Here is a 72089-nt window from a genome sequence, read left to right on the forward strand (position 1 = left end):
AAAATCTCTGTTTTTTCTAAATTAAGAAAATATTTTTACTTCCAAACTAAATGTTTTGCACAATGAAACAGAAAAGATGTGCTTTTTTTCTTCAGATAAGAACTTTTAGTTTACTGCTTTGGATGGCAGGAAGGTCAGAGCTAAAATCAGAGCATACTGAAACTAAAACAACTGAAAAATCCCAAACTTTAGTCCTGACATTAACCCTAAACCGAACTCTAGTTTGCTTCATTCCTTTCCACAACTAGACTTAAAATTGAAATGTCTACATTGACATTCTTACCAAAACTTACATTATTTTAGTAACTTCATATCTTTTTTAAGGAATCAAGTAAAATAAATAATAAACAAAAATAATATTAAAAACCTATTATAGCATAATTTAGAGTAAATCCACACAATAAAATTAGTATCCATAAAAATTAATAAATTTATTTTTGAAATAGCATATGGATCATAACTATGTCTTGATTTGATTTTATAAATAATTTAATATTATGAATTTCAGAGTCAGATGATAGCTGAAATCAGGATTAAGCCAAAAAAATTTTTTTAAAGAAATGGAAAATACTGTGTATGATACTATGATGGTGGATACATGTCACTATACCTTTATCCAAACCTATAGAATATATAACAGTAAGAGTGAAAGACTGAACCGTAATATAAACTATGGACTTTGGATGATAATGATTTGTCAAAGTAGGTTTATCAATTGTAACATATGTACCACTCTGATGTAGGATGTTGATAACGAAGAAGGCCATGCACGTGTGGGGACAAGGAGTATATAGGTCATTTTTCAATTTCTCAGTTTTGCTGTGAATGTAAAACTGCTCTAAGAAATCATCTTTATAAAAATAGATTGAAATGATTATATAAGAATAACTTTTATTTTGTGTCTACAGAACTTGAATGCTTACCTTTAATCTCATGAAAATTCCTGAAGTTTAAAAACAATGTTACCTTTCATAACAAAATATTTCTCCTCCATCATCTTTTTTTTTTTTAACACATTGTTTTTTGGCTTACAAAGGTAAATGTCTGCCCAAATCTGAGTAAATGTGCACGAATTCAAAAATAAAGTGTTTAGCCAACACAGTTTAATGCTTTTGAGAAAAGCCAAACTAATTCTAGTTCCTTCATAAGTACTCATAATTGAAATGGAGGCAGATGGCTTTGGATCTAAAATATTACCAGAGGTAAGTATTATGGTATTTACAGTTATCAATAACTAAACTTAAAAATTGATTTACCTTTCTGTGACATGAGTCTAAGTTCAGTCCTTAACTGTACCTGTATTGTCTGCTTCTCATTTATCAATAAAACTACATATATGCACATATATATATAATATATATATATATATACACACATATACCCTTTTCACTTTTGTTTTATGAAGGGAATGACCACTGACCCACTCACTTATATCCTCACTCTCAGCTTAGTGGATATGTGGTTCATGATGTTCAAAGTAATAACACAAGATGATACAGTCTGATCACTACAAGTGTCAGAGTGGGAGACTATGAAATCTCATTAGGTATACTGGCAAGTAGCCTTGTATTTATGAATCAAAGTTCTCAATTCCCACTATAAGTAAGTAAAGGCATCTGTTACCACATTCTGTTCAAGTGAAGGCATGTGTTCTGCACAGAATTCCAAAATCAAATGTAGTCTGCAGCCCCGTGCTTTGGAAACTCATTTTTCTCTAAAATTTAAGTGTTAAAGTATGTATGTTGCATGTGATATCATCCATTATTTCAAGCATAGCCTAATTTAATTTATCTAATAATTCTGTATGTTGACCCTCTGTGACTCAATGTTCTGGGACTACCCATTTTCACTATGTCATTTATTTAATGGGTAAGAATATTAGGTTTTTCATCAGTTTTGTCATTTGTAAAATGAGAAAAATTACCTACTTCATTGTATTGTTTTGAGTATATGTATCAACTGCTCCCCGCTCAAGCGGGCAACGGGAGTGCTGCTTTGTTTTCTAGGGGACATATGTGATCTGCAGGACAGGGGGTGGGGGGCAGCAGTAAGTAGTTCTTAAGGATTTTTAAGAACTAGGACTTGGAGAACAGAGAGGAGGGGGGAAAAAAGGGACCTTGGAAAACTGTAAGCCAGAGGAAAACTTTCTCCCAACTAAACTATAAAACTGTTTCCCTGGGCTGCAATTGGAGAGAGATCTGTGAGTCCTGGATAAACTCAGGGGGATACAATATCCTGAGAAAAAAGGCTATGTGGCTTTTCTTAGGAAACAAACCCATACACCTCATGGGTATCCAACATTACAAAATATTTCTCTGTCCTAATCATTGCAGAAAAGTAGTAGAGAGACCCTGGATCTGAAAGGGCCAGGTAATCAGAGACAATGGATGCTCAGCGATAACCCGTGAGACACATGACTGATGATCAAAGTCCTAACAGTCTGCAAGCTCCCAGAACTTTGACACAATTCTAGAAGCAGGAGGAGGAAGCATCTGAATGACAGTTTCAGAATTCCATGCCAATTCAACTGAATGCAGACTCAGAAGCAACATGCTGTTAATTTGTAGGAGCTGAAGACATACTATGTTTCTTGCACACCATGTGGTGTGGACAGAGATTTAAACTTGATCTGAGTGGCTAACACAGTGCTCAGTATTTAGTAGGTGCTCAATAAAAAAATATTGTATCTGTTTTTTTCTTTTTTGGTCTAAATTTTAAAAAATATAAATTAAAGGAGCTATGGTACTCTGACAGGAAAACACAAAGTTCTCAAGCTTCATATGCAGGAGAATAGGGAAGAGTCACAGTCCAAAAAATTAAATGAAAATTGCTTTACTATTAGGGTTTCAACACCCTATTGGACAAGTAAGCTATCTATAGAAACCAAGAAGACTAAATATGTTATATTGCTAACCCAACTTTTCTTCCTCATGTTTCCCAGGCTTGAAGCCATAATATTCCTGATGAGCTAGCTATGTTATCTCCTGTTTCAATGGAAACTCAAAATTCCAAAGTATCCTTCATCCAACACTGGAACAGCAAAAGGATGTAAATGAAAGAATCGGTGAAATCTAAATAAAGTCTGAAGCTTAATTCATGGTAATACACTAATGTTGGGTTCTTAGGTTTGACAAATACAGAACAGTAATGTAAACTGAAACTGGGTTGAGCTTATACAGAAATTTTCTGTATAATCTTTGAAACTTTTCTGTGAATTAAAAATTATTATAAAATTTAAAGTTTATTTGTAAGAAATGATAAATGTTTTGATGCCAACATATTTTTTAATTGAAGTGGTTCAGGACAAGGCACAAGGTGAAGCCTGATGTAGATTCCATCAGGCTTATATTGAAAGCATTGTGGTGAGTACCTACACTGTTCAGTGAGTTGGAGGATATTTTGATGAATTACATATAGATTATTTACTAGCAGGGGCTCAAATGTGTACAGGAATAATTATAATTCAGAGAGTTATATTTGCCATTCTTATTAGAATTTATAGGTGAGAAAGTACCTTGTCAAATTACAGGATCAAGAAAATATTTGATTTAAAAAATTTAAGGAGAAAGTATCATTTGAATTAGACCTTGAGTGATCGCTTGTGTTTGAACATGTACTGATTAGGAAAAGGATATAAAGAAAGAATATACCACATAAAGTCACTAAGGTATACAGAGTTTTGTTTTGTTTTGTTTTTAACATCTTTATTGGAGTATAATTGCTTTACAATGTTGTGTTAGTTTCTGCTGTATAACAAAGTGAACCAGCTGTCTGTATACATATATCCCCATATCCCCTCCCTCTTGCATCTCCCTCCCACCCCCCCATCTCACCCCTCTAAAGCACCGAGCTGATCTCCCTGTGCAATGCAGCTGCTTCCCACTAGCTATCTATTTTACATTTGATAGTGTACAGAGTTTAGGGGACATAAAATACAATGGTGATGATTTTTCCAGTACTGCATATAAGGAGCTTGGAGTTCCCACTCCATCTTAACAAGTAATTAGCTAAACAGACTGAAAGATCAACAACTCTTCTTGAATGTGTAAGAGAGGGTAGGACTCAGTGGGAAATGCTGACCCCAAGATTACAGAGAGACAGACAGTTGAATAAAGAGAGTCACAGTTTCCCAGAGACTCATGAGCAGAAATAACCATGGGAACCAGTGATGGGGTAGGAAAACCTGAACTGTAATTAACAAATTGTTCAGGACTCAGTGCGGACAACTCTGAGAGCTAAAAATTCCAGAGAAAGCCAGTCATAAAGGGATCCCACAATATTGGGAAATTTACCTCCAGTTTCCCACAGTAAATACTGTATCTAAGAAAAATCCCATCCTGCTTCAGGCAGAGGAAGGAGAAAAGGAACCATTTTGAAATGCACCAGAGTACTCCATTCTACTTAACAGAGCCTGCCTTCTCTGGAAATTAGTTAACCAGACCCTAACCTTCTGGGGTACTATCAGAGCCTACCTTACTTAGAGGAAAGGAAATAACTAACCATAGCCAGCTCTATCCTTCCACACAGGGGAAAGAAAAAACCCAAATGCAGCCCACTCTACCCACCTTGTCCCACCTAAGAGTGGAGGAAAAAAACTCTTGTGAAGTTCACATTCCAAGTAAGGCTCACTAAAAGACTGAGACCTAATCATAGGACTATATGACACATAGCTTTATTCACAATTGCAACACTTGGAAGCAACTAATATCCTTCAGTAGCTGAATGGATAAACTGTGGTATATCCGGACAATGGAATATTATTCAGTGCAAGAAAGAAATGAACTATCAATCTATGAAAAGACATGGAGGAAACTTAAATGCATATTGCTAAGTGAGAGAAGCCAAGCTGAAAAGGCTACATGCTGTATGAGTCTAACTATGTGACATTCTGGAAAGGCATAACTGTAGACAGTAAAAAGATCAGTGGTTGCCAGACATTGGGGGAGCAGGCATGAATAGCCAGAGCACGGAGGATTTTAGAGCTGTGAAAATATTCTGTATGATAACTTAATGATGGTTACATGCCATTTTACATTTGTCGAAACTCATAAAATGTACAACGCCAAGTGTGAACCCTAATATAAATTATAGACTTTGGGTTATAATGAAGTATCTATGAAGGTTCATTGATTTTTAACAAATATACCACTCTGGTGTTGGATATTGATGATGGGGGAGGCCATGTGTGTGTGAGCAGGGGTATATCAGGAACCTCTGTATTTTCCTTACATTTTGCTGTGATCCTTAAACTGCTCTAAAAACTAAAGTCTTAATTTAAAAAAAGAACCTTTAAAATAGTGGAAACTGAAAATAGATTATGTTCCAGCATTTTGCAGAGCACATTAAAGATCACATTATTGTGTTTTATTTAACTTTGCAGTGTTTTGACTTAGGAAGTAAGTTATCAAGGCACTAATTACAAAATACTGCATTCTTCTAGAAACAATGTCTTATTTCAATACAGACTCAGGGAAGGTTCCAATAACTTTCTCTCTCTTTAGGATGAATTAGAATCCCCCAGGAGAGAGATCCTGGGGAATAGAGAAAGCCAGCAGCTGGGAAAGTTCAATGTGAAAGAAAGCAGAACAGTTCATCAAAAGCAAAAGTTGACATATACCACATAGTGATGTGGGAAAGTAGTTATTCCAAAGGACAGAAAGTAACAGATTTCCCCACAGATCAACAGCGTATAAGGATATGGAAAACAGGACAAGAAAATTGTGTAAAAAACCATATGGTCACACACTGCCAAACATAAAATAGATAGCTAGTGGGAAGCAGCTGCATAGCACAGGGAGATCAGCTCGGTGATTTGTGACCACCTAGAAGGGTGGGATAAGGAGGGTGGGAGGGAGATGCAAGAGGGAGGGGATATGGGGATATGCGTATGCATATAGCTGATTCACTTTGTTATACAGTACAAACTAACACAACATTATACAGCAATTATACTCCAATAAAGACGTTAAAAAAAAAAAAGCATATGTTCAGCGTAAGGAAAACCGAGATCTGAGTCCAAGTTTTTGTGCTCATATTTAAGACTGGACTCCAGATTTGCAAAGAAAAGGAATTGGTAGGATCAGTACTTGGTCTTTGTCAAGAGAGGATAAAATAGGAAGTTGATTATTATAACTAGATTCCTAACTCCTTCCAAATTCATAGACCACGCTATTCCTTCCCTGACAAAATTAAAGGTACCTCTAATCCATGCTCCCTGCCTGTGTAAGAAATCCCTGAGATGGCAGGAGACACTTAATGCTATTGAAAAGGGCTGTTGAAGAATGAGAAATTCTTGGCCAAAAACAGAGGTTCAATAGAAATTATATACCAAGTACCAAGGAGAATCGCCAGCACCTTGGACCGAGAAATGTTGGTTGGTACCAAAAAGTAAAAACAAGACCCGAAGGATGGCCAAAAATAGACGTGCTAAGTCTACTTAAACTAGACCACACAATGATGCCTGTGCACATTAGAAAGTATACTTGATGCAGGGGAATTAACTGTTCAGATTTCATTTTTTCTTCTGTTCTTCCCAACTTAGAAAAGTTAAACATTTCCCAAGGTATGTGCAACTTAGGTTAAATACACCTTCTTTCCTCATCAACTTTCACATAGAAAGGTCATCATAAATCCCTGAACTCTAGTCTTGTTCTGAGTCATATTAAATCCTATGATCCATGAGGGTGGCCACAGATGGAGGAGTTGCTGCCTCTGTAACAGTTAACAATATAGAATAAGGAATATCTCAGGTTTCAGTTACCAAAACCAAGTTATCAGTTAGACACTGAGCCCTTAGAATGATACAGAGCCCAAGTTTTCCAAATTGGAGAACATGTTTCTATTTTTCACAATTCTTCAGGTCTAATATGACAAACCAATAATGCCTAAAGAATCTAACATAGAAAATAAAATATGCATTAGTTTATTTAGCATGACTGACCATATCAATGATATTTCAATACCTTATAATCTGAGGCAGAATCATTCATATGTGAAAAACTTTATAGGTAATGGCTATGCTCATATAATTGCACTTTCTGTGTAAAGTTAATTAAGCTCAGATCTATTGAACCCAAAAGGAAAGGAAACTAAGAAGTGTTAACTGGCAGTGATGTCCCAAATAATGCACTTGCTGTTTTACATAAATAAATTTATGCTCTGAAAACAGTAGCAAAATTATATATACCTTACATCATGTATGTGAGTCCTAGCATATTTTATTTTACATTATCTTTTAGAGAGATCAAGATGAATAAATAAGCTTATTGGCAGGTTGTATTTATTTTCTAACAACGTTTTCTAGAACTAAAGCTGTATAAATAAGTAAAAGAGAGACTTTGATGATGAGAGAAACTATATTTTAAATGGATATATTATAAAGATATAAAATATACATTAGTGTTTTTAAGCAGGAAGTGATTTAATTGCCTCTTTAAAAATCACCTTTTGTCTTCCTATAAACTGAATATTCTCTTCTGACATTTTAATACACTCATATCTCCAGCCTCTTTGAACATTCTGCATCCATTCCTAGGTCAGGTATTTCCATCCTCAAAGCATTTACTCTGTCATCATTAAATATGAAATTAAAAGAAGTTTTGGTTACTTATCTTCAATAATATTCAAACTGATCAACCACAGTGAAATACAGCTTAAAGTTTATGAGTTAATAAATTAAAAGGAATGACAAGACAAAGTTGAGTTGATCAACATTTCTGCTTTAATTTTCCAGAAATCAATAAAATTAAATTATTTTGACAAGGACATAAATAACTTGACCCATTTAGATGCAATCTAAAATTATAGAAATAATATGAGTATTGTTTTTCTTAAAAAATAAAAAAACTAATATATTTCTGAATGGGCTATGATAAGGAAAAATTGGTGTTTTTCATTTGCTATAGCAAACAACACTTTACCTGGAGTGTACAGTTTTTTCAGCTAAATTTTTTTGGCAACCTCTTAAATGGCCTATAAATTTGTGAGTCTTTCAATGTTATCTTGTTAGGAAAGTTCTCTCTGAGATGTAGCCAGAGAAAAATCTGTTTTCATTTTGAAAAAATAAATAGATTCTGTCATTGTAATGCCATTCTAAATTAACTCAGTGTACAATTTAAGAATAAAATATTTAAGTGGTTAAAAAAGCAATAATATTTTCGTACTTGTTTGTTTTACATGTTTAGTGATATATGCACTTTAAATTATTTCTAATGAAAGTTGCATGAGATAAAAAATAAATCCCCAATGAAGCACAATAAATGTGGGGCAAAGACTATAAGGGCTGTAACTAGGAGATTCACATAAAGTAGGAATAGGCTCTAATAGCTTTAATTCAGAAAGTATCCATTCTGCTTTCTATTTCTTCATCATTTTACAGTCCAACTTTTTCCCTATCAAAGAAAAACTATAATCATAGAATTTCAAGTTTTAACTTTTTGTAGTTGGTTCTGATCAGTTATGGGGCTTGATGCTGTGATTTCAAATGTGAAGATAAGGATACCTGTTCTGAAGAGATTACAGACTAACAAAAGGAGCTGAGACTCACAATTAATTACAAGTCACTGTCATTTATGTTAAACCATATAAAATTCCAAATATATCATTTTACCTACGAATATTGTAAATTTCTATGATGCAATCTAAGATTATGCCAAAACATAATGATTAAAATGCTGCTGAATCACAGAAGAATTAAAAAAAAATTGTTGGCCCCCAAAATGATGTGAATATTTAGTTTAATAAAATTACATACTAAGCTATGAATCTCAGAAGTTTGAAGGATAAAAAGAAATTTAAATATGTTTTAGAAGTTTATTAGAACTTTTTAAATACAAAATTCTGGTAGTTTAAACTATAAATCTTAGGAATTCTGAGGTATTCCTTAAATACAGACACACATAAATACACGCACATGCACAGACATTTGAACTTTTTTCACTTCTAAAATTTGATTATGCTTTACCCATTTAGAGATGCCAGGTCAGTGTTTCCTAATCAATGTAAAAGCCATAACAAACCAGTATGCCTCAGAACTTGCTAATGACTATTAAATATAAATTTAATAATAATTCTATAAAGATGGACTCTGGATGATTAAGCAAAATCCTCTTTAAAATATACTGCCACACTGGAATAAGAAGTGATTATATAATTAATTAACTGAATTATAATGAATAATATTTATTAACTTATTTTTTAATACTATAAACATTATTTTCTTCATCTGTAACTCAAAAAAAATAACTAAAAGTAAGTATTATCTAGGTCAAAATGTATTTTTTTAATATCTGAAATATAGCTTTTAGTTCTCAAACATTTAGGAATTTTCTAGATATCTTTTTGTTATTTATTTCTAGCATAGAACATATTCTGTATGAATTTAATCTTTGGAAATGTGTTGATATTTGTTTAATTGCCTTCTATATGGTCATTTAAAAAAACGTTCCACGTGTGCTTTAATAGGTTGTATATTCCACAGATGTTGGGTGAGTATTCTCTAACTATCCACTACAGCAAATGTGTTAATTCTGTTGTTCAAATTTCTATATCCTTATTTTTTATCTACTGGTCAATCAACTACTGAAAGAGATGTTTTAAAAAAAAAATCTCATGCTGTGATTGTGGATTTGTCTACTTCCCCCCTGTGGATCTGTCAATTTTTGCTCTATGTACTTTGAAATTTAGAATAGTTACCTCTTCCTGATTAATCGAGTCTACTATCATTATGATTTGATCCATCTTTTATTAAATAATGCTTTTTGCCTTAAAGCTTTTTTATCTAACATAAGAACCAGCTTTATCTTGATTAGTTTTTGCATGGTATATATCTTTTCTCTCAACATTAGGGAATCCTATATTTTTAATGTGTCTCTTGTTAAAATATATATATAGAGAGAGATATATATGAATATATACATATACACATACATATATATATACAACTGATTGTGTTTTTTAAATGTCTGACAATCTTTAACTGAAAGTTTGTCCATCTACATGGAATGTAATAATATTTTAGTATAAATAAGCATCTGGCCATGTATTTACTCTTTATCTCACCTGTTCTGTATTCATTTTCCTTTATTTTCTTCTTTCAAACTTACTGAAATTTGTTTTCTTTTTTTTTCCTTCTATAAGATCTTCTCATGATTGCCTCAGAAACTACAATATGTATCCTTGACTTTTAAAAATTTGGAATTGATTGGTAGTTTCTTTCTTTTTTTTTTTGCTCCTCCCTGACTATGCAAGAAATATATATCTCTTTAACCCCACTTATTTCCTTTTCACCTTATGCTCTTTTACTGTTATGTGTTTTATTTTTCTATATGTATTAAACCCTAAAAGACATTGTAGCTATTGCTGTGCAGTCAACATTCATTCAGTTTAATCCACATATTTACTTTTTTATTGTTGTTGTTTTGTTTTTTGGGGTTTTCTTTGGCCGAACCACACGGCATGTGGAATCTTAGTTCCCCAACAAGGGATCAAACCCACGCCCCCTGCAGTGGAAGCACGGAGTCTTAACCTCTGGACTGCCAGGGAAGTCCCCATTTTTGCCATTTTATTCCTTCCTTCCTTCCTCCCTCCTTCCCTTAGTTTTCCTTCTTTCTTTCCTCTCCTCTCCCCTCCCCTCCCCTCCCTTCCCCTCCCCTCCTCTCCTCTCCTCTCCTCTCCTTTCCTCTCCTCTCCACTCCCCTCCTCTCCTCTCCTCCCCTCCCCTCCCCTTCCCTTTTCTTTCTTTCTTTCAGCTTTCCATCTGGGGTAATTTTCCTTCTGACTGAAAAACACATTTTAGAGTTCCCCATTGGAGTATGCTGGTGATAAACTCTTGTTTTTGTTATTCTAAAAATGTCTTTATTTTGCCTTCATTCTTGTTGAATACTTTTGCTGGTTGTTGACTTTTAAGTGTATATGTATTTTCTTTCACTGTGTGAAGTATATTTTTCCACTAGCTTCTGGTTTCCTTGTTGATGTGGAATAATCTGTTGATTGCTCTTTTTTTCTAACTGCATTTTAGATGTGTTTCTTTGTCTTTGGCATTCTGAACTTTCACTGTTACACGGATGGATGTGGATTTCAGTCTACTCTCTCTGCGAGGAATTCTTTGGGCTTCCTAATTCTATAATCAGTTCTGGGAATTTCTTAGCCATTGTATCTTTGATTATAGATTCATTTTTTCTCTCTTCTCAGCTGGAACTCCAATCAAACCTATGCTAGATCTTGTTTGTTGTAAGATTTTCTCTTCTGTATTTTCCATCTTTATCTGTGTCTGTGATTCATTGTGGATAGCTTTTTTTTCTTTTTCTTTTTATCTTTTCCTGTCCTCTTTTTTGGGCAGCTTTGTGCAATAGAACTGTCTGCACCTATTGAAATGTTCTATATTTTCACTTTCCAATACAGTAGCTGCTAAACACGTATGGCTGTGGAGCACTTGAAAGGTTGCTAGTACAACAGAAGAGTTGAATTTCTTCTTATATATAATTTTATAAAATTTTTATTTTGAAATAAGTTTAGTTTTACAGAAGAGTTGCAAAGACAGTACAAAGAATTTCTAAGTAACTTCAGCCGGCTTCCCCTAATGTTAACTACGACACACTGATCAAAACTAAGATGTTAAGTAGTGGTAAAATACTACTAATTAAAGTACAGTCTTTACTTGGATTTCACTAGTTTCTTCACTAATGTCCTTTATCTATTCCAGGATTCATCCAGGATACCATATTCCATTTAATCACTATGCCTCCAGTCGGTTATTTCTTACATGTCCTTGTCCTTCATGACCGTGGTACTTTTAAAGAGAACTGGTAAGATATTTTGTGGAAGGTTACTCAATATTTATTTTTATGATGTTTTTCATAATTGGATTGTGCATATGAATTTGGGGGAAAATTATCACAGAGGTGGTACACCCTCCTCATCTCATCATATAAAGGAAAGTATGTCATCACTGATCACATAGCTAAGGAGGTGCCTGTCAGGTTTCTCCACTGCAAAGTTACTATATTTACCTTTCCATACTCTCTGTGTTAGAATACAGCCCAAATACAAAGGGAGGAGAATTAAGTCCTACCTCCTGGAGAGAGCACTATCAAAGAATTTGTGAACATATGTTAAAACCACCATAGTAATTAATAAATTTGGGGAGGTGAGTGATACATTCAGAGTATGCAACTACCCTGTTTCTCCTTAGAGTTTCACCTACTAAATTTAGTATTCATCAGTGGTTCTTTCCTGCAACAGTTATTACTATAGTATTACTATAGTATACTATGGTATACTAATTGTGATTTTTAAATTTCCTTATTCCTTTCACATTTATTAACTGTAATTCTCCTGTAAGAAAGATTTTTCCTTCACATTTAATCATTCATTCATTCATTTATTCAATCACTTATCTATAACAATATGGACTCATGGATATTTATTTTATTTCTTTTTATACTATATTACTATTTAATTTGTTGTTTACATTGTTCTAGCTTTGGTCAGAAGGAGCTTTTTTCAAGTTAGCTTATATGTCCTTTTGACATATTCCATCTGTGTGTGTGTGTGTGTGTGAAAGAGAGGAAAAGAGAGAGAGAGAGAGAGGGCATTTTCTTACTTTCTGGAACCACAATATGTTCTAGACTAATGACAGATTGAAATTATTATGTAGTAATAGAGTTCAGGCATACAAAAATGCAGTTAGGTGGCCATTGAGGATCTGGTCTCAAACAGGTCTCTGCACTACTGAGAACTTGAACTTTCTTTGAATTATACCAGAACCAAAGACACCACCAGCCCAGCCGTATTCAGAACAACACCTGCCAACTGCAACCTTATGGTCTCAAGTTTTCTCCTTGTACCTATATACCCATTTCTGAGCCCAACCAATCCCTACTTAATAAGCACCCTTACTTCTTGCCAGCTCCAACTATAGTTCATGTAATTAACTGTATCCTTACAGTTTGCCTTTATAAGCCTCCACCACGTTGTAGTCCAGCAGAACACAATTCAAGTGTTTCTTGAATATATGTCTCCTGGACTGCAGTCCTAACAAACCCCAAATAAACACCCTTTTATTTCAATCAGGTCTCTATTTCTGAAATTTTGGTTGATAAGGCTCATTTTGTTTTACCTTGTTTTGTTTTTCCTGCCCCAACCCTAGAACCAGACATTGTTTTTAAGGAACTCTAGTTCCTTTTAATAGAGAATGGTATTTAGGAACAAAATCTGGGCAGTAGGTATAATTTTATCTAATTGTAATGACTGCAATTTTAATTTGAAATAGCCATCTGTCATTAATGGCTACCATATTAGACAATATAGCACTAGATCATTAATTCTGCTCACAGTTTTTCCTAGCTAAAAACTATTATCATTCCTGAATCTTATTATTACCAGTAATTGCAACCCTCCATATATCAATGTTATACATCATATTCTGACCATCATCTCTTTTTGCCCAGGTCACACTCTCTAATATCATGACTCCAACTATCCTTTATCCCCTTGAATTTACTAATCCTAACACTTTTCACTGTATCCTTAAATTTCATGATCAGTTATCAAAATTACTCCCTTGAGTCACTTGTTCCTCTCTCCATCATACTCTGAACACTGTATCCGGCTCTCTGCCTTCTTAGCTCTCCTTCTGTGAATTTGAATGTAGAAAGGTAAAAGATAACACTGCAATGACCAATCTCATTTTGAACACATGGTCACAAACCACAGTGCTGCCAGGGAAACATTCCATATATTGCTAATTCAATTACTCTGCATTCTTTAAAATGACTATGTAGAACCTTCTTTTCTATCCTCCAATAATACCTCTCCCATTTTCACTCTCAGATAAGGACTTTGTTTCCAATTTCACTAAGAAATTTAAGCAATAAGAAAAGTTCTTCCGGATGCGTTCATCACAACATCCACCTACAAGCATCCTCCCTTATTTACTCTGCCTTCTCACCTGAGATCATATGTAGCACCAGACTCCTATAAAAACCAATCCTTCCATTTTTGCACCATATCCCATGATCTTTCACCTTTCTTAACTTCTCTCCTATTTGAATGAGAAAGAAGTGAGATTAAGGTGACTATTTAGTAAGATAGAGACAGAAGCTGCTGATCCTTAAGAAAAGATTACCCAAGTCTAGAAAGAAAATATGTTTCTCAAGGGTCATAACTCCTACGTAAAGTTTACCAGCATCACTCCTCAGAGAACTTTGAAAAGGATATGTAACTTCAGAGAGAAATTTCTTAGTAGTGGCTGTACTAAGTCTCCAAATTCCACAAGAATGTCCATATCCAAGATTGGCATGGACATTTTTACATTTTCTCCTTAGAGAAATAGAAAGCATGCATCTCAGAAACAACATGAGGAACTGAAAACTAATGATTTTTCCCCCATTTTCTGGTCAACTTACGTCGTCTTGCTTCTTACATAATTCTAGGGAGAAGGAAGGACAACCACAAATCAAAGTTTTAAATTCTCACCGTTCTAACAGGTGGAATTTCGCAGTAAGATTTAACTTGATTTAGAAGAATTAAACCAATGCAACATTTCTTGAACTCAGATATGGTGACTGAAAATTTATACCTGGCACATATATGGGACAATTTTTAGGATCATTAAAAATTTGCATGCACCACATGACAACATCACAGACAATAAAAACCCTAGAATTGGAGCTAACTGATTTAAAATAATAGCCGTTACCTGAGAGAGAGCTACTGTGTAAAGGTGAATTGAGCTCCCAAAAGTCACTGGTGATTTGGTGAATAAAAGTTGACTTTCATGAGTCTGAGTTTGCAAAATTACATCAAAGTGCTTAAAAATCCTTGAGAAAATACAAGATGACAGGGGAAACTTTTTTTTTTTTTTTTCAGAAAGGCAAAGAGTGTGAATGCTTCCTTTTTAGAGCTTTTTTCACAATGTTAATTTCTGTGTAATTCCCTATAACAAAGACTTAAAGTGATTTTTTGCCCTCCTGTTTCAGACTATGGATCTAAACAATTTGAATTTTTGCCTAGCCAAAATAAAGATGCACACCATACTTAGTCTCGACTAAGTCTAGCAGAAAAAAATGTCCCTGTTTCCCTAATTCTGGACTTAACACTAAGTTTTGGATAGGTGGTAGGGTAAGTTGTTTTGCCTGTTTTAAAAAGTGACAAATTTCCCCAAATCAGGATGTGTTTTAGGAATGAAATGGCTGCCACTGGAGAAGAGTAAGTTAAATATTAAGTGGGGCACACAATGGCATTGCTGCAGCAATGGTGACTCTCCAGGGCTAGGAAATGGTGACAACTGATAGAGTGTCTAATTTTCCCAGACACTGTGGCCACTCATACTCACAGAGCTAACAATACTTCATTGACTAGCTTAACAGCTGAATATATTGGAATAGGCTCCTGGAATTAGTAAAATCTACATCAGTTATACTTCAGGTCAAATATTCAATTCAATGGCGTTGTGCTGGAGAACTTCATACTCAGGAAGTATGTACCTCTGGTACATTAAGACCAATAGTTGGGCAGGGCAAGATAAGTGGCATGCTCTGCTCCCAGCTCAGTCAGACTGTACTCCATTATGCTCCCAAATTTTCCCAACTACTAAAACTGCTGGGGGAAAAAAAAGAAAGAAGGAGAGAGAAGAATATGAGAAAAAGAAGTTGATTGATTGCCTCCACAATGAGGCTAATCAGACGCAGATCAATTTCAGTGTAACCAGCCCAAGCCTTGCCACCTGAAGACTTATAACAGCAGAAAGTCTTAACTATTTGTCAAGCTTTTGAGAGGTCAGGTGAAAGCACCTTTCCATATACCTCTCAAAACTTTGCTACTCAAGGTATTGCCCATTGATCAGCAGCATTAGCATCACTGGGATATTGCTAGAAATGCAGAATCTCTAGAGTACTCAGATGTATTAAATCAGAATCTGGATGTTAACAAGGTCCTTAGTGATTTCATATACACATTAAAGTTTGAGAAACAATGCTTTAAAATTTGCCTTTCAGAGCAAAAGAACCTGCATATTATCCTAAATCTTAAAGTCCCTTGATCATCTACATATTTGGTTACCTGGCGCTCAAGTGACTTGGAGAAAGAGAATAGACTGCATAGTAACACCGCCCAAATGCAAAGAAATGTCAACATTTGCCAGGGTAGCACTAGTTTATGCATGGTATTAGACGAACACAGAAATCTCAATGGCTTAATACAGTAGAAGGTTTGTTTGGGGATTTTTGTTTTTTATCACATGTGTTGCAACTCAATATAGGTATGGTAATCTTCTACTTTATAGGGTTGCCATCTGGAACAAATGGTTGCCAAGGTCACTGTGGCAGGAAAAGATGAAAGTGGCTCACTAGCTCTTTATTACCTTAGCCTAGGAATGACAAGTATCAGTCCTGTTTATGATCCACTGGGTAGAACTGGTTAAATAGTGAAGTTCATGAATATTTAGTGACTGCTGCTTCAATCTCCCTATGTGCTCTCATAATTATCATTTAAAAAATTTGGTTCACATTTTCATGTTCCTTCTATAGCAGTTCAGATTCATTAAAGGCCATCTGTTTTGGCTATTCTGCTTATTTTCCCTCTGACTACTGGGTCTTGTTCGAATATGTTATTTTTATTTATCTGCATATTAGGGCTCGAGTCCAGCTTCTGGGATACCGTAAGTAAGTGGTCTCCAGTGAATTATGAAAGTGCAAATGTCTCTACCCTTGGAGCTGACAGGTCTAAGCCATCAGGATATCAGTCTCCAGTTGTCACCAAGCAGAAAGCTCTCAGTTCCACCCAGACCCCCAAACTCAGAGGAAAACTGAACCCAGCCCACCTTTGCGGTTTATTCCTAGTTCTTCATGTACCATAAGGACACAAACACATTAAATTCAACCTCCCATCACCACCCCAGATAATTTGAGATCTCTGTAGACCAAGCTATGTGTAGAATCTCCTATGTACCAATGCTCAATCCCAGGATTCTTGGATGCTATCTTCTTTCACGAGGACATAAACTCCCAAGCCAGCTCTTACTTTCAGCATCAAGACAGAATGGTCTCACTAGCATCACCTGCCCCTTAAGCCTTGCTGCCAGCCGCTCAGCACCATAAAGATACATAAGAATACAGGGGAACTCAGGGGCACCTAAACTATAATTTACCCAGAATTTCTACTCTCCCCATTTTACAGGAAACAAACAAACTCAGCTTAAGATATTTTATGTTCTTTGCACTAGGTCAATTAGGCAGTAAAACGCAGAGATTAGAACCGAGGTTAACTGGCTCCAGCTTCCAAGCTACTTGTATCTAATAGGTTCTATTTACTCACATCAGCTTCATTATCAAGGACAGGAGGGTAGAAGAGGGTTTACGTTGGGATCACAAAAGCAAGAGGAGCACATCTGTAGATATGATTGCCACAGAGTCAGAGATGGGGAAGGGGGGTTTGTAAAAGGTGAAGGGAGGCCCTACTGTTATCGACCCTTTTGAGTGAGGCCTCAGCAAAGATCCTTCTGCCTGGTGTCCTTTGAGCCAACAGAACAAGACCAAGTTTGGTTCAGAAGTAAAGGAAACTTTATTCTTTGATCAAAGAATGGAAAGGTACAAGTTTGCACTCAAGAGTACAAGCTCTCTCTGAACGGCCATGAGCAGGGCTGCCTTACAGGGTCTTGTTGGCAGGGAAGGGGTGGGGTCCATGCCGCTTAGGCACAGCTGTGGTGAGGCTGCTTTATAAGGTTCTAGTCAGCAGGGACGGGGAGGAGTTTTCCCAGGTCTGGCGTAGCCGTGCTGCTCAGCTTTTGCTCTAGATCACAGTGCCCGGCACAGCGTCTACAAACAGCCTGCCGCCACCATCTTGAATTGAAGAGTCGGGTGTATCTGTTTTGCACTAGGAGCTCTGGTCTGAAGTGTGGGGTGCTAGGCCTCTGTACCCTATAAGCAAGTGAAGCTAGACCAAGCACAAAGGGAAAGAAAACAAAAAAGGTCAGACTTTATTTTATTACCCAGATTCTAATTTTATTTCCTGGGAATTGTTAATAGGCTTTGCTGGTAACAAATCCCTCCTCTGTCATTTGTCCTGCTCCTAATTCTCGAGGGGCACTGAGGGGCGCAGGTCTGTCTTTTGTAACTATTTCCTGCTGATCTGAGGCGTCGTCATAACCCAGGTTAAGGAGCGGTACTTCCCAGCTGCCTGTAGATGTGTTTGATTGTCCCCAGACCTTAGCCCTGTTTGCCCTGAGCAACAACCATTTTTCTAACCTTTTGGAGACAAAGGGTACCAGACAATTTAAGATGCATGGCGTAAATATTAGAAGAGAATAATGGTCACATGTCAATTGTTTTCCTGAAAATGAAGGCATCTAGGTCTTCTGTAAGCAAAAGTGTGCCCTGATGTTGAGGCTCACTGCCGCGGCCTGAATCTCCCTGGTCACACTTTTGTTGTTTTCCAGAAGAGAAGCTTCAGGTCAGAGAGGGGTTCACAGGAGTAGTCAAGGGGGTCCGTTGCCGCAGGTTGTCTCTCCGGAGGTTGGTGCTCAGGGTCCTCTTCATTCGAGTGTGATATGCCTACAGAGTGATCCCTGCAACTTCAGTGCACAGTGGGTGGTTAGGATTACCGAGTGGGGCCCATTCCACTTAGGAGTGAGCTGATCTTGTGGGCTTGCTGGTTTTCCAAGTTTTTAGGTTCACCCAGTCTCCTGGCTGGAAGGGGTGGAGGGCCAGGTCAGTGGATGCAGGCAGCACCTGGTTACAATATTCAGTGAGAGCTTTCAAGGTTGCTCCTATCTCGAGGGCATACTTGAGTTGTTCCATTTCAAGGGGGTTAAGGTGTCCCTTCTCTTGGGCATGAGGGATGGGTCTACTATACCTGAGTTCAAGTGCACTTAACCTTAACTTACCCCTTGTGGCTAAATTTATGTGGAGGAAGGCAATGGAAGCAACTTAATCCAATTTTCTTGAGTTTCCTGACATAGCTTGGCTAAGGCCTGTTTCAAGGTCTGATAGGATCTCTCTACTTGCCCTGACAATTGGGGTCTCCAGGCTGAGTGCAAGTTTCATTTTATGCCCAGGGCACTTGTTATCCCATTTGTCACCTGAGACACAAATGCTGGACCATTATCACTTCGTAAGGAGCCTGGGAGCCCAAACCTTGGGATTATTTATTTTAGTAACACCTTAGCCACTTCAGCTGCTGTTTCAGTTCTAGCAGGGAATGCTTCTATCCAGAAAATGTGTCTACTAACATCAAGAGATACCTGAAATTACCCAGTAATCTCGGCAGGACAGGAAAATCAATTTTGGCCAGGATATGTCCTTCTGGTCTGAATGGGTCTTATCTGGTGGCCTCTGAGGGGTCTGGTGTTGGAGTTGTTCATTGTGTGTATGGGGCATATCTCAACTACCTGACTGATTATATTTTTCATACCAGGAATTACCATGATCTCAACCCAATGATATAGGGCTTCCCTCCTGTAGTGAGTTTCTTGATGAGCCTCACTGATGGCTTGACAAGCTGCGGTTGGGGAAAGCAGTTATTGCCCATATTCATTAACTAGCCACACATGGCCTCCTAGGTCTCTACTGAAGCCCCATTTTCAGGCTTTGTCTATTTCTTCCTTTGTGTAGGTTGGGGAATAATTGGATGGATCTGGCCTTCAAGGTATGAGGGGTAGTTGCCAAGCTACTGGTTCTAGGGCTGTTCTTTTGGCAGTTGCATCCACCTTGTTGTTTCCCTTTATTACCTCTGCATCCCCCTTTTGGTGACCCCTACAATGAATCACTGCCACCTTTTTTGGAAGCTCTACTGTTTCTAAGGGCTTCAATATACTTAAGCCATGTTTCATCTATTTATTCTCTGCAGTAAACACACCTCTTTCCTTCCAAATAGCCCTAAGTGCCTGTAGAATGGCATATGCATACCAGGAATCTGTGTAAACATTTAATATCTTCCCTGTCCCAAGATCTAAGGCTCAGGTGAGGGTTATCAGCTCTGCCTTTTGGGCAGAAGTCCCAGGGGTAGGCTTTGTGCCTCTGGGACTTAGGTCTGGGAGGTCACTATGTATCCCACCAGCTTTCTTCTCTCTCTGATAAAACTGCTCCCATATGTGAACCGTTCCTCTTATGCCTTTGGGAGAGGCTTTCTTCCTAGGTCGGGTCAACTGGACTTGATGGTGTCTATGATTTCTATACAATCATGCTCCAGGGGGCCCCATTTCTGTGGGCAGCAGGATTTAGTGTGTGACAGGTTTTTATGGTAACCACTGGGTTGTCTAAAAGCACAATCTGAATTTTAATTGACCTCCTGGGGGATAGTCATTCTGTTCCCTTAGAACTTAATAAAGCCTGAACCACACAGTGATTGGCTGACCAAATGTTAACTTTTCAGCCTCGTTTAGCAAGGTTGTAGTAACTGCAAGGAGACCATCCTTTAGTGGTTTGATCTAAGTGTTAGAGAAGTAAGTAACTACCTGAGTAAGGGGTCCCAGTTTTTGAGTTAATACCCCAAGGGTGGTTCCCCTTCTCTCATGAATGTAAAGGTCAAAGAGTTCAGCTAAATCTGGGAGGGCAGGGCAAAGGCCTGAAGTAACTGCTTTTACAATTCTTGAAAGGTTCCTTTGCATTCTGAATTCCATTCAAAAGGCTAATCATCCTTTCCTTTCAACTTTTCATATAGTGGCCTAGCTATTACATCAGGGTTAGGGATCTAGATGCAGCAAAACCCAGCCATCCCCAGGAACCCCCTAAGCTGTCTTCTGTTTTTAGGAGGGGCAAGGCTGAAAAAGGTTTTTTTACTTTCCTGGGGTAGGCTTCTCTGGCCTGTGAGAATGAAGACTAGGTAAGTCTAGTCAGAGGCCTTCTAAGTTAGGGCTGGTGATCAGAATGTTGTCTGTGTACTGGAGGAGGGTTCCCTCCTCCAGATGTGAATCTTTTAGATCTTTAGCTAAAGTTTCCCCAAAGATGGTGGTGGAGTTTTTGTACCCTTGGGGCAGGACTGTCCACCAGTATTGTTGCTTTTGTTGCGCGTTTGGGTCCTACCACCTAAGAGCAAAACTTTCCTGTGACTCTGGGACTAATGGAATACAGAGGAAGGCATCTTTTAAATCTAATACAGAATACCAGGTCCTGTGGACAGTAGTGTGGCCAGCAGGGTGTAAGGATAAGGGAATACTGGATGTATATCTCAGGTGGCTTCCTCAACTGCCCTGAGGTCCTGTACCATCCAGTATTCCCCACTGGGTTTCTTTACAGGGAGAATGGGGGTATTACAGGCTGATTGGCATGGTCTAACAAGGCCCTAGTCAATTAGGCACTGTATAACAGGAGCAATGTCAAACAGGGCTGCCCAATAAGGCCTCCTGATGGAGACGGTACTGTTTTCTATTGGACCATGAATGTCGGGGTTTTAGATGGATTATCAAGGGACTGGCTCCTACAGCTCTTGCTACCTGTCCCTGGGCTCAGACCTCGGGATTTACTCCAGGGAGATTGACTTGCTCTATCTGAGGAGGTTTGTCCCCAGCCATTAACATTATTGTATTGTGCCCTTTGTCTAAGGGGACACCATTCTCCAGTTTTTCTCCCTTTAGGTGGATAGTAGCCTCCAATTTATATCTCTTTCTAGCAGGTTATAGAGTTTGGGGACATACAGGAAGGAACGGGTGAGTGTACATTCATCCAATTTACATTCTAATGGTTCTGTGAATGCCCATTCTTGGATTTTCCCTGATACCCCCATAATTTTACAATCCTTGTGATCTGGTGTTCAGAATTCAGTAAGGGGCACCAGTGTCAGCTAAGAATTTGACAGGCTTTCCCCCTATGTCCAGTGTCAGCTGGAGCTCCTTGTGGGTCAATTGGAGCGCCAGTTTAGGACACTTTTGGCCCTATTGTTCTTCATCTACTTGGACCATATTCCTTTGAGGGTAATGGTCAGGATCTGCCATTTCCATCCCCCTTCAGGGGTGACAATGGCATTCTCTCTTCCTGTGTCCCACTTTTTTACATATGGCACACAGATTGGGTTCTAATTTCCCTGGCCTGCTATCTCTCAGTGGGGGATGGACGTCCCTCACCAGAGCTGAGAATCTCCATGAGCAGTTAGTCCAGGTTCTCGTACCCAGTTGATGTTGGAGGGCAACAGCCAGTAGGTGGGCTTGCCTCCAGGCCCTTTCATCCTCTGACTTTCCCTCCTCTATATCTGAGTTATTAAAAACCCAGTAGGCAACCTCTACCAGGCGAGAGCTCGGGGTATCTGGATCTATTTCCAGTTTCTGAAGTTTACACCTAATGTGGGGGGCACTTTGGGAAATAAAATACTCATCAGGATTGTACTCCTTTCCAGTGACTCAGCGTCATTGGAAGTATAGATTCAGAGACATCCCCTGAGGCACTCGAAGAATGCCGAAGGGTTTTCCATTGGCTCCTGATTGATTTCTTATTCCAATTGACAGGTTTCTTTCCTGCTGCCTGGATTCCCTTTAGGATCACATTTTTATAACGGGTCAGCCTCTGCTTTCCATCCCCTTCTCCACTGTCTCTGTGGTCCCAATTGGGCTTGTTATCTGGGACTGCTTGATTCCCCAGTCTACAAATAGCATGACCTGCATTGTCTTTGTTCTCTTTATCTGTCTGGTTTGGGAAATTTGGAACCAGCACCAAACTGTTAATGGATTCCTTGAAAGACCAAAATAGGAGGCATCCAAATGGTGTGGACTCTGATATAACTGGGGTCCCCCTTGAATTTGTACAGTCCGTGCCTAAGATAATTAGTCTCTCCTCGGTCAAAATTTCCCACAGGAGTTTCGACGGGGCTACCTCCAGGCCAGAGCAGCTTGGCCACGTTCGTTCCTGACCAACTTGGGCCATTAGGGGTGGCACAGCTGTTTGAGGCCAGGGTCTTCTCTTTCCTCCTTTTGGCTGAAGGGGAGGAGTTTTTAGACTTTCCACTGGGTGACAACTTAAACTATGAGAGATTCCCATAGGGTACTCACCAGATCACTGGGGCAGCTGGTATTCTGTGCTGATATGAGGAGGAGAGCCCATGGAACCTCCACTGATAAAGAATCACTCAAGGTCACCCTCACAAGCAGAGGAGGGAGGAGAGGTCGGGTGGTGGGTGTTTCATGTTCTTACCAGCAGCTCACAGGGCTTCATGATCATCTGATCATTGTATTCCTGGTCTTGCAAGCAGTTCACAGGGCTCCTCAGCCCACTTCAGAGAAACTAGTGCCAACCTGAAGAGGTCAGGTTAGTGATCATGTACTTACCTTGGGACCATTCTGCACTCGGGCATCCCCTGTGCATTTCCTGAGCTCAGATGGAGTACTGTCATTCCATTTTGTCAGACGGTCCTCATTACCTGGTCCTTTTCCTGGTCTTGCCTCGGCTCACAAGGCTGACCACTTTCCTTTATCAAACCAAAAGTGACTATGGAGAATACTACTGTTGATCCCTGGAGGTCAGCAAGGAGGGTAAAAAGTCCTGGTTCAGCCACTACTGCCTGGTACAGGGGTCAAGAGGACAGCACTGCTGGTGACACAGTAGGCAAGACTGCTATGGCTCCCCCTTGTCCATAGGTCCCCACTGTCCCCCAACACCTGGTACCACGGGAAGGCTAGCCAGAGGCAGCAGGCAGACATGCTGTATGAGTTTTAGTTTCAGGTCCCCAACAATGCCATAGTATGATCCCCTCAGACAATGCAGTCCAGATTACTCTGGGGGCTATACTCTGTGTGCACCACACAACAGTATTCAGTTGCTGGGCAGAGTTGCTCTGAACTCAGTTGAAGGCTGCTGCCATTCTACCCCATCAGAGTGAACTCAAAGATCAGAGTCAGTCATCCTCACTGAAACCTCCCAAAGCCTCCACCTTTCTCCCACTGGAGTGGGGTGATCCTGGAGCCTAGTGGATAGGTGCATGGTCCATCTCATCTGGGTCACTGAAATTTGTTACCTACCCTTTCAAGTTGGGCCTCAGCAAGGGTCCCCCTGCTCAATGTCATTCAAGCCTATAGAACAAGACCACATTTGGTTCAGAAGCAATGGAGAGGTGCAAGCTCAGACACTAGAGTACACGCTCTCCCCAACAGGCCATTGGTAGGGCTACTTTATAGGGTTCTTGTTACAGGGAAGGGGGTGGAGTTCTTGCAGTTCAGGCACAACTGTGCTACTCAGAGCTCCAGATCGAAGTGCAGGACACAGTGTCTCTGCACACAGCCCACTGCCACCATCTTGAACTGAGGTGTTGTGTGCAGCATCTCTGCACATGGAAGTGTCGGGTGCAGCCATTTTGTACCAGGAACTCTTATCTGAAGTGACAGGTATAAGGCCTCTACACACAGCACCCTATGAGCAAATGAAGCTAGACTAAGCACAAAGGATTTTTTTTTTTAAGTTAGACTTTATTTTATTACCCAGATTTCATTTTTATTTTCTGGGAATCGTCAATGGGCTTTGCCAGTGACACTACCACACAGTTACCCTGAGACATGCTGTGGTTTCACTTTTGACTTGACCTGTTTCCTGACCCCAACCTTAGGTTGAGGAGTTAGATGGATGAGGGTCTGATTTTCCCCTACTGCATTTCTGGAAGGGCTAATTGAAAAGGTCAAGTGTCTCTGCAGCAGGGTAGACCAGGAGCCCAGAAGCTTTGATCCAACATGAAAACTGCCTGGGTTTCTCATGCATAAAGACCTCTGTCTCTACCTAAGCCATGGTTTACCTAACGGGAAGAGAAGGATTTCAGCCAGAATGTAAGGGAAATTTTGGTATGGTCAATACTCCAATCAATCCAGAAAGACTGTCCAGGCTAATAACCTTTACAAATAGACAAGCAAATCCAATCATACTCTGTGTATAGCACACAGTTAGCAAAGACACACTGACAGTCTCAGACTATTGAAGCCCCAAAGAGTTAACCATTATGGTTACAATGATGGCCTAGACTCAGAATATTCCAGAACACGGGCTGGTTCAACAAATCTTAATATACACACATAGTACAGTGTAGAGTCACTGATCACCTCAGATCTGACCAGCTAAGATCAGTGGCTCAAAACAGACAGATAAAATAATTATACCACCATCTTGAACCTGCTGACCCCTATTCCCTTCCCCAGCAGCACCCAGGAAGCCATCTGCCTATACTGCATTGGCTGCCTTTGAGAGTAAGTAGAGCCCAGAGAAGGCTGGGATTGCTCAGACTCTGCTTCAGGGCCAAACCTTCCCTAAATTTCAGTTTGATGTGGTTTTTCCAGGAATGCATTTTCTAAACAAACACAAATGTATTTTGTGAAAACTACTCTAAATCTTGACAAGGACGTGTGATAAGGAAGTTTTAGCTATTTTTGAGATTCTATACACTATTTACAGTTGTATAGGCCTCTGAGCCTGCCACAGAGACAGACATTGAACTAAATCTTCTTAGATAGTCTCTAATCTGTTTTACTTATATCAAATATATGATGCTCTCTCAAGAATGTCATTATACTAATTGTTATATCTGAAAAATTTTAAATCTAGAAAATAAACAAAATGAGCTAATATTTCAGTAGTAACTATTAAACATGCTCAATTTGCATATATTATACTCTGAAAAGACCATTCAAGCTACAACCTGAAGAATGAGAGAGCAAGTAAGAATAGGAAAGAAGTCTTGGAAGTAGCTTAAACAAACAAAAATGACTTTTTAAGGGATAAATGCCTTTGTAGGAAGCAGTGAGGCCAACAGTTGAGCATTTCATTCATTAATTTGTTCACTCATAATCAACCTATATTGAATGACTACTTCTAAATTTCTTTTTGCTCTTCCCATGGTAAGTAAGCCCTGAGAAGGTAATAATGAATACCATAGTAAGATGACTTATTTTCAGAAGAAATAGGAAACGGGGTGAGTCAGGAAAGATATAGCAGTACTATAGAGCTAGGTGAATACTAGATTGAAGGGTATAACTGCTGTTTTGAGCTCTTAATTGGTGTTTAATAGATAATTTTCATTTGATCATCTAGGTGACAGTGGAGAATTATGAAGGACATTGATAATAAAGGGGAGAATAAAACAAAAAAGTAAAAAGTGAGTTCATTTCGTCAGTGTTTAATTGCAGAGGATATTATAAAAATGAAAGAACAAAATCCTAAACATTGAGGAATATAATGAACTCTTAATAGCAATTTCAGATAAAAATATATTCCTAAAGTTACATCTCTGTAGAACTGTTATAAACAGGCAACTAAATAAATCATCTCTTGTTTAACAAATAAGTATCTTTCAAAATACAGATTTTATTTTTAACTTGGCAAAGCAGTTTTGCAGCTGTCAATGAATAACTCAGGAAAGTCTTACTAACAAAAGAGCCATTACAAAGATAAGAGATATTCCAGAAGAATAATGGAAGGCTTACTTAGGGAAAAAATAATAATTTTCACTACATTTAAATACACATTTAGATTTCTCAGCTGTACTTTTTGTCTGCATAAATGAGATGACTAGTTTGATAATTCCCATAGAGTTTATATAGATTCTGAATATTAAATAATAAATATAAACACCTTTGCTGCTATTCTCAATGAGCAAAGGAAGCCAAGAAAGCCAATTGACAATCTTTCCTAATCTTCTAAATTTATGGGAAGTGACTTTTTCCAAGACTGTGCTCCCATCTGATAAAATACTTTGTTAAATCGCATGATCTTTGGGAAAAGTAATTTTTTCCCTTATTCTATGAAAGACTCCACAGCATACTTATTAATATTATATACTCTGCAGCCAAGTTGCCTGGGTTCAGATTCTAGTGCTGCCACTTACCAGCTTTATGATCTAGTTCTCTGTGCCTCAGTTTCTCATATATTGATACAAAATCAGGATGATAATTATAGTACCTATGTCCTATGGTTTTTAGAAGGGGTAATGTCAAAATACTTAGCACAGTGCCTGGTAGTGTTAGACCTTACTACATGTGACCAATTCATACCTGGCTCAGCTCTGGAGAGAGTATTGATGATCATGAACATAACAATAATAACTGAAGAAATAGGTATTCAAATGTAAAGGAGACAGAGAGGGGAGCAGATGATAGAAAGGGAGAATGCAGAAAGGAGAAGGGAAAATGAAGAAGGTAGACTTTATGGTGAATTTGGGTGGAATGAGGAAAAGAGAAAAAGATATTGTCCTTTCTAGGAAAGAAAAAAAAGTCATGGCAACATCATGGACATTTAACACTCCTCCCATTCTCCAGTCTTTTTCATTAGAATTTATATAGGCAGATCGTGACTACCTAGCATTTCAGATACAAAGCTCCAATTAAGCAAAAATTCAGTATAGTTATTGAACTAAATGCATAATAGAATTAATTGTGTAGCAGACCACTAATACTGAAAATACAAGATAGATCATTCTTCCCTCCAGCACTCAAGTGGACTGTTTAGTGGTGATTACTAGACATAAGATTTGCCAAAAATCAATATAAAGGAAAACTATTGTTTCTGAACTGTGTCACACATTTTGAAAGATTACTCATTTATTTTCTTCTTTCATCCTACTCAAGTAGTAGTTAGAAATCAATCCATGGCATAAAAGTCCACAGAGAGAAAAGCCAGATCATGAGGTTCTACAGCCAGAGGTCATCAGAGACAGCTGGGGTACCCAAAGAAAAATCATAAAGTAGAGATACTACTGGAAGTTGCAAGCAGAAATTAGAAAGAATTTTGCTATTTCATTTTTAAGTTCCACAGTGTGGTAAGTCTATTCTAGATATTTGTGCTTTTACTAATACTGAGATTTATCGACGATGGCAAGGAATGATTAGAAGCTTCAGTTCATGATCTGTTAATTCTTTTGGCCAATTTCAAGCGTCAATCAATAATTCAAGGTAGTTCCAAATTAAGTCCTTAGTGACTTTTCAATGTGTTAAGTAGAGTATTGTCTATTTATTACCTGGGTTTCTACAGTTTCTAGTTCCACAGGAAGGAAAAGCATTCAGCCATTTATTCTTCTGAACATTAGCACAAGGCTTATTTCAGGTTAACTTTATCTCCTGGTTCATTGTAAAAATGCAAAACACCTAAGTATAAGTCACAAATATATGCAAAATTCCAAATACTACAAAAAGAAAATTTTATAACAGTGGTGTAAAGGATCTTGGAGCAACTGCTGGAATCACAGGCAAAGTCCCTGACATATGGAAATCAGGCTGATTTAAACCACTAAACAATTGGAGAAGAGAAAATCAACAAGGTCCTTCAAACGATAACGCTTTGACTTTTAAGGCATAAAAAGTGGCTCTTGGAAAAAATTATGACACTCTAGTATATTTTGTAAAATTGATCTTTTTTAAGATGTTGCTGCAAACATCAAAGTTGAATTTAATATATTATGGTAATATCACACAACTGTTTTGTCTAAATGTAAAAAACAAAACAGTGGTTAAGCAAGTCTACATTTTAAGAATTACTCATTTTAATTGTAGCCTAGATTTTACTAAATTAGAATAAAATTACTTATATTATTAGCTTTATTTTTCAGAAAACTTCACTCACACCCCACCTCCTTCAGAATTATTTTGGCCTTATTTTAGGAGATTTACTTTTGTCTATTATTTTATGCTGTTTCCTTGTATAACAAGTACTTTGTGTGTGTGTGTGTGTGTGTGTGTGTGTGTGTGTGTCTAAGAATTATGGTTATAGTGCTGACTTTACCTTCCTGATAACTTGTTACATTTAATTCTGAATGTAAGAGGATTTTTCTACAAGGTGCTAGAGGGATTCAGAAATTCAGCCAACTAGAGATTACTTAGTATTCACCTTTCCAGAGAATACAATAATGATGTAAAATAGGAAAACACAAAGAAAGCCCATGCGTCTCACATCAGAACAAAGAGCTCTTCTGTAATAAAGCGGTATTAAAGAAATGTGTTTCTAAAACATAATTTTCTGCCCTAATTCTCCAAATGTGTAAAGAACACCCAGAAACAAAAGTAGTGTCATTACCTTTATTACCTGATATACCAATGATAAGGTGAATTTTGGAGTTCGTGGAGAAGATATGGCAATTTCTGAGGTTTAGAGTATTAACATTAGACTGTTTAAATAATAACTATTCAAGCACACTCATGGAAATCATTGCATGTATGTATGTATGTATATATGTATGTGTATATATATATATATATATATATGCTTAAATACATGTTATTCATGCTCAAGTGTTAGCCTAAGACTGCTGAGGCTTTCTCGGTAAGTGACTATGGCTAATAGGAAATGTTTTAATAATAGTCATTTCTATACCCTTTCCACTTATGTTCTAGCACTCGGTGTGCAATTGGAAGCTTTCTCTTTTGATCTCTGATGTAATGATAAACTGACATATTTTCATAAAAAGAACTATTATTTTTTACATTATTCAATACATCAACATCTCATTTTTTCTGAGTAGAATCTCCTCATTTCAGTGTACTATATTTGGACAGTCTGTGCAGGACCCTGCTATAGTTGTAAGCTCATATTTCCATCTAATGCTATTTGTCTAACAAGAATAAAATGGCCTCAGGTGCTAAAAGCATCTAACAGTTTAAGGTCACACAGTCAACTCTGCCACCTTTTTAGAGAACTCTTTGTCGTCTTTAGGCTTGGCTTAAATACCTTAATAATTTATCAGAACTCTCAAAGTGATTGAGAGTTAATGAACAATTAAGGTGGCTCCACTAGTACTGTGCTAAGCATTTTGCAGCCTACACAGCTACAGGAGAGAAACAAATAGACAATCAGCCTGGATGAGTTGTAAGGCAAGATGACTAACAGAAAATAAATTGTATCTATTCTTTCTGTTCAGTGTAAGAATTAGTTTAAACACAAGCCCAACGACAGTTTGATATACCCTTCTTTCCAAAAATAGAAGTAGGGACAGAACAGAAACAGAACACTGAGACAGGGACAGAAAGACAGAAAAATGAAAAGACAATTCTGTTAGGTACACTTGTCCCCTAACCAATTGTAGGTAAAATGTGGATGAACAATTAAATTGTATTCTTATATCAGCTAGAATCTTTGGCAGGGAACTGAAATCAGTGCTTGCTAAAGGTATTTAGAGGATGGATATGGGGTAGAACATAGAATTAAAGGAAATAATTTTTTTTTTTTTTTTAAAGTTCAGATAGTTCAGGAACAGCAGCTACAGGAATCTGGAGTCAAGAACTAGTGAGAAGTCTCTTTGGGCCACTACCAACAGGACCAATCAGCTCCAACCATATCTTTTCTTTGTGATTCTCAGCTTAGGAATCAAATTTTAGAAAGACAGAATTTATCTTGTTTAACTTGAATCACTGGCCATTGGCCTGGAGAAGGGAAGTCCCTTTTATAAACAGTCTCATTGTATCATATTCAATGAGATAAGTCTCCCAAAGCAAAATCACTGTACTCATCTATAGGAGGAGGGATACATGTTGAACATGCAAACCAACAAATGTCCACCATATAATTCTGCAAGTTAGACAGGTAGAAAAAATTAAAAGTTGGATAATTTAAGAAACCTAGTCTGAACTGGAGTCAAAAAATTGTCTTGGACAAAAATGGGGGTGGGGGGATAAACAATTTCACTAATTCCTTAGTAAGAATGTTGACCTGAAACTAATAGAAAGCCAGATATTTTCCAGCAAAGATGAGTTTATTCAGGATCAGCAGAGAATTGCAATTAGGGATCTGCAACTGTGTGCAGACCCCAAAAGGCAAGGGGAAGGAGAATACTTTCAGAGAGAGGAAGTTGAGAGGGATATGGCTTAAAAAAAAAAAAAAAAAGTCCATGGCTTTTCATTTGCTGAGTCCTTGCCAGGAAAGAAGAGCAGTTTTTCTTGTTGGACTCTGCTATTATCCCTTCTAGTCTCCCAAATTTGTTTAATTGAGGTTTCTGTTTACTTATTTTTAAATTTTTCCTTTTTGATCAAAATCTTTCTCTGAAAGCATCACTGATCAAGAGTCAGGTTTTCTAGTTTCAGTGGTTTATTATCCCTCACTGTTAGAAAGGATCTTTCCTGGGTATAATGTCTCACGTCAGAGAGAAAGTACACAGATTGGAAACTATGAGGGTCACATTCAAGTAACAAGGAGGGTTAGGAGGGAGAACTTGTAGGCACTTTTTACCTAACGTACATATATTATCAAATCATAGACGCTGAAGATCATCTGAAGGGTTCTACCATCATCAAAGGTTTGACAACAAAATTCCAACTGGCCTGGTCCAGATATCTTAGAAAATGTGTTTCATAAGGTGTCATCTGCTTCAATTCTGGGACATCTTAACTTTCAGGTCACCAAATGGTGTGCAGTTCCAGTCAAAGTCCAGTGTCTTCTTTAGCTGTGTCACATGAATCCAAGAGTCTATTCCTTGGAGTCTGGCAGCACAAGCATTGGTTAGTGGTTCGTAGTACTTGATAGTGGCCTTTCCATTGAGCCTTAAGAGAGCTTTTCTAAAGGTGTCTTTTCCAATAGACAAAATATCCAAGTTGCAAAGTGTGATGCTTAAGGCCTTTGTCTCCCAAGAGTGCACTGTGAAAAGATTGCTCTGCCAAAACATGGTTATTTTTAGTAGAAAAAATTGGACCTTTGCAGTATTGGAGTATCTCTCCTTTTCTAGTTGTGGGTCAAAAGAAGCAGGAACCAACTCATTGGGAATCCTGTGACTATCTCAAAGGGTGGGAGTTTATGAGTTCCAAAAGAGGCTGGATCTGAGATTTAGAAAGACCATCGGCAATGCTTTTATCCAAGGGATTTGAAGGGCCTCTACAAATTTGCCACTTGAGTCTTAATAATGCCGCTAAGTTCATTTGACTATACCAGAGGGTTGAGGGTGGTCAGCACAGTGAAAGTGTTGTAAAATTGGTCAAGCAGAACAAACTTGTTGAAGCAGCTGGCCTAGTAAAATGGGTTCCTCAAAGTTGGAGAAGAGTTCTCCAGATAGAGGATAATCTGTTCCAAAAGGACCTTAGTCACAGAAGAGGCAATAGTCTGTCTGTAAGGAAAGGCTTCAGTCCAGTGTGAAAACACAGACCGTGACTAAAACATATTTATATCCATTACACAGAGGAAGTTGTATGAAATTCATCTGCCAGAACTCGAATGGTCCATTCGGCAGTTTAAAATGTCTGAAAGCAGTACAAACAGGCTTCCCTGCATTGCAATTTAAACAAGTGGGACAAGTGAGGTGGACATTTATTGCAGCCTTGTTAATGTTCCTCCACCGATATTGGTTCATGAAGGCTATCATTTTGTCAGCAGACTGATGATTTAGTGCATATACAGTAGTGAGTAATGGGAATTTTAGTAGGACTGTGTTGTTATTTGGTCCAAACCAGAGCTTTTTCGTTTTATCAGACCAACAACTGTTGAATTGCCAATCCTGATTTTCTTTTTCTGAGGCCAATCATTTGGCCTCTCTAGCCGGTTTTTCTAAATTATCATTTGTGGAAATATCCCATTGCACCATAACAGTGGTTTGGCTGCTATTGGTCCCTTTAAGGACAGTATTTTTTGCAGAAATATTAGCAGAGTAATTTCCCTTAGCTTCCAGAGAGTCAAGTTTAGAATGCCCCAGAATCTTAATAGCTAAAGGAGCAGGCAAAAGTATTGTATTCAATAATTCCCAAACATAAGGCCATTTCTTAATTTTATTTCTGCTGGAAGTAAGGAAGACACATTGTTTCCACAACACTCCAAAATCATGTGTTGCTCTGAAAGCATATCTACTATCAGTATAAATATTGGCAGTCCTTGGCTAAAGTACAAGTTTGTTTAATACCATATATTTCAGCCTGTTGGGCTGAAGTAGCCATAGGTAAAGATGCTGCCTCAACAACACCAAAAAGAGTTGCAATAACATACCCAGTACAATATTTGCCATTGTCATCTTTTAAATAAGAACCATCGATGAACCGTGAGAAGTCAACATTATCCAATGGAATTTTTTGTAGATCAGGAGGAGTCAGGACATGGTCTTTCAGTGTTAAGTAGTAGCAAGGGACTTCATCACTGACGGAAGGGAGAAGAGTAGCTGGGTTAAGGTGATTACAACATAAAAGAGTTATGTGAGTGGAAATTTTTTTTAAAAAAGGACTTCATAGGAGGTGAGGCAGGGCTGGCTGAGAAATGTTGAGTACAATGAGAATTTAGGAGAGATTCTACTGCATGGGGAACAAAAATAGTTAAAGGGGATCCCACAATGATTTTCTCAGTGGTCCTAACTGAAATGGCAATGGCTGTAATGACTCTATGGTAAGGCAGGGGGAAGGAGTAATACCTATGCCACAGAATGCCATTGCTGGCTATAATACCATATGCGTCCACGGTGGTCCCCATGTTTTTGGGTGAATACTAAGGGCATTCCCTTCCTTTTCATATACCAAAAGGAAAAAGGAAATCTGATAATTGGGATGTCCAAGGGCAGGTGGGTTCATCAAATTCTTTCTTTAAGGCCTAGAAGACTATGTTTTCAGGTTCTTTCCATAAAATTATGTCGGGGTTGTTATTGTTGAGTAAAACACATAGAGGTTTGGCCATAAGAGAAAAATTTGGAATCCAATTTCAGCAATAACCAACTAGCCTGAGAAGACCTCACAGTTGGTGCTCAGTTTGGGGTTTTGGGAAACTTAGGACACCATGAAGCCTATCTGGATCTAGGTGTAGCCCTTGTTGCAATAACAGATGCCCTAAATATTAAACCTGGGTTTGAGCAAACTGCAATTTTTCTTTGGCAAACTTATGTCCCTTTAAGGTTGAAAGCTTTAGCAAGTGAATACCATCTTCTTGAGAGGCTTGAGAAGGAGAGCAAAGAAGCAAATTTTCCCTGTATTGCAACAAAGTAGAACCTCTGGGGGACTTTGTCATCCAGATCAGCCTTCAGGATTTGTAAGAAATAAGAAGGACTCATAGTATAACCCTGAGGCATTACTATTCAGGTGAATTAGGGTTTTTCTCCCCAAGTGAAGGAAGAAATGTATTGGCTAGATCAACTCGATTACTAAAGAATGCCTCGCATAAGTCAACTATAGTAAAGAATTTACTTCCAGTGGGAATGTAATTTAGTAACGTATGAGTGTTAGGAACTACAGGATGTTGAGGGATAACAATGTTGTTTATTGCTCAGGACTCCTGGAAGAATCTTCACCCTCTGCCCTTAGGTTTTCTCACTGGTGAAATGGGAGTGTTATACAGGGGCTACTACAGGGATAATGAGGCTTTGAGCCTTGTAATCTTCTATTATAAGCTTTATGCCTTGAAAAGCTTATTTACTTATAGGGCATTAATTCAGGGAAGAGGTTTTGAGGGATCTATTTGAATCTTGACAGAAGATGTTCTGTAAATTTTGCGAAAATCAGTTGAAGATTTTGCCCATAAGGAAGGTGATAGCTGATTCAATAGGGAAATGATCAGTGTTTCCAGAATCTGCTCTAGTACTTTCAGAGATGAAGCAACAGAATTATGTAATTCACCTGGTTGGTTAGTTTGGCTACTACTGTCAAATTCTAAAATGCTTTCCCCCTTTCGGGAGAAACTCTGGCATGATACTTCTCTAAGAAGTCTTGGACTAATAAATGGATATAGGTAGAGGAGAAAAGGGTGTGTATCTCTCAAAGGGCCTAAACAAAGGGAAATATGTTCAGAGAAAAGAACCTCTTGAAGATCACTAGAGATCACTGCTATATTAACTGTTTTTTAGTACTCCAAGTCAGGGGCTGGCTGCTTTATAGTAGTGGGGTTGAGCACCAAGAATGTGGCTCTGACATCAGAACTGGAAGAGATTCATCCCCAATCTGGAGAAATGTTTCTCCAAGCTGATTAAGAGGGAGGATTGGGAAGACCTCCCCCACCACCCACCATAGATCCTCAGAACACTTTGAGAATTGGAAGGATGTTGGAAAGGCTGGTTAGAGGTATGAAGGTAACCAAAGTGCTTAAATTTGTAAAACAGTCTCTTGTCCACTGTCCTGTTTTTTTTGCAATAACAGCAGAAACTAGGAGGGTTTTGTTTTGGTTTTGGAGCCTTCATTTGCTGGATTTGAAGATTAAGAATTATGGCTGTCTTCCTTTTAGGTAACTCATCTAGAGTGTGAGAGAACCGGTTTGCCAGATTAACTAAATCTGAAGGAGACATAGTTTCCCATTCCATTCTAGTCCTTTTTACTAGAAGGGAAAGATCCCGGTTCAACCCATTAATAAACATAGAGTTAAGAGCTACCTGGGTGGAATCAACATCTGAAAGCAGACCAGGATTTCCTTTAAAAACATTCTGAATTGGATTGTAATAATCATGAAGAGGTTCATCAGATTTTTTGTGTGCAAGCTTGAATTTTGTTCCAGTCAGCAGGCTTTGGGAAAGCCCTAGGAATTTCTCCATAAAGTCTCCTAGTGATTGCCCAAGCCTGATCATATAATTTAGTGAACTGGTCTCCAAGTTGTAATTCTAGAGACCTTTTCAGGACTTTCCCAGTTGCGAAGCTTTTATCCAGTGCTTGTCCTGGACTTCACCAACAAGCATACGAACTAGCTGATAAGAGGCAGAGAAATCAGGTTGCTAAGTTTGAATGACTATATTAAATTCCTCAGCAAATCTGTGAGGAATTACCTTGGGAAAAAATCTTTGACTGTGGCTTGCAATTCAGCTTTAGTCCAGGGAAAATAAGAAATTAAGGGTTTAGTTTCTGGATCCTCAGATGCTTAATTTTAAAGGGACAGATTCTGATAAGTTCAGAGGAAAAAGGAGTGGGAAGAGTAGCAGAGAAAAGGGAAGTTTGGAGGGAGAATTAGTTTGGGGGATTGGAGGGTATAGTGGAGGCATAGGAGTTATAGAAGGAAAGGAAGAAGGTGGAGCTGAAGACAGAGCCTGAGACAAAGAAGCCAAGGAAGTAGATCCTGAGGCTTCCAGAGCCATTTTATCTTTCTTTAGCTGTTGGTTGACCTCAGTCTTAATTTCTTATTTTGCACAGAGGCAATTTTAGACTCCTGATAATATTGGGAAGTCTCAAAATACCAATCAAAATAAGCTTTCCAATCAGTTCTGGAAACTTTTGTGCTATTATCGTCCAATTCAGTTTGAAGAAAATGAAGTTTGAGGATTTCAAAAGTTCCCCATAATGGCTATTGATATTCTAAATTGCCTTTGGTCAGGTTGGTCCATTTAAGTTAGAAATGCCCGTGAGGAAGGACAAGGTTTTTAAACATAAAACTGGCCAGAGTCTCTGTGTCGGGGGGAACCCTCAAAATCTTAGATAACTGGGGTCCCATTTACTAGGGGGTTTTCCTCTAGAGCGAAAAACAATTTTCAAACAGCTTGCAAGCCAATCTCAGCAAGTTCTAAGACTACTTGGTCCTGGAGAAGCCAGGCTGAAACTTTTTTTTTTTTTTTTTTTTTCAGCCAGTTTCCAGACAATAGACTTTTCAAAGGAATAGGCCAAAGGCTGAAAAACTGGCACAGTTTTATTTGAAGCAGCACCTTCCTGAAGGAAGTGAGCTGAAGGCATTTTCAGCCAGCTTTCATTGAAACAGTCTGATCTCAAGATAAGACTGAAGTGCCAAACGAGTACTCACATACAGAACAAGGCCTTAACTACAGAAACAAAACCTTTAAATAGATCCCGAATAAAGCCTGGAGAGCTTCAAACACAAAGAGGGCATGAACTCAGATCCGGGAGAAAGATGTGCCTTCAAACTCTAGGATCAGTGAGAAAAGCAGTGAACCACAATGGACTCAGTTCTGAGTATTGTACCTGGTTGCTCATCAGCTCCAGAGCCATCAGGGGTCTCCTCTGGTCCCTATATAGGCCACCAAAATGTTGACCTGAAACAAATAGACTGCCAGATATTTCTCCGGCAAAGATGGGTTTATTCAGGATCAGCAGAGAATCGCAATTTGGAGTCTGCAACCATGGTGAGATACGTGCAAGGTCTCCCAGGCAAGGGAAGGAGAAGGTTTTAATGGAGGGGAAAAGGAAGGGCTGTAGTTAACAAAGAGGCCATGGCTTTTCATTGGCAGAGTTCTTGCCAGGAAAGAAGAGGAGACTTTCTGCTTGTCGTTGGACTGCTGTTGTCACAGGGTATGGGAGCTCCCCCTTCTTGTCTCCCAACTCTATTTAATTGAGGTTTCTGTTTATTAATTTTTATAAGAACAAATTAGAAATTCATTTTCAAACAATTCTCATTAATTCTGTAAAGTCAGATGGTAAATGGTGTTCTCCAGGTATGTTTGTATTTCTGGACTTGGTATATACCACCAGTTACTGCAATCAAAAATCTGATGCCAATGTTGGCAAACCAGATAAGCAAGATCACGTATAGCATTTCTGTGTCTCAACTTCTTTCTGCCTGGCTGGGCTATCTGTGGTTTGTTCAACTGTGATCACGGCAGCACTGTGACCTAAAGAAAGATGAAAGAGCTCTCCCATTACTCAAGTACTATTGGTAGAACTAGGGGGTTATGGTTTCTGCCTCTGTCCAATTGTTCCACTGAAAGAAAAAGGCCTCTTCTATTACTCAGGCAGAAGAAAGTTACATGACCATAGAATAAACTCCAAGGGAGGAATTCCATTGGCAATTTCCACTGGCACAAAGGAAAAGAATTAGAGGACATGCTTGACAATCAGAATAGGAAACCCAAAGTAGAGTCCCAGCACAGCTGCTCTGTTCTTTGCTATTTGAATCCAGCAACAATATTCAGTTAACTGCATTTTAATTGTACAATTTGTGATACCATCAAAGAAGACATTATATCTTAGAAAGTATTGTTGGAAGGATAGTTTGACCATATTAAATTGTTTTTCAAGTGTAAGGCTAATTTTAATTTTCTTACGGAACATGCTGTTTTCCCTCTTGTATTTACAATTTCAAAATTTTTTGAATACACTAAGCAATGCTACAGTTATTACCATTCCCAGAGGCCAACAGTTTACTCCTAGCAGAGTACTCTTACTGCTGAATCACATGTCCATCTTCTCACTAACAAGAGAACACTGGCCAGGAGTAAAATGGGGCATAAGGAAATAGCACATTGTTCCCAACTGAAGACATAGCTTCAAATGACAGAGTTCAAAAGGGGCTTATATGACTGTTAAAAGAAATGTCAAGTTTCTTTTCACAAAAAGTTTGTTGAAATTTTTTGTTAAGACCATACTTTAAAATTAATATAGGGCACAGATTCACTAAAAGTATTGGTTTGAGTCACAGGAGCCCTGCTTACTGACCATCAGGAAACACAGTGTCCAGGAGAGCATGGTCGCTGGAGTCAGATGAATGGGCTTCCATCCCAGCTCTGCCATTCATATCCATGTGACCCTGGTTATGCCATGTAATTTCCCTAAGCCTCAGTTTCCTCACCCATGACATGAGAACTGATTTCATAGATTAGGGGGATATGTGTGATAAAGTATTTTATGCTTATAAAATGCTTAGCATAATGTCTGAAACAGTAAGCATTCACAAAATATTAGTTTTTATAAGTTGCTAAACTTGTCCCAGGGGTAATGGTTTTATCCATAAACCACAAATAATAATCCATGCTTTCATTACTAGAGTGCTATTGGAATCAAATGAGATAATACAAGCAAAACTTTTTATAAATATGAAGCAGCATTTAAAAAACAGTATTTTGTGATTATAATAATAAAGACTTAAAAATAAACAAAGACACTGAACCCTGATCTTACCTATATTATGTCCTCTGTAACAGACAGAAAATGTAATACACACCAAAATGTATACAATGGGATTCACTGTACATGTTACCTACTGAGTTCGAACTCTCACCAAATCAGACTAGTGTGATTCATAAAGTGAATCATACCCTTTTCAGAATAAGAAGTTAAGGAAACATATAAGGGAGACAGTATTTTAAGAGTTTGGAAGCAAACTCAGGTAAAAGCTCCCTCTTTTCAACAATTGAAATGATCAAAAATCAAATCAGCCTTTTTTAGAAAAGCCTGAAGCTATGAAACTATGTATGTACTGAGTACATTACATTACAGTGATACATATCATGATATACAGAGTGTGTCTTCTGAATCCAAGGAAGAATGGGGTGTTTCTCAAAACAAAACAAAACAAAATGTTTATACAATATAACAATTTAATACATAATTAATATGACATCCTAACCGAAGGGCTGTCGTCTACCTGGAGGATAAAAAGTGGATGCCGAAAGGTAAGGATCAGTTGGTGTCAATCCAACCCTAATTCACAGTGACTATACCCCTGGCCTATGGACAGTTGCTACATCAAGCTTCCCTAAGCTGATGAAAAGAGACCTTCACACTAGCTCATTCTTTTTTAACTCTGACTCTTTCAAACTAACTGAATATATTTACACAACAGAAGTTATCAGTGGAGTTTTGATCAGTCAGATATTGCTTAAGTGTCAGGTGAATCTGTTGGCATTCTTAAGTGAGTATAGGTAGCCTTAGTCAGTTTATTAGTGATAAACTCTGTGAGATTTAAAACACACATTTTATTGTAATTAACAAATGACACACCTGTAAGATGCTACCTGAAGCAGCTGGGTCACCCCTTTCAGTATGTTTCTTTTTCTCCCAGTTATATATTTATAATTTTTTCAGATTATTTTTCATTATAGTTTATTATAAGATATTGAATATTGTTCTCTGTGCTATACAGTATATCCTTGTTGCTTATCTATTTTATGTATAGTAGTTTGTATCTGTTAACCTCATTCTCCTAATTTCTCCCTCCTCCCCTTTCCCCTTTGGTAACCATAAGTTTGTTTTCTATGTCTGCGAGTCTGTTTCTGTTTTGTAAATAAGTTCATTTGTGTCATATTTTAGATTCCACACATAAATGGTATTATATAATATTTGTCTTTCTCTGACTTCAATTAGTACAATATTCTCTAGGTACATCCATGTTGCTGCAAATGTCAATATTTCATTCTTTTTTATGGCTGAGTAATGATCCATTGTATATATACATACATCACTTCTTCTTAAACCAATCATCTGTTGGTGGACACTTAGGTCGCTTCCATGTCTTGGCTATTGTAAAAAGTGGTGCTATGAACATTGGGGTGCATTTATCTCTTCAAATTAGAGTTTTCATCTTTTCCAGATATATGCCCAGGAGTGAGATTGTTGGATCATATGGTAGCTCTATTTTTACTTCTTTAAGGAAACTCCGTACTGTTTTTTACAGTGGTTGCACCAATTTACACACCCACCAACAGTTTAGGAAGGTTCCCTTTTCTCCACACCCTCTCCAGCATTTATTATTTGTGGACTTTTTGATGATAGCCATTCTGACAAGTGTGAGAGGATACCTCATTGTAGTTTTGGTTTGTATTTCTCTAAAAAATTAGTGATGTTGAGCAACTTGTTATGTTCCTGTTGGCCATTTACATGTCTTTATTAAACATTGATTTAGGTCTTCTGCCCATTTTTTGATTGGGTTTATTTTTTAGTGTTGAGTTGTATAAGCTGTTTCTATATTTTGGATGTTAACCCATTTTCAGTCCCATCAATTGCAAATATTTTCTCCCATTCCATAAGTTGTCTTTTTCATTTTATTTATGGTTTCCTTCACTGTGCTAAAGCTTTTAAGTTTCAGTCCCATTTGCTTTTTTTTTTGCTTTTATTTATTTGCCTTGGGAGACTGATCTAAGGAAATATTACTACGATTTATGTTTGAGAATGTTTTGCCTTTATTCTAGGAGTATTATGGGGTCATGTCTTATATTTAGGTCTTTAAACAATTTTTATTTTTGTATATGGTGTGAGGGAGTGTTCTAATTTAATTGATTTGCATGTAGCTGTCCAGGTTTCCCAACACCACTTGTTGAAGAGACTGTATCTTCTCCATTGTATATTCTTGCCTCCTTTGTTTGTAAATTAAGTGACCATAGGTGTGTGGGTTTAATTTCTGAGCTCTCTATTCTGTGCTATTGACCTATATGTCTATTTCTTTGCCAACATCATGTTGTTTTGATTACTGTAGCTTTTTAGTATTATCAGAGGTCTGGAATGGTAATGCCTCTAGCTTTGTAGTTTTTCCTCAGGATTTCTTTGGCAATTCTGGGTCTTTTATGGTCCCATATAAATTTTAGTATTATTTGTTCTAGTTCTGTGAAAACTGTTATGGGTATTTTGACAGGGATTGTATTAAATCTGTAGATTGCTTTAGGTAGTATGGCCATTCTAACAATATTAATTCTTTCAATCCAAGAGCATGGGATATCTTTCTATTTCTTTGAATCATCTTCAGTTTCCTTTATCAATGTTTTATAGTTTTCAGTGTATAGGTCTTTCGCCTCCTCAGCTAAGTTTATTTTTTTGACATGATTTTAAGTGAGATTTTTTTTTAACTTTCTCTTTCTGATATTTCATTGTTAGTGTAAAGAAATGCAACAGATTTCTGTATATTAATCTTGCATCCTACTACCTTGCTGAATTAATTTATTAAGTCTAATAGTTTTTGTGTGGAGTTCTCTGTATAGAGAGCATCATGTCATTGGCAAACAGTAATAGTGTTATCTCTTCCCTTCCAATTTGGATACTTTTAATTCTTTTCCTTGTCTGATTGCTGTGGCTAGGATTCCCAATAAGACGTTGAATAGAAGAGGTGAGAGTGGCCATCCTTGTCTTGCTCCTGAATTATAGGAGAGGCTATCAGCTATTTACCATTGAATATTATGTTGGCTGTGGATTTGTATTAAATGGCTTTTATTCTGTGGAGATATATTCCCTGTATACCCACTTTGGTGAGAGTTTTTATCATGAATGAATGTTAAATTTTATCAAATGCTTTCCCTGTATCTATTGAGATGATCATGTGGTTTTCATCTTTTGTTAATCACTCACATTGATTGTTTGCATATATTGAACCATTTGTGAAACACTGGAATGAATCCACCTTGATCATGGTATATGATTCTTTTCATGTATTATTGGATTCAGTTATCTAATATTTTGTTGGGGATTTTTGCATCTATATTCACCAAAGATATTGGCTTGTAATTTTCTTTTTCTGTAGTGTCTTTGTCTGGTTTTGGTATCAGGGTAATGGTGGCTTCATAGAATGAATTTGAGTATTCCCTCCTCTTCAATATTTTGGAATAGTGTGAGAAGGATAGGTATAAGTTATTCTTTGTATGTTTGGTAGAATTCCCCAGTGAAGCTATTTGGTCCTGGACTTTTGTTTCCAAGGAGATTTTTTGTTTAATTACACATTATATTTAACTTCTAGTGATTGTTCTGTTCAAATTATCTGTTTCTTCTTGACTCAGTTTTGGCAGGCTGTATGTTTCTAGAAATGTATTCATTTCTTCTTGATTGTCCAATTTGTTGGCATATAACTGTTCATAGTATTCTCTTATGATTTTTTGAATTTCAGTGGTATCAGTTGTTATTTCTCCTCTTTCATTTCTTTTTTTTTTTTAAATTGGGTTATAGTGGTTTTACAATGTTGTGTTAGTTTCTACTATACAACGAAGTGAATCAACTATAGGTAGACATATATCCACTCTTTTTTGATTTCCTTCCCATTTAGGTCACCACAGAGCACTGAGTAGAGATCCCTGTGCTATACAGCAGATTCTCATTAGTTATCTATTTTATACATATTGGTGTATATATGTCAATCCCAATCTCCCAATTCATCCAACCCCCTTTTACCCCCTTGGTGTCCATACGTCTGTTCTCTACATCTGTGTCTCTCTTTCTGCCTTGCAAACAGGTTCATCTGTACCATTTTTCTAGATTCCTCATATATGCGTTAATATATGATATTTGTTTTTCTCTTTCTGACTTACTTCACTCTCTATGACAGTCTCTAGGTCCATCCATGTCTCTACAAATGACCCAATTTCATTCCTTTTTATGGCTGAGCAATATTCCATTGTACATATGTACCACATCTTCTTTATCCATTCATCTGCTAATGGGCATGTAGATTGCTTCCATGACCTGGCTATTGTAAATAGTACTGCAATGAACATTGGGGTGCATGTGTCTTTTTGAATTATGGTTTTCTCAGAGTACATGCCTGGTAGTGGGATGGCTGGGTCATACAGTAATTCTATTTCTAGTTTTTAAAGGAACGTCCATGTCGTTCTCCATAGTGGCTATATGAATTTACATTCCCGCCAACGGTGCAAGAGGGTTCCCTTTTCTCCACACCTTCTCCAGCATTTATTGTTTGTGAATTTTTTGATGATGGCCATTCTGACCAGTGTGAGATGATACCTCATTGTAGTTTTGATTTGCATTTCTCTAATAATTAGTGATGTTGAGCACTTTTTCATGCGCATCTTGGCCATCTGTATATCTTCTTTGGAGAAATGTCTATTTAGGCCTTCTGCCCATTTTTGGATTGGGTTGTTTGTTTTTTTGATATTGGGCTGCATGACCTGCTTGTATGTTTTGGAGATTAATGTCTTGTCTGTTGCTTTGTTTGCAAATATTTTCTCCCATTGTGAGGGTTGTTTTTTCATCTTATTTATGGTTTTCTTTGCTGTGCAAAAGCCCTTAAGTTTCATTAGGTCCCATTTGTTTATTTTTGTTTTTTTTTTCATTACTCTAGGAGATGGGTCAAAAAAGGTCTTGCTGTGATTTATGTCAAAGAGTGTTCTTTCTATGTTTTCCTCTAAGAGTTTTATAGTGTCTGGTCTTACATTATGTCTTTAATCCATTTAAATCATAGAGATCAGAGAGAAATAAATGAAATAGAAACAAAGAAAACAATAGCAATGATCAATAAAAAAAAGCTGGTTCTTTGAGAAGATAAACAAAATTGATAAACCTTTAGCCAGACTGATCAAGAAAAAGAGGGAGAGGACTCAAATCAATAAAATTAGAAATGAAAAAGGAGAAGGTACAATGGACACCACAGAAATACAAAGCATCATGAGAGATTACTCCAAGAAACTATATGCCAATAAAATGGACAACCTGGAAGAAATGGACAAATTCTTAGAAAAGTATTATCTTACAAGACTGAACCAGGAAGAAATAGAAAATATAAACAGATCAATCACGTGTAATGAAATTGAAACTGTGATTAAAAATCTTCCAACAAACAAAACTCCAGGGCCAGATGGTTTCACAGGTGAATTCTATCAAACATTTAGAGAAGAGCTATCACCCATCCTTCTCAAATTCTTCCAAAAAATTGTAGAGGAAGGAACACTCTCAAGCTCATTCTGAGACCCCCATCACCCTGATACCAAAACCAGACAAAGATATCACAAAAAAAAGAAAATGAGAGATTAATATCACTGATGAATATAGATGCAAAATTCCTCAACAAAATATTAGCAAACAGAATCCAACAACACATTAAAAAGATCATACACCATGATCAAGTAGGATTTATCCCAGGGATGCAAGGATTCTTCAATATATGCAAATCAATCAATGTGATACACCATATTAACACATTGAAGAATAAAAACTGTATGATAATCTCAATAGATTCAGAAAAAGCTTTTGACAGAGTTCAACACCCATTTATGATAAAAACTCTCCAGAAAGTGGGCATAGAGGGAACATACCTCAATATAATAAAGGCCATATAAGACAAACCCACAGCAAACATCATTCTCAATGGTGAGAAACTGAAAACATTTCCTCTAAGATCAGGAACAAGGGTAGGGTGCCCACTCTCACCACTGTTATTCAACATAGTTTTGGAAGTCCTAGCCACAAAAATCAGAGAAGAAAAAGAAATGAAAGAAATACAAATTGGGAAAGAAGAAATAAAACTGTCTCTGTTTGCAGATGACATGATACTATATATAGAAAATCCTAAGGATACTACCAGAAAATTACTAGAGCTAATCAACACATTTAGTAAAGAGGCAGTATACAAAATTAATGCACAGAAATCTCTTGCATTCCTATATACTAACAACAAAAGATCAGAAAGAGAAATTAAGGAAACACTCCCATTTACCATTGCAACAAATAGAATAAAATACCTAGGAATAAACATGCCTGAGGAGGCAAAGACCTGTATGCAGAAAGCTATAAGAAACTGATGAAAGAAATAAAAGATGACACAAATAGATAGATATACTATGTTCTTTGATTGGAAGAATCAATATTGTGAAAATGACTATACTACCCAAAGCAATCTACAGATTCAGTGCCATCCCTATCAAATTACCAATGGCATTTTTTCACAGAGCTGGAACAAAAAAATCTTAAAATTTGTATGGAGACAGAAAAGACCCCAAATAGCCAAAGCAAACTTGGGAAAGAAAAATGGAGCTGGAGGAATCAGGCTCCCTGACTTCAGACTATACTACAAAGCTACAGTAATCAAGACAGTATGGTATTGGCACAAAAACAGAAATATAGATCAATAGAACAGGAGAGAAAGCCCAGAGATAAACCCATGCACCTATGGTCAACTAATATATGACAAAGGAGGCAGGAATATACAATGGAGAAAAGACGGTCTCTTCAGTAAGTGGTGCTGGGAAACCTTGACAGCTACATGTAAAAGAATGAAATTAGAACACTCCTTAACACCATACACAAAAATAAACTCCTCTTTCATTTCTTATTTTGTTTGTTTGGATCCTCTCTCTTTTCTTCTTGATGAGCGTGGCTAGAGGTTTGTCGATTATGTTTATCTTTCAAAGAACCAGCTCTTGGTTTTATTGATCTTTTCTATTGTTTTATTGATCTCTATTTTACTTATATCCTCTTTAATCTTTATTATTTCCTTCCTTCTGTTGACTTTGGGTTTTGATTGTTCTTCTTTTTCTAGCTCTTTTAGGTGGTAGGTTAGGTTTGAGATTTTGTTTGTTTGTTTGTTTCTTGAGGAAGACCTGTATCACTGTGAACTCCCCCCTTAGAACTGATTTTGCTGTATTCCATAGATTGTTGTAAGGTTGTGTTTTTATTGTCATTTGTCTTGAGGTATTTTCTGATTTCTTCTTTGATTTCATCATTGACCCATTTGTCTTTTAGTAGCATGTTGTTTAGTCTCCATGTGTTATTTTCCCTTTTTTCTTTCTCTAGTTGATTTCTAGTTTCAGATCACTGCAGTCAGAACAAACGTTTAAAATGATTTCCATCCTCTTGAATTTGTTGAGGCTTATTTTGTGTTCTAGTCTGTGGTCAACCTTAGAAACTGTTCCATGTGCACTTGACAAGAATATATATTCTGGTTTTTTTGGATGTAATGTCCTGAAAATATCAATTAAGTTTAACTGGTCTATTGTGTGATTTAGGGCCTCTGTTGCCTTATTAATTTTCTGTCTGGAAGATCTGTCCATTGATGTCAGCGGGGTGTAAAAGTCTCCTACTAGTATTGCATTCCTGTCAATTTCTCCCTTTATGTATGTTAGTATTTGTTTTATATATTTATGTGCTCCTATAATGGGTGCATATATTTTAATGACTGTAATGTCCTCTTCTTGTATTGATCCCTTTATTATTATATAATGTCTGTCTTTGTCTTTCCTTACTGACTTTGTTTTAAAGTCTATTTTGTTTGATATGAGTATTGCTACCCTCCCTTTCTTGTCATTTCCATTTGCATGAAATATCTTTCTCCATTCCCTCACTTTCTATCTATGTCTTTCACCGTGAAGTCTCTTGTAGGCAGCATATTGTAGTTTCATAGTTTTTTGTAATCCAATCTGTCACTCTGTGTGTTTTGATCAGAGCATTTAGTCCATTGATTTTTAAAGTAATTATTGATATGAATGTATTTATTGCCATTTTAAACCTTGTTTTCCAGTTGATTTTATAGTTCTTCTCTGTTCATTTCTTCTTCTTTCTGTTTTTACTTTTGTGGTTTGATGGTTTTCTTTTGTATTATGCTTGGATTCATTTCTTTTGTTTTTTTGTGAATCTGTTATTTTTGATTTGTGTTTACCCTGGTTTTCCAGTGTGTTCACCATTAACTATATCTACTTGCTTTAAACTGATAGTCATACAAGTTTGAAAACATTCCAAAAGATCTACATTTTTTACTCCCCTCCCCTACATTTTGTGATTTTGGTGTCCTATTTTACATCTCCATGTTTATTCTTTTGCTATTAATTGAGGTTATAATCACTTTTACAAAAGTTTTTATTGTTTTTTAATCTATATACTGGCTTATTTAAGTGATCTTCAATTCTTTTATATATTTGCCTTTCCTATTGTGATTTTCCCTTTCCTATAGATTCTTCCTTTCTATTTAAACAGTACCTTTTAAGATTTTTTTTAGGGTAGGTTTAGTATTGCTGTATTCTTTTAGTTTTTGCTGTGTGAGAAATTCTTCATCTCTCCTTCTATTCTAAATGACAGTCTTGTTAGGTTGTCTATCCTAGGTTTCAGGTCTTTCCCTTCAGGACTTCATGCCACTCCCTTCTGGCCTGCAAAGTTTCTGCAGAGAGATCAGTTGATAGCCTTTAAGGGGTTCCCTTGTAATTGACTCTGTTTTTCTCTTGTTGCCATTAGAATTCTCTCTTTAACTTTTGCCATTTTAATTATGATACATCTTGTTGTGGGTCTGTTTAGGTTCATCTTGTTTGAGACCCTCTGTGCTTCCTGTACTTGGATATCTGTCTCCTTCTTTCGGTTGGGGAGTTTTTAGCCATAAGTTCTTCAAATACATTTTTGATCCCCTTCTCTTTCCTTCTCCTTCTGGAACTTCTATTATGCATAGATCGGTATGCTTTGTATTATCCCATAGGTCTCATGTGGTGCTTTCATTTCTTTCTGTCTGCTGTTCTGATTGAGTGGTTTCCATCTTTCTATCTTCCATATCACTTATTTGTTCTGCATTATTTAATCTGCTGTTCATTGCTTCTAGATTGGTTTTTATCTTGGCAATTGTCTAATTTTGATTGGTTCATCTTTGTAGCTTCTAGTTTCTTGTTAGAGTGATCTACATTTCTATTGATAATCTCTCTTAATTCCTATAGCATTTTTATTATCTCCTTTTCACACTTGGGATCCAAAGGACTGGTGAGCTCTCTTTCATTATTTTCTTCTTTCAGGGGAGTTTTCTTGTTCTTTTAACTGGTAGTAGTTCCTCTGCTTTTTCATTTTACTTAACTTTCTCTGTCTCTATGAATTTAGGAGAAACTGTTACCTACTGTGGTCTTGATGGGGTGTTTTTATGTGAAGCATCCCTGTGTAGATGTGTGAGTCCAATATTTTTGGTGTGAGGGCTGTTTTTGGTATGAATGTGTACCACATCTTTCCTCAGAGTGTGCTGGCTGTTATCCTCTTGATAGGGGGTGTGATTGGTGTTGTGGTGTCCAGAACCTGTTCTAGATGTTGGGCGGGAACACCTGTCTGCTCTGTGGCTATCACAACCCCAGTTGTTGGAGTAGAAGCCCTGAGGGTCGGGTTTGATAAGGCTCCATTGCTTGAGTGCATGCTCTGCCCCAAAAGAGGTGACAGCCAAAGCAAGTGAGGCCCGTGTGATCACAGTGAAACTATGCACCATTCAAGCAGTTTACAGTTGGTTTTCCATGAGAATTTTTCCATGTGTAGGTTTATTTTTGATGTTGTTATTTTTGATGTTTTGATGGGGGGAGAAGTGAGCTCCACATCCTCCTGCTTTGCCATCCTGATCCTCCCTGTCAGTATACGTTTCTTTACAGCAGTATCTTAGTTCAACTAACTTTCTCATCTTATAGATGAAGACTATAAAACAAATGTATATAAAGACAGTAACAGTAGTAGTAGTAGAGTTAGAAATAAAGCAGCAATCTCTCAGACTTGTTCTTTTCAATTATATCATAATATAAATAGGAGAAATAGAAAGAATGAAGAAGAAGAGAGAAGTGAAAATTCTGAGCATAAACTTTTGGAATAAAACTTTTTTTCTTGTGTTACTAAAGCAAAACATAAACAGCTAAAATTTCCATGGTCAGAGCACTCATTATCCTCAATCCCTCTTTAACGTTTATTTCAATGCTCTTGAATGATTTTGTGCTGAAATACCTTTTTTTTTTCAACATTTTACACAATCAACCATATACAAATGAACTTGAATAACTTACTCTTTGAAAATAAATTATTCAGAACATTGAGATAAAGGTAGGAAGACCAACATCACTCTTAATTTTCTTAATGTCTTGTACAAAAGGCAAAGCCTTCAGGAATATTCAGATGAAATAGAAATAATAAATTGTCTTTAAAAAAAAAAACCCTGAGCAATAGAAAAGTATGAAAGTATCGAAAAATATCTTAACAGCTGTGCTTTACTCTTACAGGCACATGTGGGAGACCAGACAGCCCTAGGGTGGTCCCAATGGCCCATGCCTTTAAATAATTTGCCTCCTTTGAGTATGGATGGAACTGTGACTCATGACTCACGACTCACTTCCAACCAATAAAATATGGCAAAGGTGATGAGATGTCACTCCCATCATTACATTATATATATGTTTGTGTGTGTGGATAATTATAACATGTATACATATAAAATTATACAAATAAAAATAGTATAAATTATATATAAATTATGTTATAAATATTTATACCTGGTCATATATATAAAAAGAGAATTGTGTAGCTGGTAAATTTTTTTTCCACAAGTATGAAAATTATAATCACTTAAGGGCTTAAATTTCTTAGGTAAGATCACTTAGCAGATCTCAGCATTAATTCCAGTAATTTAGTCTCTCTCATATAAATAGGTTTCTGGGAAACTTTAACCAAAGGAGAGTAAAACTGTATAAATACTTTGATTTTACTGTTGTATCTTTTTTCAGTTCTTTGTATCTGTTTCCATTTGGCTTAGTTCAAGAGAGTGTCTGGGTTTTAACCACTAGAATGGGCACTCATTGTTGGTAAAGTCAAAAGAGGATTACTCTACAATAACACACGTCATAAAGAATAGGGTATTCCCTGGAGAAAATGTCTCCATGTGGGACTAATAAAATCACAATTCTTCCTCAGCTGGAATTGTTCAGCACAGAGGACAGGGTGGGACAAATATAAAAGCTCTGACTCAGGGAAAAAATAATTTTTTAATTGCCACATAAGAGAATGAAAGCAGGAGTTTAGTATACTGTAATTTCAGCCAATATTATATATCTATATATATGTGTGTGTGTGTATTCAGTTGATTTGTCTAGACTGAAAACATGCAGTAACACATCACAGAATATTACTAGAGGACATAATCTTTGACTTCCATATCACTAGTTTTCTCCTCTAAATATATGCCAAATACTTTTATCAAGGGAAACAGCCTCTGGAGGCAAAAGAAGTTATGAGCTCTATGTATTAATTCCCTTTGTGCACTCTTAGTAATTCTGAAAACTATAGGACAACTAGAAAAACCAGAAAGAACAGATATCCATATATTTAGTTTTACATCAGAAGGTGAAAATATTATTGGGCTACAGAGAACTATTCAAGAACAAACACCAACGCAAATATTAACATTCTGAATCTTCAAGGCCTCAGTCCCACTATGAAAACAATGAAAATACTCTTAGTTATTCTTCTTACTGAGATTTACTGAGGGTCAAATGCTTTGTATACTTTCAATGAAAAATTATTCTGCAACTGTTCTAAGTTAATGAGATTAGTGTGGAATTCAAAATATATATTAATGGAATCAATGGTACATTCATTTTATTGGATAAATCTGAAGATCTTATTTCTAGCTATATTCCCATAATTATAAATCACAGAGTCACACAATTTGATGTACTTCCTAATTAAAACTGTAATAAGTTACCAAACAAAAAATTGTAAGAATAGATTTTACAAACATGATATATATCACTACATACATAAAGATCTTTGGAATAAAATCAAGAATATCATGTATTTTTCATAGCTTAAAAGTATTCGATATTAAAATATTAGCTACTTTTGACAGATGCTAAAGATTTCTGAAATTAATATATAGACATTTATAATTACATTTATATTGTTCATATTTACAAGAAAAAGATTCAAAGACTACTTTGTTCATTCATAGCAAATTCACAAAGACTTCAATGATTGATAATTGTTGAAACAGTTGATCATAGTTTCTTAAGGCCACCTATGGTTTTAGTAGGCATCTTGGATTTCTCATAACATCCTCCCAAATTATCAACCAAGAGTAGGATGTAGTGAGAGCTTTACAGCAAAAAAAAGATAGTCTGCCACTGAGTTATACCCATGTTTATGTGAAAACAAGGATTTCTAATTTCAGGGACTCAAAATGCCCAGTGTACATTTTCCTTAAGAAAAGAACATTATCACATTGCTTCAGTGATGCAAAAATCTTACCTTTTATGCTAGCCATATCTCTCCTCTTTCAGGAGTGTATATATTAAGTAATAATCTATGTCCCAGGCACTGCTTTACAATCTTACTCTTCTTCCAAATGTAACTGTGGTCCAACCACAAGATCCTATTTGCTAGTTCCTGAATGTAACCTATAATGTTTGCCTTTGGCTTTCATCTCTACTCAGCCTAGAATATTTTCCAAATACCCTCTTTTCTTGCATCCCTATCTGACCTTTATAAATGCTGCTCATTCTTCAAAATATAGTTAAAATTGTATTTCCCCCTGAAGTCCTCAGTCACTACAAGCAGGAATTAATCACACCTTCCTTGGAGCTCCCTAGCATTGTGTTTATACTTAAATTTTGACACTTGTCACTTCTTGCATTCTGTTATGATAATTTTGGAACATATTTTCCTTCCCCACTAGATTGTAAAATCATTTAGGTCAAGTATAACACCTTAGTAAACATTGGCTGAATTAATTTAATTCTTAATGTTCTGCATGAAATGCACAGAAAAAGATTAAAATACTTGTTTTACTCTTATTATTAAAATATATTCCTCCCTAGCTTCACAATTATTCCCAGCAGTAAATGAATTCTGAGGTACTATTTATGAATATGGGTGCTTAATAAATATTTGATGATGAACTTTCCTTTTATTTGAGATTGCCTAAAAGGGACATAAAAGCTCTGAAACACATTCTTTTTTTTTTTTTTTCCTGGAATGCAGATACAAAATCACAGTAGATGGTATTCTTCTACTCACTCCTCTGTCCCCTACTCCAACATTTCTTAGACCCCAGTGAAATCTTCAATTACTGACACTACCACTTATACACCTTGCTCCCCCAACACACACACACACACACACACACACACTCTCTCTCTCTCTCTCTCTCTCTCTGCATGTTTGCATTTCCCTCCCCATTCTGCTTAGGTTCTATGATTCATCATTGTATTTCTCCCTTGCTTACATCCTCAACTCACTCCATCTTACAAGGTGGGCTAAATCTCAACCTTGATTAAACCCAACTATCCTCATTTTCTGCCCCTGCTTCTGAGCAGGTGAAAGTGGCTGCAGGAAAACAATCCTCTGTGCTGAGCTCCTTCATTTTAAATCACTGTTATGATGAATAACTAGTGGAGCCATAGAGCCACACTGAGCCACCTGGGTCTATTAGTCTCAACAGATGAGGTGGCTTCATATTTCACTGAGATTTTATACTTGCTACTCCCCCAAATTTACCAAATAACCTTCATTTTACCCTCTGCATGCCCCTCTGTTACACTGGATGAACTATCTGTACCCCTACCTATGGCCTATAATAGGAGAAAAATTAGTCTCAGAAAGGCTTAGAAACATGCCCATATGAAGGGGCTAGCATTTGAACTTAGGCATCCTGATGCTCATAAATTCCCAACATAGATGTTTATTTGCTTGGATGGCAGAACGATATATAGCATTAGAAGAAAAATTAGATGAGCTTGGGTCCAAATTATGACAATATCTTTTACTAGTTGCAAGACTTTTCTCATATTACCTAATGTCTCAAGGCCTGTGTTTTCTCATTCGCAAAATGGGGGTAATAATACCTATGTTACAACTAATTGTTTGTATGTTATTGAGATTTTAGTAGGTACCCATAAATGTTAGTGTTTTCCTCTTCCATCGATACAGAGGTTGAGACTTAGCATCATAACTGCTTTATGTTTTCCACAGTAAAATATGTGGCAGAAATTCTATATCAGAAAACCAAAAATAAGCAGAGAAATATTGACTAAAACATGCATATTTGGGTTCATGTCATTGCATTTTGAAATTTTCCATGTTACTGGGTATTACTATCTTAACCCCAATCTAAGATATGAGTATAAACTGTAAAATAGTTCATTTTATAGGACATGGTAGGTAAGGAATAGTGGACCAAGTGCCCCATTATGGGGAGCCTGTAATTTCTTCCTTATCATTGCCTGTCATTGCTCCAAATGCCGACACCAGCTTACAGTAATTTGTGCCTAGAGTTTATCTCACTGTTCTGACTTAACTGTATAGTCATATGCTTTGCAAAGCAGCCCACCTTCTCAGTTAGTAATTACTATGAATGTCTCCAACAAGTCATGGCAAAGATAAAAGATAGGCACAAAGGCCCCCCACAGTGACACATGAAAAGTTGGCCACTTAGCAATGTTGTCAATAAGGAGATTTTGAAACCATCTTCCAAATCCTGATGCCTAGTGTTACCATATTGTGACAGGCAACTTTAAAAAAGAGAATAAATCTTCCAAGCTACTATTCTTTCTGCAAGTTGCAGATTTATTTCCTTCTCAAATTACAGCCTTCACTCTTGCTTAATTTTCATTGTCCTAATAATTCATCACAGTAGGCTTCATCTCAATGTGACAGCAAAAAAAAAAAAAAGAACCTTTGCTGGTGCTCAACATTCACATTTGAGAGAAGAATTTATTCAGAATAAATGTTAATAAAAAGCAAGCCCAGATTGCTAGATAATGTTAAGATACAGCTATATATAGATAATCAAAGAAGCCTGCTTCAGATAAAATCCTCTATTATCTATGATTAGTATTTAATATTTCAATTCCAGATAATTTACCATTACTAAAATGGCTATGATTGAAGCTGACCTCAGTGTCCCTCTTACTTCACTAAGAGCACAAATAAATATATAATTGGGAATACCAAATAGTTATCATCCTATTGATAGAAGTTGGAAGTTAATGGTAAATGACAGTGAATGATACTATCTTTTTAAAAATTTAGCACATCCAGTCTGCACCTTAGTACATACTGACAAGTGAGGGAGAGAAGCCTAAGAACTACAAAAGCAAATCCAGGATACTAATTTGCATTCAGCTTTCATTGCTACATCTTCTTCCTCTAGACCAAATATATAAACTTTGTCTACACAAACAAATGGAAATAAAGTTGAAGTCAAGGAGGAAAAGTATAAGAGAGAGAATCCATATTCACTTCCTTTGGCATCTGTCAGACTTTCTAAAGATGTACCTTTGTACACAACTGTTAAATACAGATATATCCCCATAATAATCTTTGCTAAATCAGGGCAGAGAAACCTTGAAGGCTGTGCATGTATTATTTTAATTGGTGATTATTATAAACATCACATATAAGCTTTGGTTTCCATCTGTCTAATGAAGGAAGAGCAAAATCAAATAACTTCAGGTGCCAGACAGAAAATGTAAATCTATGATGCAGAACAGTGGACACTATTAGGAATTGAAGAGGGCATGAACTTTGAAAAAGTATTCAAATTAACAACTGTATTAAACACTATTCCAACAGATAAATCTCATTTAGTCCCCAGGTTTTGACCCCTAGGCAACATTATTCTAAGTTTTATTCTCTACCATGAAAGCATAGAATGAGCATCGCATTCGGGAGTAATTATAACTGGCAAAGAGCATGAAAGGTCAACTATAGCCATTGGGATTGGCTACTGGTCATTTCTTAAGGTTGGATAAGACTTAAATTGCATATGCAAAGCCAGTGTTGACAAATGGTAATGAAAATACAGATCAGTAAAGACATAAGGTATTCCTCACCTTAAATAGAATGACAGTATTTACCTCTGAATAGGTGTAACAGTCATGTTTTTTATTATAACTAAGTTCCCACAGATTACTTCTGTGGCTTCAAGAGTTCCTGGAGTTCATAGCTTCCTTAAGATGGGTGTTCCAGGAATACTTATAAGTCCTCCAGAACTGCTAAATAAATCCTAGCTTAACTCATTTTGGATAAATACAGATACCGCACATGGATATTCAAATATTAAAACTTGCTTACATAGGACACAGTAGTTCAAGCAGGCCTGCTTTAACATTTCTAGAAGCAAGTAAAATTCATGACTTTCATCATTTTAAAGTGATCTCTGAGTCTAATGTCAACTCATATACTTATACTTGCAAGTTCCTTTCCAAGGTGTTGAAATCTCCCTAACTTGTTCACTGATTTGTGTAAGTTTCCTTATAGTGCTTGTTCGTAAATTATCAAACAGCTGGAAAGAGGCTGTAGACCTTGGTACAGCAAGTTGTGTTCTTACAACCGGTTAGGTAAGGTTAAAGAAGTAATTTCTTCTCAAGGATTGCAATATGATTAATTGAATTTTAAAAGAATAATTCTTGGTTTCAACTCTGTTTTCATACCATGTAAACAGGTTGCCTGCTTTACCCATGTGAGCTTGTCGTGCTCTATTGTGACACACAGCAAATTGACTAATTTAGGTTTGCTTCCAAGCTCTATAGACGGCACATCCCACCCAAAGCACACCTTTCTTAAAGCATAAACTTTGAAAATAAAAAACAAAAATTGATCTCTGTGTTTACTATGAACATGACCAGAAATAGACGTCCATTTGTTTACTAGATTGCTGCTTCATGTCTGGCCAGCTCAACTCAACATAAAATTAAGTGGAATAGAATCAATTTTTTGAAAAAGTGTATGCTCTAAGAAGTTAGATAAGAGGTAATTATGCAAACATTTCTCCCTAAAAGGAGAAAAACATCAAGAAAATATATGATTCTAAATATGAAAACAAGTCAGAGAAAGACTTTTGATATTTTCCCATGTAATTCAATTAAAAATGCTTACTATCTGTGGTATCATAGGAATATATTTGGTCTATGACCCTGGTTCCTGGCACAGAATTTTTAAAGCCCTGGGAATTCCATGAGTGATAAAGGTGATGAGTGTCTTTGTTCTCTTTTGTTTAAATGATGTAACTCTTGGCAGTGCCCCTAAATAGCTTCAGGATGGAGCCTGGTCACCCAGAAGACCAAGCCTTGATTAGAAGTTTGGAACTTTCAACTCCACCTCCCTGCCTCCAGGCTTGTGAGATGGAGCTGACAGGTGCACACATTGAGGTGCTGGGAGGGTGGCTCTCCTGGAAGGGGCATGGAAGCTTTGTGTGCCAATACACCCCCCATACCTTTCTATACATCTCTGCTATTTTGCTGTTCCTGAGTTGTATACTTATAAAAAATCAGAAAATGTAAGAGTGTTTTTCTGAGTTCTTTGAGTCACTCTAGTGAATTATCTAACCTGAGGGGAGTGATGTGGGAATCCCCAATCTATAATCCATCAATCAGAAGTACAGGTGGCCTAGTACTTGTAATTGAAATCTGAAGTGGGGGCAGTCTTATAGCACTGAGTCTGTAAGTTATGGGATCTGATGCTAACTCCAGGTAGAATTTATCAGAATTGAATTCAATTGTTTGACACCCAGCGGGCACCAGAGAATTGAAGATGTTAGAAAAGACAGATGTATTTAGTGTTAGGAAGGAAAAGAAAACCCTCTTATTTGGTATGAGAAGTGGTGCAAGTTAAAACAACAATCTCAAATCAGATATTTTTTAAAAACTAACATAAGGTCAGTAAGTTTTTCGATTTTTGGTACGCTATCCCTTTACATCAAAGATGTTAAGTTCCAGAGACCTTGGTATTTCACTTTTACTTGATTCCATAAAATAAACCACTTTCTTCCTATTGAAAGCAGTGCCATCACTACAATCCAGTATCTCTCTGCTATGCTTGTTCTACCATCAAGATAGTTTGGCATAGTTTATTAAGCAAATACTTCAGTGAAAACATATTTGTAGAATCATATATTCTAACAGTTTTATAAAAAAAACTTGAGAAAAATTAACCAGCATGATCTCCTCTATTAAAGTTTTCTCTCCTTGACGCATTAACATTTATTTTTATAAAACAAATCACAAATTTTCTGAAATATATCATTCAAGGTCTTATGCCAACATTGGCATGTGGATACTTTTATAGTCATTTATAATACATTATATTTCTTTTGGTTGACAATACTCCAAGTCACAGTTGGTATCTTTTTTTTTTTTTTTTTTTTTTACATCTTTATTGGAGTATAATTGCTTTACAATGTTGGGTTAGTTTCTGCTGTACAACAAAGTGAATCAGCTATATGTATACATATATTCCCATATCCCCTCCCTCTTGAGCCTCCCTTCCACCCTCCCTATCCCACCCCTCTAGGGGTACACAAAGCATCTAGCTGATCTCCCTGTGCTATGCAGAAGCTTTCCACTAGCCATCCATTTTACATTTGGTAGTGTATATACGTCATTCCTACTCTTACTTCATCCCAATTTCCCCTTCCCCACCCCCATGTCCTCAAGTCCGTTCTCTACATCTGCATCTTTATTCCTGCCCTGCCCCTAGATTTACAGAACCTTTTTTTTTTTTTTTTTTTTTAGATTCCCTATATATGTGTTAGCATACGGTATTTGTTTTTCTCTTTCTGACTTACTTCACTCTGTATGACAGACTCTAGGTCCATCCACCTCACTACAAATAACTCAATTTCATTCCTTTTTATGGTTGAGTAATATCCCATTGTATAAATGAACCATATCTTTATCCATTCATCTGTCGATGGACATTTCGGTTGCTTCAATGTCCTGGCTATTGTAAATAGTGCTGCACTGAACACTGTGGTACAGGTATCTTTTTGAATGATAGTTTTCTCAGGGTATATGCTCAGTAGTTGGATTGCTGGGTCATATGGTAGTTCTATTTTTGGTCTTTTAAGGAACCTCCATACTGTTCTCCATAGTGAAGCTGTATCAATTTACATTCCTACCAACAGTGCAGGAGGGTTCCCTTTTCTCCACACCCTCTCCATCACTTATTGTTTTTAGATTTTTTGATGATGGCCATTCTGACTGGTGTGAGGTGATACCTCATTGTGGTTTTGATTTGCATTTCTCTAATTATTAGTGATGTTGAGCACCTTTTCATGTGTTTGTTGGCAATCTGTATGCCTTCTTTGGAGAAATGTCTATTTAGGTCGTTTGCCCATTTTTGGATTGGGTTGTTGTTTTTTGGTTATTGGGCTGCATGAGCTGCTGGTATATTTTAGAAATAAATCTTTATCAGTTGCTTCATTTGCAAATATTTTCTCCCATTCTGAGGATTATCTTTTCATCTTGTTTATGGTTTCCTTTTCTGTGCAAAAGCTTTTAAGTTTCATTAGGTCCCATTTGTCTATTTTTGGTTTTATTTCCATTACTCTAGGAGGTGGGTCTAAAAGGATCTTGCTGTGATTTATGTCATAGAGTGTTCTGCCTATGTTTTCCTCTAAGAGTTTTATAGTGTCCGGCATTACCTTTAGGTCTTTAATCCATTTTGAGTTTATTTTTGTGTATGGTGTTAGGAAGTGTTCTAATTTCATTCTTTTACATGTAGCTGTCCAGTTTTCCCAGCACCACTTAGTGAAGAGACTGTCTTTTCTTCATTGTATATTCTTGCCTCCTTTGTCAAAGATATGGTGACCATATGTCCATGGGTTTATCTCTGGGATTTCTGTCCTGTTCCATTGATCTATATTTCTGTTTTTGTGCCATTACCATACTGTCTTGATTACTGTAGCTTTGTAGTATAGTCTGAAGTCAGGGAGCTTGATTCCTCTAGCTCCATTTTTCTTTCTCAAGATTGCTTTGGCTATTCAGGGTCTTTTGTGTTTCCATACTAATTGTAAAATTTCTTGTTCTAGTTCTGTGAAAAATGCCACTGGTAATTTGATAGGGTTTGCACTGAAAATGTAGATTGCTTTGGGTAGTATACTCATTTTCACAGTGTTGATTATTCCAACCCAAGAACATGGTATATCTCTCCATCTGTTTGTATTGTCTTTGATTTCTTTCATCTGTTTCTTATAGCTTTCTGCATACAGGTCTTTTGCCTCCTTAGGTAGGTTTATTCCCAGGTATTTTATTCTTTTTGTTGCAATGGTAAATGGGACTGTTTCCTTAATTTCTCTTTCTGATTTTTCATTGTTAGTGTATAGGAATGCAAGAGATATATGTGCATTAATTTTGTATCCTGCTACTTTACCAAATTCATTGGTTAGCTCTAGTAGTTTTCTGGCATCTTTAGAATTTTCTATGTATAGTATCATGTCATCTGCAAACAGTGACCGTTTTACTTCTTTTTTTCCAATTTGTATTACTTTTATTTCTTTTTCTTCTCTGATTGCTGTGGCAAAACTTCCAAAACTATGTTGAATAATAGTCGTCAGAGTGGGCGCCCTACTCTCATTCTTGATCTTAGAGGAAATGGTTTCAGTTTTTCACCATTGAGAATGATGTTGGCTGTGGGTTTGTCATATATGGCTTTTATGATGTTGAGGTAGGTTCCCTCTATTCACATTTTCTAGAGAGATTTTATCATAAATCGTTGTTATATTTTGTCAAAAATTTTTCTACATCTACTGGAATTATCATATGGTTTTTATCTTTCAGTTCATTACTATGGTGTATCGCATTGATTGATTTGCATATTTTGAAGAATCTTTGCATTACTGGGATAAACCCCATTTGATCATGGTGTATGATCCTTTGAATGTGTTGTTGGATTCTGTTTGCTAGCATTTTGTTGAGGATTTTTGCATCTGTGTTCATCAGTGATATTGTCTGTAATTTTCTTTTTTTTGTGACACCTTTGTCTGGTTTTTGTATCAGGGTGATGGTGGCCTCGTAGAATGAGTTTGGGAGTGTTCTTCCCTCTGAAAGTTTTTGGAAGAGTTTGAGAAGGAAGAGTGTTAGCTCTTCTAATTGTTTGATAGAATTCGCCTGTGAAGCCATCTGGTCCTAGCCTTTTGTTTGCTGGAAGATTTTTAATTACAGTTTCAATTTCATTATTTATGATAGGTTTATTCATATTTTCTAATTCTTCCTGGTTCAGTCTTAGAAAATTGTACTTTTCCAAGAATTTGTTCATTTCTTAGTGGTTGTCCATTTTATTGGTATGTAGTTGTTTGTAGTAGTCTCTTATAATCCTTTGTATTTCTCCAGTGTCAGTTGTGATTTCTCCTTTTTCATTTATAATTCTTTTGATTTGAGTCTTCTCCCTTTTTTTCCTGATTAGTCTGGCTAATGGTTTATCGATTTTGTTTATGTTCTAAAAGAACCAGCTCTTTTAGAGATCAGTTTTACTGATCTTCGCTATTGTTTGCTTCATTTCTTTTTCATTTATTTCTGATCGGATCTTTATGATTTCTTTCCTTCTGCTAAATTTGGGTTTTTTTAATTCTTCTTTCTTCAATTCTTTATGTATAAGGTTAGGTGGTTTATTTGAGATTTTTCTTGTTTCTTGAGGTAGGACTGTACTACTATAAACTTCCCTCTTAGAACTGCTTCTGCTTCATCCCACAGGTTTTAGGTCGTTGTTTTCATTGTCATTTGTTTCTAGGTATTTTTCCACTCTCTCTTTGATTTCTTCACTGATGTCTTGTTTGCTTAGTAGTGTACTGTGTAGCCTCCATGTGTTTGTATTTTGTACACTTTTTTTCCCTGTAATTCATTTAAAATCTCATAATGTTGTGGTCAGAAAAGATGCTTGATATGATTTCAATTTTTTTTTAATTTACCATAGCTTGATTTTTGACCCAAGATGTGATCTGTCCTGGAGAATGTTCCATGTGCACTTGAGAAGAAAGTGTATTCTGTTGTTTTGGGATGGAATATCCTATAAATATCAATTAAGTCTCTCTGGTATAATGTGTCATCTAAAGCTTGTGTTTCCTTATTTATTTTCTGTTTGGATGATCTGTCCATTTGTGTAAGTGGGGTGTTAAAGTCCCCTACTATTATTGTGTTACTGTTGATTTCCCCTTTTATGGCTGTTAACATTTGCCTTATGTATTGTGGTGCTCCTATGTTGGGTGCATAAATATTTACCATTGTTACATCTTCTTCTTGGATTGATCCCTTGATCATTATGTAGTGTCTTTCCTTGTCTCTTGTAATAGTCTGTATTTTAAAGTCTATTTTGTCTGATATTCCAGCTTTCTTTTGATTTCCATTTGCATGGAATATCTTTTTCCATCTCCTCACATTCAGTCTGTATGTGTCCCTAGGTCTGAAGTGGGTCTCTTGTAGACAGCATCAATACAGGTCTTTTTTTTGTATCCATTCAGCCAGTCTGTGTCTTTTGTTTGGAGCATTTAATCCATTTTCTTAATTGTTTTGGGTTTGTTTTCGTAGGTCTTTTCTTGTGTTTCCTACCTAGAGAAGTTCCTTTATCATTTGTTGTAAAGCTGGTTTGGTGGTGCTGAATTCTCTTAACTTTTGCTTGTCTGTAAATCTTTTGATTTCTCAATTGAATCTGAATGAGATCCTTGCTGGGTAGAGTAATCTTGGTTGTAGGTTTTTCCCTTTCATCACCTTAAATATATCGTGCAACTCCCTTCTGGGCTGTAGAGTTTCTGCTGAAAGATCAGCTGTTAACCTTATGGGGATTCCCTTGTATGTTATTTGTTGCTTTTCCCTTGCTTTTAATATTTTTTTGTGTGTTTAATTTTCATTAGTTTGATTAATATGTGTCTCAGCATGTTTCTCCTTGGGTTTATCCTGTATGGGCCTCTCTGGGCTTCCTGGACTTGATTGACTATTTCCTTTCCCATGTTGGGGAAGTTTTTGACTATAATCTCTTCAAATATTTTCTCAGACCCTTTCTTTTTTTTTCTTTTTCTATAATTCAAATGGTGGTACACTTAATGTTGTCCCAGAGGTCTCTGAGCCTGTCCTCCATTCTTTTCATTCTTTTTTCTTTATTGTGCTCTGTTGCAGTTATTTCCACCATTCTGTCTTCCAGCACTCTTATCCATTCTCTTGCCTCAGTTATTCTGCTATGGATTCCTTCTAGAGTATTTTTAATTTCAGTTATTGTGCTGTTCATTACTATTTGTTTGCTCTTTAGTTCTTCCATGTCCTTGTTAAACGTTTCTTGTATTTTCTGTTTCCGAGATTTTGGGTCATCTTTACTATCATTACTCTGAATTCTTTTTCAGGTAGTGTAGTTTTCCTATTTCCTCTTCATTTATTTGGTCTTGTGGGTTTTTATCTTGCTCCTTTGCCTGCAAAATATTTCTCTGTCTTCACATTTTGTCGAATTACAGTATTTGAGGTCTCCTTTCCCGAGGCTGCAGGGTTGTATTTCCTCTTGCTTCTGTTGTCTGCCCCCAGTGGTGAGGTTAGTCCAGTGGATTGCATAGGCTTCCTAATGGGAGGGACTGGTGTCTGCATTCTGGTGGGTGGAGCTGAGTCTTTTCCTTCTGATGAGTAGGGCCATGTCAGGTGGTGTGTTTTGGGGTGTCTGTGAGCTTAGTATGATTTTAGGTAGTCTGTGTGTGGTGGGTGGGTTTGTTTTCCTGCTTTGTTTGTTGTCTGTTGTCTGTTGTCTGTTGTGAGGCATCCAGCCCTGGGCACTGCTGGCAGTTGGGTGGAGCTGGCTCTTGGATTCAGATAGAGGCCTCCATGAGAGCTCTTGGCGATTAATTATCCCTGGGGCTGGGAATTCTTAGTGGTCCAGTGTCCTGGACTCAATGCTCCCACCCCAGAGCCTCTGACCTGACTTCTTGTCAAGGGACCAAGACTCTGCAAGTTGCTCGTCCCACAGTAAAGGGGATTAAAAAAAAAAAAAAAAAACCTGACAAATGGTAAAAAGTAAAATCAAACAGAAACAAAGAGACATGCACACACACAAAAGAAACAAAAACAGAACCAAACATCAAAAAGCAATAGAACAACAAGACAAACAAAAGAACCCAAGAATGAAATCAAACAATTAAAAAGAAAATTGGGAGTAGGGGCAAGAGGGCGGAAGAGTAAGACGCGGAGATCACCTTCCTTCCCACAGATACAGTAGAACTATATCTACACATGGAACTGCTCCTACAGAACACCCACTGAACACTGGCAGAAGACGTCAGACCTCCCAAAAGGCAAGAAAATCCCCACGTACTTGCATAGGGTAAAAGAAAAAAGAAATAACAGAGACAAAAGAATAGGGACGGGACCTGCACCAGTGGGAGGGAGCCATGAAGGAGGAAAGGTGTTCACACACTAGGAGCCCCTTCGTGGGCAGAGACTGCGGGTGGCAGAGGGGGGAGCCAAGGAGGAGGGCGCAGTCACAGGGGTGTGGAGGGCAAAGCAGAGAGATTCCCGCACGGAGGATCCATGCTGACCAGCACTCACCAGCCCAAGAGGCTTGTCTGCTCAGCCACCGGGGCGGGCGGGGGCTGGGAGCTGAGGCTCGGGCTTCGGTGCTAGCCAGGAGGGAGTCCGGGAAAAAGACTGCAGCTGCCGAAGAGGCAAGAGACTTTTTCTTGCCTCTTTGTTTCACGGCGCGCAAAGAGAGGGGATTCAGAGCGCCGCCTAAACGAACTCCAGAGACGGGCGCAAGCCGTGGCTATCAGCGCGGATCCCACAGCAACAGGGGCACAGAGGGAAAAATGGAGAGATTCCCGCACAGGGGCTTGGCGCCAAGCAGCACTCACCAGCCCGAGAGGCTTGTCTGCTCACCCGCCGGGGCGGCCGGGGGCTGGGAGCCAAGGCTCGGGCTTCGGTCAGATCGCAGGGAGAGGACTGGGGCTGGCAGCATGAACACAGCCTGAAGGGGTTGGCGCACCACGGCTAGCCGGGAGGGAGCCCGAGAAAAAGTCTGCAGCCACCGAAGAGGCAAGAGACTTTTTCTTGCCTCTTTGTTTCATGGCGCGCAAGGAGAGGGGATTCAGAGCGCCGCCTAAACGAACTCCGGGGACGGGCATGAGCCGTGGCTATCAGTGCAGACCCCAGAGGCGGGCGCGAGCCACGGCTAACAGCGCGGACCCCAGAGACAGGCGCGAGCTGCGGTTATCAGTGCGGACCCCAGAGACGGGCAGGAGACACTAAGGCTGCTGCTGCCACCACCAAGAAGCCTGTGTGCGAGCACAGGTCACTCTCCACACCGCCCCTCCCGGGAGCCGGTGCAGCTCGCCACTGCCAGGCTCCCGTGATCCGGGGACAACTTCCCGGGGAGAACGCACGGCGCGCCTCAGGCTGCTGCAACAATGTCACGCTGGCCTCTGCCTCTGCAGGCTCACCCCGCCTCCTCCGTATCGCTCCCTCCCTGCGGGCTGAGTGAACCAGAGCCCCCGAAGCATCTGCTCCTTTAACCCCCTCTTGTCTGGGGAGGGAATGGACGCCCTCAGGCGACCTACATGCAGAGGCGGGTCCAAATCCAAAGCTGAACCCTGGGAGCTGTATGAACAAAGAAGAGAAAGGGAAATCTCTCCCAGCAGCCTGAGAAGCAGCGGATTAAAGCTCCACAAACAACTTGATGTGCCTGCATCTGCTGAATACCTGAATACACAACGAATCATCCCAAATTCAAGAGGTGGACTTTGGGAGCAGGATATATTAATTTTTCCCCTTTTCCTTTTTTTGTGAGTGTATTATGTGTATGCTTCTGGGTGAGATTTTCTGTGTATACCTTTGCTTTCACCATTAGTCCTAGGGTTAGGTCCTTCCGTTTTCTTTTTTTTTTTTTTTTATAATTAAAAATTTTTTTTTCCTAATATGTTTTCTTAATAATTTTCTCCTTATTTTCTATTTTTAGAAATTAAAAAAAACTTTTAACAAGTTTTTTCATATTTTTTATTTTAAAAAATTAAAAATTATTTTTTCTTCATAAATTTTTTTCTTAATAATTTTCTTTCTTATTTTTTATTATAAAAAATTAATCTATTTTTAAAAATTAAAAAAAATTTTTCTAAAAACATTTACTCTTAATAATTTTTTTTCTTAGTTTTTATTATAATAGCTTTATTTTATTTTATTTTATCCTCTTTCTTTCTTTCTTTCTTTCTATTTTTTTTCTCCCTTATATTCTGAGCTGTGTGTATGAAAGGCTCTTGGTGCTCCAGCCAGGCATCAGGGCTGTGCCTCTGAGGTGGGAGAGCCAATTTCAGGACAGTGGTCCACAAGAGACCTCCCAGCTCCACATAATACCAAACGGCAAAAATCTCTCAGAGATCTCCATCTCAACATCAAGACCCAGCTTCACTCAACAACCAGCAAGCTACAGTGCTGGACACCCTATGCCAAACAACTAGCAAGACAGGAACACAGCCCCATCCATGAGCAGAGAGGCTGCCTAAAATCACAATAAGGCCACAGACACCTCAAAACACACCTCCAGACGTGGACGTGCCCACCAGAAAGACAAGATCCAGCCTCATCCACCAGAACACAGGCACTAGTCCCCTCCACCAGGAAGCCTACACAACCCACTGAACCAACCTTAGCCACTGAGGACAGATACCAAAAACAACGGGAACTACGAACCTGCAGCCTGTGAAAAGGAGACCCCAAACACAGTAAGAAGCAAAATGAGAAGACCAAAAACCACACAGCAGGTGAAGGAGCAGGGTCAAAACACACCAGACTTAACAAATGAAGAAGAAATAGGCAGTCTACCTGAAAAAGAATTCAGAATAATGATAGTAAAGATGATCCAAAATATTGGAAATAGAATAGACAAAATGCAAGAAACATTTAACAAGGATGTAGAAGAACTAAAGAGGAACCAAGCAACGATGAAAAACACAATAAATGAAATTAAAAATACTCTAGACGGGATCAATAGCAGAATAACTGAGGCAGAAGAACGGATAAGTGACCTGGAAGACAGAATGGTGGAATTCACTGCTGCGGAACAGAATAAAGAAAAAAGAATGAAAGGAACTGAGGACAGTCTCAGAGACCTCTGGGACAACACTAAACGCACCAACATTCGAATTATAGGGGTCTCAGAAGAAGAAGGGAAAAAGAAAGGGACTGAGAAAATATTTGAAGACATTATAGTTGAAAACTTCCCTAATATGGGAAAGGAAATAGCTAATCAAGTCCTGGAAGCACAGAGAGGCCCATACAGGATAAATCCAAGAAGAAACACGCCAAGACACATATTAATCAAACTATCAAAAATTAAATATAAAGAAAACATATTAAAAGCAGCAAGGGAAAAACAACAAATAACACACAAGGGAATCCCCATAAGGTTAACAGCTGATCTTTCAGCAGAAACTCTGCAAGCCAGAAAGGAGTGGCAGGATATACTTAAAGTGATGAAGGAGAAAAACCTACAACCAAGGTTACTCTAACCAGCAAGGATCTCATTCAGATTTGATGGAGAAATTAAAACCTTTACAGACAAGCAAAAGCTGAGAGAGTTCAGCACCACCAAACCAGCTTTACAACAAATGCTAAAGGAACTTCTCTAGGCAAGAAACACAAGAGAAGGAAAACACCTACAATAACAAACCCAAACATTTAAGAAAATGGGAATAGGAACAAACATATCAATAATTACCTTAAATGTAAACGGATTAAATGCTCCCTCCAAAAGACACAGACTGGCTGAATGGATACAAAAACAAGACCCATATATATGCTGTCTACAAGAGACCCACTTCAGACCTAGAGACACATACAGACTGAAAGTGAGGGGATGGAAAAAGATACTCCATGCAAATGGAAATCAAAAGAAAGCTGGAGTAGCAATTCTCATATCAGACAAAATAGACTTTAAAATAAAGACTATTACAAGAGACAAAGAAGGACACTATATAATGATCAAGGGATCGATCCAACAGGAAGGTATAACAATTGTAAACATTTATGCACCCAACATGGGAGCACCTCAATACATAAGGCAAATACTAACAGCCATAAAAGGGGAAATCGACAGTAACACAATCATAGTAGGGGAATTTAACACCCCACTTTCACCAATGGACAGATCATCCAAAATGAAAATAAATAAGGAAACACAAGCTTTAAATGATACATTAAACAAGATGGACTTAATTGATATTTATAGGACATTCCACCCAAAAACAACAGAATACACATTTTTCTCAAGTGCTCATGGAACATTCTCCAGGACAGATCATATCTTGGGTCACAAATCAAGCCTTGGTAAATTTAAGAAAATTGAAATCGTATCAAGTATCTTTTCCGACCACAACGCTATGAGACTAGATATCAATTACAGGAAAAGATCTGTAAAAAATACAAACACATGGAGGCTACAGAATACACTACTTAATAACGAAGTGATCACTGAAGAAATCAAAGGAGAAATCAAGAAATACCTAGAAACAAATGACAATGGAGACACGACGACCCAAAACCTATGGGATGCAGCAAAAGCAGTGCTAAGAGGGAAGTTTATAGCAATACAAGCCTACATCAAGAAACAAGAAACATCTCGAATAAACAACCTAACCGTGCACCTAAAGCAATTAGAGAAAGAAGAGCAAAAAAAACCCCAAAGCTAGCAGAAGGAAAGAAATCATAAAGATAAGATCAGAAATAAATGAAAAAGAAATGAAGGAAACAATAGCAAAAATCAATGAAACTAAAAGCTGGTTCTTTGAGAAGATAAACAAAATTGATAAACCATTAGCCAGACTCATCAAGAGAAAAAGGGAGAAGACTCAAATCAATAGAATTAGAAATGAAAAAGGAGAAGTAACCACTGACACTGCAGAAATACAAAGGATCATGAGAGATTACTACAAGCAACTCTATGCCAATAAAATGGACAACCTGGAAGAAATGGACAGATTCTTAGAAATGCACAACCTACTGAGACTGAACCAGGAAGAAATAGAAAATATGAACAGACCAATCACAAGCACTGAAATTGAAATTGTGATTAAAAATCTTCCAACAAACAAAAGCCCAGGACCAGATGGCTTCACTGGCGAATTCTATCAAACATTTAGAGAAGAGCTAACACCTATCCTTCTCAAACTCTTCCAAAATATTGCAGAGGGAGGAACACTCCCCAACTCATTCTATGAGGCCACCATCACCCTGATACCAAAACCAGACAAAGATGTCACAAAGAAAGAAAACTACAGGCCAATATCATTGATGAACATAGATGCAAAAATCCTCAACAAAATACTAGCAAACAGAATCCAACAGCACATTAAAAGGATTATACACCATGATCAAGTGGGGTTTATTCCAGGAATGCAAGGATTCTTCAATATAGGCAAATCAATCAACGTGATACACCATATTAACAAATTGAAGGAGAAAAACCATATGATCATCTCAATAGATGCAGAGAAAGCTTTCGACAAAATTCAACACCCATTTATGATAAAAGCCCTGAAGAAAGTAGGCATAGAGGGAACTTTCCTCAACATAATAAAGACCATATATGACAAACCCACAGCCAACATTGTCCTCAATGGTGAAAAACTGAAACCATTTCCACTAAGATCAGGAACAAGACAAGACTGCCCACTCTCACCACTATTATTCAACATAGTTTTGGAAGTGTTAGCCACAGCAATCAGAGAAGACAAAGAAATAAAAGGAATCCAAATCAGAAAAGAAGAAGTAAAGCTGTCACTGTTTGCAGATGACATGATACTATACATAGAGAATCCTAAAACTGCCACCAGAAAACTCCTAGAGCTAATCAATGAATTTGGTAAAGTAGCAGGATACAAAATTAATGCACAGAAATCTCTTGCATTCCTATGTACTAATGATGAAAAATCTGAAAGCGAAATTAAGAAAACACTCCCGTTTACCATTGCAACAAAAAGAATAAAATATCTAGGAATAAACCTACCTAAGGAGACAAAAGACCTGTATGCAGAAAATTATAAGACACTGATGAAAGAAATTAAAGATGATACCAACAGATGGAGAGATATACCATGTTCTTGGATTGGAAGAATCAACATTGTGAAAATGACTCTACTACCCAAAGCAATCTACAGATTCAATGCAATCCCTATCAAACTACCACTGGCATTTTTCACAGAACTAGAACAAAAAATTTCACAATTTGTATGGAAACACAAAAGACCTTGAATAGCCAAAGCAATCTTAAGAACGAAAAATGGAGCTGGAGGAATCAGGCTCCCTGACTTCAGACTATATTACAAAGCTACAGTAATCAAGACAGTTTGGTACTGGCACAAAAACAGAAACATAGATCAATGGAAGAGGATAGAAAGCCCAGAGATAAACCCACGCACATATGGTCACCTTATCTTTGATAAAGGAGGCAAGCATATACAGTGGAGAAAAGACAGTCTCTTCAATAAGTGGTGCTGGGAAAATTGGACAGGTACATGTAAAAGTATGAAATTAGAACACTCCCTGACACCATACACAAAAATAAACTCAAAATGGATTAAAGACCTAAGTGTAAAGCCAGACACTATCAAACTCTTAGAGGAAAACATAGGCAGAATACTCTATGACATAAATCACAGCAAGATCCTTTTTGACCCACCTCCTAGAGAAATGGAAATAAAAACACAAATAAACAAATGGGACCTAATGAAACTTAAAAGCTTTTGCACAGCAAAGGAAACCATAAACAAGACCAAAAGACAACCATCAGAATGGGAGAAAATATTTGCAAATGAAGCAACTGACAAAGGATTAATCTCCAAGATTTACAAGCAGCTCATGCAGCTCAATAACAAAAAAACAAAAAACCCAATCCAAAAATGGGCAGAAGACCTAAATAGGCATTTCTCCAAAGAAGATATACAGATGGCCAACAGACACATGAAAGGATGCTCAACATCCTTAATCATTAGAGAAATGCAAATCAAAACTACAATGAGATATCATCTCACACCGGTCAGAATGGCCATCATCAAAAAATCTAGAAACAATAAATGCTGGAGAGGGTGTGGAGAAAAGGGAACCCTCTTGCACTGTTGGTTGGAATGTAAATTGATACAGCCACTATGGAGAACAGTATGGAGGTTCCTTAAAAAACTAAAAATAGAACTACCATACGACCCAGCAATCCCTCTACTGGGCATATACCCTGAGAAAACCATAATTCAAAAAGAGTCATGTACCAAAATGTTCATTGCAGCTCTATTTACAATAGCCAGGACATGGAAGCAACCAAAGTGTCCATCATCGGATGAATGGATAAAGAAGATGTGGCACATATATACAATGGACTATTACTCGGCCATAAAAAGAAATGAAATGGAGGTATTTGTAATGAAGTGGATGGAGTTAGAGTCTGTCATACAGAGTGAAGTAAGTCAGAAAGAGAAAAACAAATACAGTATGTTAACACATATATATGGAATCTAAGGGGAAAAAAAAAGGTCATGAAGAACCTAGTGGCAAGATGGGAATAAAGACACAGACCTACTAAAGAATGGACTTGAGGATACAGGGAGGGGGAGGGGTGAGATGTGACAGGGTGAGAGAGTGTGATGGACATATATACACTACCAAATGTAAAATAGATAGCTAGTGGGAAGCAGCCGCATAGCACAGGGAGATCAGCTCTGTGCTTTGTGACCACCTAGAGGGGTGGGATATGTAGGGTGGGAGGGAGGGAGATGCAAGAGGGAAGAGATATGGGAACATATGTATATGTATAACTGATTCACTTTGTTTTAAAGCAGAAACTAACACACCATTGTAAAGCAATTATACATCAATAAAGATGTTAAAAAAATAAATAAAATAAAATAAAAATAAAGAAGTGATACAGGGCAACTAAAAAAAAAAAAAAAAAAAGAAAACTGACAAAAACTGAAAATCACAAAACAAAACCAAAGCAGAGTGCCAGCTGAAGAAGGAAGCAAAGAAACAAACTGACAAAAATGATTAAAAAAAACCACTAAGGATACAGAAGACAGAAGAACAGCAAAGCACCATAGAAATAGAAATATAAAAAGTAAAATAGAAAATATATTAAAGAAAAAAAAAAGACAAACAAAACTCCAGAGAAATGGTAAAAAAAAATCAAACAAACAGAAACAGGGAAACACACACACAGAAAAGAAACAAAAACAGAACCAAATAAAACAAAAAGCAAGAGAACAACCAGACAAATAGAAGAACTCAAAAATGAAATCAATTAGGATCAAAGCTAACAAAAACACAAACCTAAAAACTAAACCAAAGCAGTGTGCCAACTGAAGAACAAAGCAAGGAAACAGAAGAAAATGATAAAAATAATAATAAAATAAAATAAAATAAAAAGGGAAAAAACACAGGACAACAGAAAAGTAAAAATGGAAATATAAAAAACAAATAAAAAATATATTAAAGACAGAAGAAAAAAAATAAGGAAAAAGAACAACATAAAAGCAAAGTAGGGCTTTCCTGGTGGCACAGTGGTTGGGAGTCTGCCTGCCAATGCAGAGGACACGGGTTTGAGCCCCTGGTCCGGGAGGATCCCACATGCGAGGGAGCAACTAAGCCCGTGCGCCACAACTACTGAGCCTGCACTCTAGAGCCGTGAGCCACAGCTGCTGAGCCTGCGTACCACAACTACTGAAGCCTGCGTGCCTAGAGCCCACGCTCCACAACGGGAGAAGCCACCACAATGTGAGGCCCGCGTGCCATGGCAAAGAGTGGCCCCCCGCTCTCCACAACTAGAGGGGGGCCACGCACAGCAATGAAGATCCAATGTAGCCAAAAATAAATAAATAAAATAAATTTTTTTAAAAAAGCAAAGTAAAAATAGAAGTATATAAAAAAATTAAAAATGTTATAAAACATGAAGATCCCAAGACCAAAAAAAAAAAATACTAAGACAACAAGAAACAAACAAACAAAAGGAAAGAAAAATACAAACTAAAAAGAAAACCAGGATCAACAACAGAATGAATCAAAACATAATAAAATTAATAGTAATAATTATGTTTCCCTGGGATCTCAGCTATCAGTGTCCTTGCACACGCCGTGAGCCACAGCCCACCTCTGCCTCCCCAAGAGGCTCTCTTCTGCCTCTGGGTTGGTCTCTGTACCTGCTGTGGGCCCTGTGGGGACCACTCAGACTCTTATTTGGCCCAATTCCTGTGTGTGCTTGACCCCAAAGTCCACAGCTGCCAGAGCTAGACCGTTTTCATTTGTGGGAACACTGATTGTCTAGATATTCCATAAACACAGGGTCTACCTAGTTGATTGCAGGGATGTAATCTGCAGCTTGTACAGCTAATGGAAAGATTTTCTATCTTCTTCTTAATTGCCCCATC

This window comes from Eschrichtius robustus, chromosome 3 (genome assembly GCF_028021215.1).
Source record: "Eschrichtius robustus isolate mEscRob2 chromosome 3, mEscRob2.pri, whole genome shotgun sequence".
Lineage (NCBI taxonomy): Eukaryota > Metazoa > Chordata > Mammalia > Artiodactyla > Eschrichtiidae > Eschrichtius > Eschrichtius robustus.